Here is a 72089-nt window from a genome sequence, read left to right as displayed (position 1 = left end):
TCAGCTCTGATACCATGTTAAGTTATGGTATGTTCTATGCTTATAACAGTTTACTTCTTTTTCTTATTATATTCCATCGATTAACAATCACATGTACATAAAGTAAAGTGTAGATAGAACATTAAACGATCGACAGAAAACAAGCCAAGACAAGAGACACAAGATGTGGCGGCTAGCCAGGGATAAACCCCACAATGTGTGGGGAAACCCTTTGATCAAATCTTCTTTTATCTTCAATAATTCAGCAGAGAGAAATAGTACAATAAATCTGATTCATATCAGCAGTAGCAAACCCTAGATCAGTAGCATCAGCATTAGCGGCTTCATTATCAAACTAGGGCAGACCATACCTCACAAACCGACAATCGAATTGACTTCATTCCACCACCAAAAGTTTCAACTTCCAGAGGAGGTTGAGATGAACCTACAGTGCAGTTTAGATGAGGAGATCTTCTAGGCCACGCAAGTCAATCTTTACTTCTACAGTTGCAGCTTCAGTTTCAGCAGTTTCCGGCTTCAAACTAGGGCAGTCGATATCTTGCAAACCGTTCATCGGATTGACTTCATTCCACCACCAAAAGTTGCGGCTTTCAGAGGAGGTTCAGATGAACCTACAACGTAGTTCCAAAGAAGAGATCTTCTAGGCCACGCAAGTCAATCTTTACTTCTGCAGTTGCAGCTTCAGTTTCAGCAGTTTCCGGCTTCAAACTAGGGCAGTCGATATCTTGCAAACCGTTCATCAGATTGACTTCATTCCACCACCAAAAGTTGCGGCTTTCAGAGGAGGTTCAGATGAACCTACAAATAGTTCCAAAGAGGAGATCTTCTAGGCCACGTAAGTCAATCTTTACTTCTGCAGTTGCAGCTTCAAATTCAACAGCTTCCGGCTTCACATGTGTGAGAGAGAGACCCATTTCAGCGCAGTAGAGAAGAGACTCATTTATGCGTAGTAGAGAGAGAGAGAGAGATGTGATGAGATGAGTGAGTCCAAATGAGGAAAATTCCTCTTATATTTATACACAACGTTGGTAGGTGAATAGATGCGACTGTTGGGCTTCTGAGCCTACATGAGTTGTAGGTCGGCTTGATAATAATTCCATAATCAAAATAAATTCATATCTCCATGAATACTTATCGGAATCGGATGATCTTTATATCAATCCTACAACTCTCGACGAGAGGAATCTAATAAAAATATTATCAGCCATGAATAAGATGACCCACATGAAGTTTTGCCCTGGTTGCCAATTTTAACACAAAGGCTTCAACTTCAACAAAAGCACCAACATCAACTACAAATTCTACCACTGAATTGGTTAAAGACATGCAATAGATTTCCATTCAGGGAAAGGATTTTGAGAATTTGAAAGAACAATTGAAGAATTTATAGGAACTAAAGTTGAATAATGATAACTCCTATATAGTAGAGTTATAGAAATATCACAAGCTTTCTCAAAGAATAGAGTTTTTAGAGAGTGCATTAGTAATGGCTCAAAATCTAGCATTGGCTAAAGGAAACATATGGACATATATCAATGCAACTATAATTGATATTTGGCCATCAATACAAATCATTTTCGAGTAGGAAGAGTTGATACAGAGGTCAAAAACATTGGTAGAACAAGTGAGGGAAGTATTGGGAGATAAGTTAATTGAAGTAGCAACATTGATCAAAATTTTAAATTTTAAGACCAAAGAAGAATTAAAGGAGCTACATATTGAAGATACGACTGAAACCATCTTAGAAATCAAAAAGTTTTTGTAGAAGAGAAACTCGATGGTTCAATTAGAGAACAATTGGTAGACTCTGGAAACTATTGTCCATAGATTTCATACCAAGTTTGATCTACTAAATAAAAGATGTCTACCAAGTTTAGTGGCCATGAATGATAGGTTAATCATCTTGAGTGACTATAGTAAAAAATTTTACACTATTTCCAAAGATAAATCCAAGTTTGTAGGTGTTTCCGGGAAAACTAGTGTCTTTTCGATTGACTAGCCTTCTAGGATTGGCAGCTACCCTAGAAACAAACAATTTAAAGCAATTTTTGATTTCCTCTATGTATAACGGATAAGAGAGAGGCAAAGGAACCAACCTGGATCTTCCACTTAACTCCTTGCTTGATCTCTCTCCCCCTTGACAGAGCTTGCACCTCATCTCCTACTTATCCCGCTTAGAGAATACTTGTAGAAACAAAGTAACAAAACACCATCAAAGCATCTTGATCTATTATATCATAAGCATTGCAGAATCAGAAATACAATGAACATACAATGGCATTTACAAATGAAAATATTCACAAATACACAATTGTATGGAGGAAAACTCAAAGAACTTTATTAAAATAGAAGGGAGAATTAGAACCCAGCTGTCTGATCCAGCATCATCCTCCCAGCATCAAATCCCTCTTCACCTCATGAAAAGTAAGATCACCCAACAATACAATGCTCTTTTTCAGATACAAACCATCACCGCTTCCTTACAAAATACCAAATTCCAGCCTCTAGATCTCTCAGCTGAGGGATCCATTTATAGGTGTATGCAAGGGTGTCAGTCATCTCTGGGTTTTTTATTAGTGTCATTCCACTTGTTGTTTTTGGTTCCACTTGGAGATTTCTTGGATCTCTTACTCATCCCTGGGAGAATTTAGAGAGGCAAGTGTCATAGGAGAAGTTTCTAGAAGATTCTATGAGCATCCACTTAGCAAATTGTCTTGGACATTTGTACATTCTCACTCATCGCACCCCACAGAAGGCCTCATCAGTATGCATCGCACTTGGCTAGTTTAGAAGTCAGTATGCATCACATCCTAACAGTGGAGCAGTCAGTATGGTCCTGTTTTGGCTAGTTCTGGATGGTTTTTCAGGTGGAACGTTTGGGGAATGATGTAATCAGTTTACCATGATCTTTTAGGGTATGAAACAAGACTTTTAGGGGTTAAAGAGCCCTAGTTTATCGACATATAACATTGGGGTTGAAGTGCCCAAATATGTCTATAATAGTTGCCCCATAAAGCATGAAGTCGTAAATGTTGATGTCGGGTGAAATGCTTTAACACGAGGATCCGAGGTTTCGAAACTAGAAGGTGACCTGTATAAGATACAATAAAATACATCATCATAATATAATTTTTCATGATCTAGCTGAGGCAGGCATTCCCATGCTCAGCTTTATAAATTCACTTCATGTACATAGAACAGATAATCGGTTGTAGTTGCAGAATGGTGATTCTTCATATGTAGACTCATCCTCCCTGGCTTGGATGACCATCTGTGCAGCTTCTGTGTACATTTGATGTCTTTATATCCCTGAATATATCACAGCCCAGATGGATGAAACTAGATCCGGGGTCTTCAAAGTTGTTCAATCTTCCCCCGATGTACAAGTCGATCCATGTGAGAAGATGTTTTGAAGTCGAAAATGGAAAGACATTGCCTGATTACCAGCCAATAATTTGAGCTGTTAACAGATGATAGAGGAATCACTAATAATGATAATGACCCTCAAGGTACTACAGTACAATTCACGTGGTGTGAATATATGATCCGGTGTCGAACACCACACAAAATCTTTCAGTCGAAGGCCATTGATGTCAACCTGTCGCTGGAAGTGAGAAACTTGCCATTAAGGCATGCAAGCTTCAAAGTACTAAAATGGTTGTTTCTAAGTCGACTTCTTGGATAATGAGCTAATGTCGACAAGAAGTCACTTGCCCCAGGAGGGCCTTGATGTATCCCACATCTACGACACGAAACGAAGCAAATGATTTTCTGGAGGTGAAAATGATAGACGACACAAGGTTCAGGAATGGTGGTCATGAAAATGGAGGTTGAAGGTATTGCAGTGGATGAGGCATTAACTGGATGGTGAATTCTCAACTGAATGACTTCTCTTGAACATATTGGTGACACTGAGATGGATTGGTAGCATTAACATCAAAAATGGATGGTGTGAAAGACCAATGGTGGAATGACCGGTGAACGAAATAACCCAACCTGACTCAATCATGGTGATGGAGTGAAAGTGTCATGTTCAAGAGCGACCTGCTACCATAAAATTCTTCAAGTTTTCTTCCCTTTTTCTGCAGTCATTCCTAACTAGTACCTCTTTATTTTTGTGAATCTTGAGGAGGATAACATATGCTTGTTCTATAATTTTCCCTTCGGGCAAACTTGTCGCTATGTTTTAGCGAGCCTAGCGACAGTGAAACTCATTCTTGTCTAGGTGGACAAGTTTGTTGCTATTGTTTTAATGAGTTTAATAGAAAGGATGAATCAATCCTTTTCATGTTTAGATAGTTTGAAAAGGGACATAAAGGAAACTCCACCAATTTTTTTTGTAGCATAATCCCTTTGGTCCGAAAAAAGATTAAAATAATACAAAAGGGATGAGTTTTCGATCACTTTAGCAAGCCAAAAAAGACAAGTGCTCGAAAGTTTTCGTGAGATAATCACTAAGGTCTGAAAAAGATTAAAATATACAAGAGGGATGGCATTTCTGACCACTTTAACGAGTTGAAAGGCCAATTTCTTGACATTCTTTTCATATTTAACGAGTCTAAAAAGGGTTTAAAGAGGACTCGTTTTTTAGGAACGAGTGGTGTCTAGGGTAGCAACTGGTTCCGGGTATGTTTAAAACTTCTCAAAACATGGTGATATGAAAAGGTTGACTAATAAAACCACTCATCGAAGATTTTCCTCAAAAGGGTAAACAATCAAGTGGAAGCTTATGATTAGCCAAAAGAATGGAGGTGATGGCAAGAACACAACCAAGGGTCAAAAGGCTGATGTAATGGAAATCACAAAGGTTATTTACCAAAGGTAGGTTCATTTTTTAACGAGCTTGAACTATGGGGGAACATATGCTTTGTGGTAGGTTTATTTTTTAACGAGCTTGAACCATGCGATAACATAAGCTCAGTGTGGGTGCGGGTTCATTTTTTAACGAGCTTAAATGTTGCGGAAACTGTGCTCATTCAAGTGGTCAAAGATGTTCAATTCATTGTTTAGCACATGAGATTCTTTTGATGGTCATTTAACTTGCTCAATCACTCCATCAAATTGATTAGAAATACATATATATGTACAAAAAATGAATTAAAACTAACATTTTACTTGAAGTACATGAATAGTAAACATAAAAAGTAGTTTTACCTTTCATTTTCATCATTTCATTTTAAATTTGGGATTTTGGAGCTCTGGAGTGGTTTTCCCCCTCAAATTTCATCAGTTGATTTCGAGAGATCTAGTGGACTATTCTCCGTGCCGTCGAGACTAGGTAGGAGCTCACCCTGAGCTCTTCATTTTCATTCCATCTTTTCTTGATTCTAAGCTAGTTTTTTCACTTTTCTGGGCCTCTGTGGTTTGAAGATTTAGTTCCACAATCATCCTACCTAGCCAGTATCGAAAGGTGTTATTCATACTGAGCTACCAATAGGCCAATCAGTATGCATCCCACCTTTCTCAAACGCAGGGTGCGATGGGCACAGAAGGGCATCTTTACACAATGATTTTTCATCAAATTTTTTGCCTATTTTTGCTCAAATTTGGATCCTAACTCATATTTTGTTTGCATTTTAGATTTTTGTTGGATCAAGATCGTTGTCACATGGCGTGAACACAAACATGAAGAAGAGGACATGATTTCCTTACATGACCAGGGTACAGTTGCTGCATTACGAAACTGTGGCTTGCTAAAGTTCTTTCGCATATCCAGCATGAGGCAACAAATCAATTTGTTGCAGTACTTTCTCGATGCTTGGGATCTGATCAACCAGGTATTCTAGATCAGAGGAAAATCTATTCCATTGATAGTTGAGGATATTTACTTTCTAACGGGGTTATCGAGGTGTGGTTCCCCTCTTTCACTATCAGGATCCGCCCGTGGAGGTGAATTCGTGAAAGACTATATTAGACAATTCTATAGAGATGGATCTTAGCCCAATAGAGATGGCAAGATCAATATCCAGGATGTCACTGATCAGCTCTTGAGGACCATTTTATTTACCTTTGCTAGATTGGCTGGCAGTGCGGCCCTTCATTTGGCAAATAGGTCTTATATGTAGTACGCCTTGGAATGTTTGGAATCGAAGGTGTTCAACTCATGCGAGGTGGTACTTCCTGTCATAAAAGAATATCTCTCGAAAGTAAAGAATGGAAGATCCAATAATTTTGGCTATGGTTCCATATTGAATTCTTTCGCTTTGGAGAGGATTCCACTGATGCAGCGTCAGAACATTTCACTGGGATTTCTAGCACCGAGGGAACCACAGATGCAGATATGGGTTGATCTTATGGTCAGACATGCCGTTCAATCACATATTTCCTTCTCTAATGTCTTTTTTGAGTGGTTCGACTGCTAGGAAACGGTCTTTGCGGAGTATCCATACGTCGGGATGGATTTCCAAGGTGACCCGGATTTGGCGTTATGAGCTGGCGAGCAGTGGAGTGCTATAGGTAAAATGATTCGACCACATCTTTGTTTATCAGTTTTTTAATGTTTTTGTGTTTTTTAATGTTATCAAGACTTATAAAACTCATATGTGTGTGTAGATATTGGGCTAGTGTGATCGGCGGCGCGCCCATGGGTGGCAGCTGACGCTCCAGTAGGAGAGGCTGTAGGGAGGGCCATCCTTCGGGATCTGAACATATCAGAGACCCTGGCAGTGTTGCAGGATCAGATCGAGGGCCTCACTCTTGGTATTCAAGATGTCAGGACCAATGACTACCTTTGAGGTTACAACGCCATACTATTGGTGTGTCAAGTCGATGGACTAGGCTCTTGCGCATGATCACATAGGTGATGACATGTTATCACCAACATCATTAGTCTAGGATGCTTTTTCTGCATTCATTTTTGAGTTTCTTGGTCACGTGACCGATTTTGTATTGGACACAAAACATTTTGTAAAAACTATAAACAATTATATATTTTTGATTTTCAGAGTTTTATTTTGGTTAAGTTATGCAATCCTGATGCAAATGTTAATGTAAAATGCTTTCTTTGCAAATGTTGCAAATTTCTATCTAACACATAGTTTGCTAATGAATCATTCAATGTGTTTAAGTTTCTAGAAATGTGTTGATATTGAATGGAATCAAAACGCCTTTCCAAAATCTTGACTCTTATGAACATGCGATAAATAGCTGGGTTCCGAACGAAATATACACTAGTAAGTTGTAGAATGACGAGTTGTGAATCTAGCTTGACAACGAGTCGATGTATGCCATGTGAAATGGCATCAGAGAGAAGTTCAATCAACGTGCTATACTCAATGATGTTGTTCGTTGATTGGCCAATAGATATCCCCCTGAAACTCACTAACTTGCCACTTGGAGCGAAAATGGCCCAGGCTGCAGAAGATAAGTTCTGCGTACTACGACTAGATCCATCAACATACCCAACAAATGGTTCAAAAAAGTTTGACATCTGCAACAAATGCAAAGTGGATTACCTAACCAAAATGACAACTCTAACAGTAAACACAAAAAATGCAATAAAAGCATATTTACAATGAGTTTAGTACACTTAATCAAGCATAGTAAATTTTAAGATACAACTCGTTCCAGGGTTGCGATAGTGGAATCCCATCATAATCGACCAGCTTGTAGGCTCGTTTTGTCAATACCCACTTGACAATGTAGGGGCCCATCCATAATGGTTTGAATTTACCTGCTCCTAATTTGTCAGAGTCCTGATTGTAAAGCAAGACCATGTCACCTTCTGAGAAGACATGAGGCTTCACATTTTTGTCAAATTGCACCTTGACACATTTCTTATGTGCTTCATTAGCCAATGTGGCATCATGACAGGTTTCATCCAGGTGGATTAGCTCCAAGAAATGAGCCTCTTCTTCATAAGTTTTGAGAAGCAGATCAATGGCAAGGTTGAGGGACGAGATTTCGCACTGAATTGGCGAGACCGTTTCCAGACCATACACCAAATGAAAAGGCATAAATCTAATCGCATTTCTCATTGATGTGCTATATTCCCACAGAGCTGAGTACATGATTAAATTCCAATTCTGTTTGTGGACTCCAATCATTCTCTGGAACATGCGCTTTAGGACCTTGTTGATTGCCTCAACCTGTATGTTAGCTTGCAGATAATATGGAGTAGAACTGTCATGGAACAACCCTAATTTGGCAATGAATTCAATCATCATGTGATTGCGAAAATGCGACCCATGATCTGTGACTATAGCCTGTGAAACACCAAATCTAGAAACTACATGATTAAAAAAGAAAAGAGAAACCATTTTTCCACTATTGTTTAATGTACGCATCGCCTCGGCCCATTTTGTAAAATAGTCTACAACGACTATAATATACGCATGCCCCCCGGCCGAGGTGGGGTTACATGTCATGAAATCAATGCCCCATTTAGCGAATGGCCCAATAGAAACTACTGGATGGGGTGGTGTAGGTGGTAATCTGGTTTTGCGATAAATTTTTTTGACAAGCATGGCAACTTCTAACTGCAGTTATGCAATCTATGAATATGGTGGGCCAGAAGTAACCTGCTTGTAAGATATTTTTTGCAGTAGCCTAACCAGATATATTCCCCCCACAAGCACGTGAATGACAATCATTCAAAACTTTTTTGGCCTCCTCATGCGTGAGGCACCTTCGTAGAACTGTATCGATACCACGATGGTAAAGCATATCGCCAATGATTAGGTAGTCTTTGGCTTGGTATCGAGTACGTCGCTATTCAGATCGAGAGGTGTTAGGCCTAAAAGTTTGGGTTTGGATATAGACCAGTATATCCCCATACCACGGATCACTTGACGATATCAGAAACAAAGTCTCATCCATAATCGATGCTTTGGTTGTTAAATCATTGGACAACGAGGGAAGGTCACAAAGTAACTCCGCAAAGACAAGAGATTTCTTTGATTTGGAATTGGTGAATTCTAGATCAAACTCCTACAAAATGGCTATCCATTTGGAATATTTCCCCCCCAAAAATTGACACGACAGAATGTAGGTCATAGGGTTGCAATCTAACACAATGGTAGTTTTGCGAAAGAGAACATAGTGTCAGAATCTCTGTACTGCTTGAACGACTACTAAAGCCATTTTTTCAACATAAGAGTACTTGCTTTCTGTATCATTAAGGTTTCGATTTAAATAATATATAGGATGTTCGATTCCATTATCTTCTTGCACCAAAACCATGGCGATGATCGTATCTGCAGCGACGAGATACAAGTTAAAGTCTTTTTGATAGCTAGGAGCGTACATTAATGATGCTTTTATGAGGAATCTTTTAAAGCATCAAAGGAAGCTTGTGTAACTTGATCCCAGTGGAAGGGTACTCCTTTTTACAAAAGATGTATATAACCTTTAGCGAGTTCAGCGTAATGTGGAATGAACCTCCTCAAAAAGTTAGCTTTGCCTTGGAGTCTCTGAATTTGAAGTAAATTTGAAGGTTGAGGCATGTCAAGGATTGCCTAAACCTTAAATGGGTCAAGTTGAATTATGTCCTTAGAAACTACAAAACTAAGTAGTCGACCAGAACCAACACAAAAGACACACTTGTGCGGATTGAGTCATATCTTGTAGTGTCGACAACGTAGAAATATGGCTCTCAAATGCTGTGGATGATTAGTCTGGTTTTGTGAATGAGCTGGTAGGTCATCGAGATACAATTGAATGATGTGTTCGATGTCATGGAAGGCGTAGTTCATTTCCCTCTGAAAAATTTCCCCTGTGTTCTTCAAACTGAAAGGTAATTTACGATATGCGAATGTGCCCCATGGACATATAAATGCAATCTTTGGCTGGTCTTGTGGGTAGATATTGATTTGATTGTATCTGGAAAATCCATCCATAAATGAAAAGATCTTGCAACCAGCACATTCATCAATTATCTGGTCCATGAAGGGTGTAGGATAGTTTTCCTTTGGACATGCTTGATTTACATCCCTACAATTGACGCACACTGTAATTGTTACTTGCTTTTTCATTATAGGAACAATGTTTGATACCCAGTCAGTGAGAGGAATAGGGTAAATGAAACCATCATGTAAATGTTTTTCAACTTCTACCTTAATGGCAGTGACTTTCTTTGGATGGACAGGTTGAAGCCATTATCGTACTGGTTTGACATCTGGATACATCTTAATTTCATGTTCAACAATTCTCAAGTCAATGCATGGCATTTCTTCATATTACCATTCAAAGACATCTTTGAATTCATGAAAGAGAGCACAATAAATTTCTAGTTCTGTTGGAGAACAATATTTTCCAACGTGAATATTCTCTACAATATTAGGTTTGGTCGAGATATTAATGGTGATAGTTTCTTCAATATTGGACAAATTTCACTCGGAATCCACTGTATTTACAGTATTTGATAGAAAATCAAAAACTGAAGGATGATTAAGGTCACTTGAATAATCTTCATTGTTATCTTGAAGGTGGGAATGATGGTGGTAATCTTCCCATGGCGTCTCTCCTATCATCATTGAATGGATGATTCCCGCGTTTGTAGAATGTATATGAGACCAAGGATTGAAAGAGGTACCATACTCTATAGGTCTATCTATCCAAACACTCATTGAGTGCTGATTTGGGTTCGCCCGCCCAGGCCCAAAAAATTGATTGCTACAAAGATTCTAAGGGGCCTGGGGGCAATACCTTGCGGTGATCCACACTATCAAAATGGTCAGAGTTCCTCTTAATCTTAGATGATGTAGAAGAGATCATATGACAGGTTTCCTCTGTGGCCACTTTCGCAAGTCCAGGTGGAGGCAGGAAGGCAAAAGTACCCATTAATGAAAGGTCTTTTAGGAGACCTACTCCGACATTTTCAAGTGATTGGGAGTTTCCATGGATCAATTGAATGCTTCCGGTAGCTTGTGAACTGTTAGGAAAAAAGGTAGTTGGTCAACGATTGTAATTCTGACTTTGAAGGGAAATGAAATCTTTCTAAAATATGTAGAGACAACGGTAGCCATAGCATAAATCCAAGGCCTTCCTAGTAACATATTGTAATCAAGGTTTCCATCAATGACCTCGACTTGAATCTCTACTGTTTTGCCCCCCAGTTCAACTTGCAAGTTACTTAAAATCCCATACGGCATGTATGTTCTTCCATCGAATGCCTTTAATGTCATTGATGATTGCAACAAGGGTGGCGAACCTAAATTTTTCCAGCAACTTATTGACATAATATAGGTAGATGCTTGCTCATTAATGATTACTCGATGAATAGTTTTATTAAGGGCTTTTACCTGTATAAGGAAAGCGAGTTGGGCTGGTAACTGAGGCATATATCCTTTATGGTTAAAGGCCACTAGATTGGAATCCGTTGGGTCAATCCCACCTATTGCTGATAACAAAGCCTACTTTTGGGAGGGGAAATTTTGCAGCACTTCAAGTGTCGACATAGCGGATGGCAATTGAACTAGATCCTCCACTATATTATAATTATGTGCAGCTTGTGCATGAGGATTAAATGTTGATTTATGAATGACTCCCTTTGGTGGCTTTATTATTAATTCAGGAATGATGGATGGAACAACTTCAGGCGAAGTCATTGTTGAACTATTAGGTTTATTTGTATCCTTATTGTTCAACGACGATGGATTCCCATAATCTTTCTTCCTTGTTGATATCAAAGCATCATTTTGCTATTTTGAGATGGATAGCATAAGCACTTGGGATGGGGAAGCTTGATCGATAGCAACCATATTGGTTTCTGGGTTCGGAAGTGGATCAGTCAACATTGTTGCGGTATTTGAAGTCTTTAAAAATTTTGCAACATCAACTTGATGTGGACAATCTTTCGTGAAATGCTCTTCGTCGCATATGAAACATGGATAACGAGGTTTCTTTTGCCCAGTAAGGTTTCCAGAAGATTTTCAGGAGTTGCATTCTCCTGTCTTATTATTATTTTCCCCTTTCTTCTTGCCCCCTGGTTTCTTTGGATTCTTTCCCTTGTCAAATGACAAAACATTAATCTCCGAGGCAAGAGGTTTGTCATTTGCTTTTTGACTAGAAACTGCAAGGACTTTTTTAGATGGAGCCTTTGTGGTTTGCATGCTTGAGGTACGTATCACACCACCAATGGTGTGAGAGTCCATGTTTGATTTAGGAAGGGGTGGAAAGGAAAATTCTAGTCTAGGAGCGTCAGGAATTTTGTCGTAGAGTGTACCAAATTGAGTATAGATCAAGTCTAAATATTGGGCATGAGCAATGACTTGCTCTTCAATGCCAACTCCTCATTTCGCCACGTCCTCAGTTATAGAAGGCAATATGGACTTAATAAACCACTCAGCTAAAAGCTAATCAGGAACATACGTCTTTACTATTCGACAACGACGTTGCCACTCATGAATATGATTGGATATGTGAGTGGCCGTGGTCTGTTTAAAATTGGTAAGGAGTTTTGTTCGTGTTTCGTACCTTATGGGTAACTGAAAGTGGGTTAGAAAAGTAGTGGCAAGGACACCGAAGTTATCAAACGAAGCTCTAGGCAACTCAATATACCATTTTGCTGTCAGACCAGTGAGCATTCTATGAAAAAGTTGAAGCCTAATTGAATCATCATTCAAGGTGTTAGATGAGCACCACAAATGAAAAGTCATTACGTGATTTAATGGATCTTCACCTAGATTTCCATTGAATTTAGGAATATTGGAGGGAAGTTTATGAGGAATCGTTGGCCACTAAGGGGCGTATGCAATTGGATCATTAGTCAACCGATTCAAATCCGGTAATTCTAGAGTTGCTACAAAAGGCAACTGTTGATTCAGGTTAGGTGAGGCATACCAATGATAAGATGGAATCGCCTGAGCAATAGGTCTTTGCATACCAGCATAACGTATCTCATGCTGGTAACTTTGATAAGGTCGTTGGACATAACCATTATAGTATGGTTGTTGATAACCATTTTGAAAATGCAGTTGTCCATTACCTACAAAGCCTTATTGCTAGGTCCTTCATAGGTTTTTTGGAATTGCGGTTGTTGGTATTGTACCAGCCATGGTTGTTGGACCATTTACTGTTGCCCAATACTGGAAGATTGACCAAGATGCAGAGTGATTATACCTGTTTGAGCCTGAGTCATTCCAGGTAAGGAAGCACTAACCTAAGGTTGTGATCGAGCCATAGAGACAAGAGGCTTTTGTATTGAAACCTAAGAGACTTTAGGTTGACACACAACAGGCAGTGCTTGTACTTGCGACACAATCACAATAGTAGGTGTAGAGGGAATATTCGACACAAGTTGGGTTGATTGCATTGAATATACAACCCTTGGTTGTTGAGGCATTATTGGTACCCAACCACTAGATGTAGTTCCAGTTTGACCTGAATTTTGTTGTAAAATCTCATATGGTTGTTCCCCAGGAGGGAACAATGAAAAAGCATAATGCCCTCCATATGGCGATAGTCCAGTGTTCAAAGGATATATCGGTCTTTGATGACTGGTCTGCCCAAATTGATACTGACATGCTGGATCAACTTGCTGAGTTTCAACAGAAGAAGTACCACATGGGACTCCGGATGAACAAATAGGAACAGACCATGTCATCAAAATAACCCCCGAATGGACTCCAGCTAGTGATTGGTAACTAGCTGGGACAAATGGTATACCAGCAAACATTGTAGGAATGTCAACAGGAAGCTCTGTTGTAGTTGTATTAGATGACACAGTCCTATATGTTGATGGTTTCTCAGACATATTTAGTCTATCCAAAAGATTTTCTAGCAATTCGACAGGAACTTGCGATGAAGGATGATTAAAAGAACCAAACTCAGGAGTAGAAGGATACAGCTGAATCCTAGCTCCAAAATGTAATGGGGTACTGGTTTGAGGATCCTCTCCTATCTCCTCTATAGCAATCAAGCCAGGTGGAACAGGTATACCGTCAGGTCCATAAAATATTTCTGGAGCCGAAGAAGGTATAGCTTCTGCAGTGATAGATATTGGAGGAGTGACACCTTCTGAATTCTGGAATTCAACTTCCAGATGTTCAGGTAAGTGAACTTCAGTCTCTGGAGCAACTCTAGATGGGGTTGTTTCAGGTATAGACGTGTTTACTGCTACACTAGGATCAGTTCTAATGTCCTCTTGTAACTGCGGAACTTCTTCTGTAAATCCAGATGTACTAGAAATGATTGGAGTAACTGTAGTCTCCGACGATGTTGAAACAAAAGTTTCAAATAAACCAGTTGAATTGGACTCAGCTAGACGAGACCATTTTGCCCGGAATGGCTTCGTTTCTGGAGTCAAAGATAGTTGACTTGCTAGTCTTCGCGAACGACAGGGTTTTGATTGACTTTCTCCCACGATTGTGAATTACTTGATCAACTCAAAATTAAGGGGAAAATAATGCTATTTTGAATTTAATAAAATTTAATGATGCTTTGACACAACTTTGCTTTTTCAATTTTTAAGAGTTGAGAAAAATCTAAAGATGATTGTAGTCCCCTTTAATTTTTAATGAGCCTAAAGTGACAAGTGCTCAGATGGACCTTTCCTTTTAGAGAGTCGAAAAGGAACGAAAGTGACTACTCTGGAAATCTAGATAGAGGGATTACCAAACCAAATGAAAAACTGCAAACTACACCTTAATGATAAATTAAAGAGAAATTACCAAGGACTTATGTACGACAGTTAATCTTCCCGAATGTTGTGTTCAGTGCATTGTGATCGATAGGGCGGCATACACAGCTTCCTATGGATAAAGGATATAAGGCTATTGTGGTCTCCCAATATATACACAATGGTACGGGGAGCACAAGTCCGTGCTAGCACTTGTAATATCAAGGAGGAGGAATCACCCAACCTTCAATGAAAATGATATTTACTAGATTTTACGACATCAGAACATGTCTCTAGCCTAGACCTCTAGATTTGTTGCGTTAGGTTTCAAAGCGTTGTTAAGTTCATTGAAATTCATTTTAGATTTGATCCTGTTTAATGTTTTCCTTTCAATGGTTCACCACGTGATGTTGATTTGAAATTCCTAAAAATGTAGTCTACAATGATAAACAATCATTGTTTATTTTGATCAATGAAAATCCTAGCTACTAGGGAAAGAAGATTACGATTTCTTTCAAACAAAGAGCAAAGAGCACACAATAAATGCACTTTTCTTAAATCATTTTTCACACACAGTCTAAATGAAAATGCAAATGCATGTATTTTTTTTGTTCTCTTTAATGTGAAAATGCCAAAAAAGAAAACTAAATATAGTAATGATTTGAAATATTTTTACTCAAAGAGACATTTCGACAATTTCTTTTTCAAAATAGAAAGGAAGACTAAATGAAACTTTTCAATTTCGAATAGAAAATGCTTTCGACACTTCAAATCTCAACAAATGAAATCAAATACATGAAAAAAAAGTTCAATCGACTATCTAGGGAAGGAAGACTCAACAACACGTCTCTTTTTGACACAAAACAACAATTACGACACTTTTTGTACCAAAATGACAGATCGATTTAAGAAAACTTTCAACAAAGGATTGTAAATGATGGACAAATACATAAAAACGTTTACTAATCCTAATCAATGGAGGTTGATCTATCTGATGCAAGGAGGCTTCGGTAATGAGGTATTGTTCATAAGCAGCAAAACAACTAGACAGAGCTGAAAACAAGGACAAAAACCCCAAATTTCAAGAAGGGAAATAGGCTCAGTCAGTCATCACACTTAGGCTTCACAGAAACAAGGATGCATCACAATTTTCAAGCTTGGGAGGTGCGTTGCATACTGGTAGACAATGACAGATAGTGTGATGGGCTAGGGAGCACAACTGAGATGGGTTTTGGCTCAAATTTGCAGTTGATTTCAGTGAGTTAAGCTGAGCTATGATAGACAGTAAAAAAAAAGTACAGAGGTATGATCTTGAGAGGTTACTGAGCTACCAAAAAGGACATCTAGAATGTCTATAAGTCAAATGTTCAATTCATAAACTAAACTAGAGATTGACTGAAGCAGCATTCATCTACTATGCAATTGCAGAGCAAGAGTTGTTTGAAGGCTATCTAGCTAACTTTAGGCTCCATATATAGTTTATAAAACAAACAACAATAACAAGCATACATCTATTCGATCCCCAATGGAGTCGCCATTTTGTTTGTGGGAAAACTAGTGTCTTTTCGATCGAGTAGCCCTCTAGGATTCACAGCTACCCTAGAAACAAATAGTTTAAAGCAACTTGCGATTTCCTCTATGTATAACAGATAAGAGAGAGGCAAAGGAACCAACCTGGATCTTCTGCTTACCTATTGCCTGATCTCTCTCCCCCTTGATAGAGCTTGCACCTCCTCTCCTACTTATCACGCTTAGAGAATACCTGTAGAAACAATGTAACAAAACACCATTAAAGCATATTGATCTATTATATCATAAGCATTGCAGAATCAGAAATACAATGAACATACAATGGCATTCAAAAATGACAATATTCACAAATACACAATTGTATGGAGGAAAACTCAAGGAACTTTATTAAAATAGAAGGGAGAATTACAACCTAGCTATTTGATCCAGCATCATCCTCCCAACATCAAAGCCCTCTTCAACTCATGAAAAGCAAGATCACCCAACAATACATGCTCTTTCTTAGATACAAACCATTAGCACTTCCTTACAAAATACCAAATTTCAACCTCTAGATCTCTCAGCTGGGAGATCCATTTATAGATGTATGCAAGGGTGTGAGTCATCTTTGGGTTTTTGATTAGTGTCATTCCACTTGTTGTTTTTGGTTCCACTTGGAGATTTCTTGGATCTCTTACTCATCCCTGGGCGAATTCAGAGAGGCAAGTGTCATGGGAGAAGTTTCTAAAAGATTCCATGAGCATCCACTTAGCAAACTGTCTCAGAAATTTGTCCATTCTCGCTCATCGCACCCCATAGAAGGCCTCATCAGTATGCATCACACCTGGCTAGTGTACAAGTCAGTATGCATCGCACCCTAACAGTGGAGCAGTCAATATGGTCCTGTTTTGTCAAGTTCTGGATGGTTTTTTTAGGCGAAACTTTTGGGGAATGATGTAAGCATTTGACCATGATCTTTTAGGGTATGAAACAACACTTTTAGGGTTTAAAGAGCCCTAGTTTATGGACATACAAAATTGGGGTTGAAGTTCCCAAATATGTCTATAATAGTAGGGGTAAAAGGAAGTATGACAGAAAATTTTTCCTGGAGGCTCTTGATTTGGATATCATCATCAAACATGATATTAAACATATTTTCATCAACAAACCTACCTTTGAGAAATATACCGAAGTTGATCAAGCATGTAGAAGGCTAATAAAACTTTTTATCCCGAGTGAATATTGACGGGATCACTTGTGTGAATTAATTGAGTGAAACATTTTTCATCTCAAACATCAAGGTAACACCTTTTTTGGACCATTCATCAATAACCATCCTCGACAATAGTGCCAATAGCTCTAGGAGTTTCGAATTCCTAAATTTCTCTATTGTTTATCTAATCTGTTTTAGATATTTTAGGATTTTGTCTTGATCTTTTGACATCAAGATATGCTGTAATTATTTTCCTATAAGTAAATCATAATTAGAAGTAATAGAGGTTGATATTTTTTGTAAAAGAAAGGACCATTGATGTAAAGTTGTTCCACCGAGTTTCAGTGGACACATTTCAGTAATATAGAAGCTTTTTCAGGGTTCCCGTGCGAGATTTTTTTTGGTGAAGTGATCTTCTCTTTTGTTATTGTGTTTTATTTTGTTTTCATATTTGTTTCTTTTCTCTATTGTTTTAAAGAAAATTAAGTTTAGGATTTGTTACAATAGCACTCGGTTCTGGATTAAAACAATATCAATGTTTTCTACTGAAGTTAAGAAATATAATTCTTAATTGTTCTATGCTTAATGGACACTTTATCATTTCTTATTTTTCCATCTCATTAAACTATAAGATCCAATAAATCTGCCTACCTTTCCCTATTAGATCTATCTGTAAATGCTGAAATAAATCCGTTCGAAGTATATTGACTTCATTACCCAATTGTGTGCTATTATATTCTCAACCAAACAACCAAACCAAATCTAAAACCAAACCCTTGAAATTTCACAAGTAGCCTAATATCTCAACATAAACAAATCTAAATTTGAAAGAGAGATCAATGTCTGAAGTTGGTAGGGCTAGATCCTAGCTTCAAAAGTGGTTTTGTGGTTACCTTTGTATTTATTTCATAGTCTTAAGAAAGCCTACTAATAGACACGACCTCTACAACCATCGACTTCAGTAATTTACCATCATAATTTTGTGTGAGCTTAACCTTTTTTCTTCAAGATGCAATGTCAGCTTTTGTAGGTATGTTGTGGATATATTTCCCCTATTGAACTTTAACAACAATAACTCCCTTGATAATTCATATCTGCATAGATCGATGAGAGGGGACCAATTATTGTGATATAACACAACGACCATTGGTTTAGTCTCCATCTCTTTTTGGTGCTCTATTGTACTTTGGTGTTTGATTATTATTTTGTTTTGTAAAATTATATGAAAGACCTGAATGAAGTGTCTTAGAGGTTAAATATGCAAACATATTTAGATTCACAACCTGAATATGAAGTTGTTTTTTTAGAATTCACGAGTCTAACAAATCATAGGGAAGTATGGAGATCTAAGCCTACCATCAATGATAAGGACAAAGAGGTCTATGGAATTTGGTCTAAGGATAACATGTAACAACAATAATGAGCCTCCTTATACTTCTAAAACAATTATCAACCAATTATTTGTATATTTTTTTGTTTTGTAAAAGGCACAAAACCAACGAAGGAATAAATAAATATAATTAAACTAGTGGTTCTTGATATTATTCAGTGTCAGGAGAACATATCACTAATTTGATTATGTGATTCTGTTATATGGTTATGGGTCTTATTGTGCTTTGAGATTTAAGAGCATCGGTTATGGGTTATTTTTATGAGATCATTATGTGTTAAAAAGGTCAACTGTATAATTGACTATTAGATACACCCAATACTTAGAAAAATCACCTATATAACTATCAAAATTGTAGTTCATTATATTTTGATAGATGGGAGTTTTTCCATAGAGTGGTTAAGTATCGAGATTGTCCTTCAAGAGGTCAAGAAATCTCGGTTCTCCAAATTTCACTAACGATGGTCAGAGGAAGTTATGTTTTAAATGGAAGTCAAGTGATAGCTTGAAGTTGTGTGGTAAAGAAAGAGTGGTGTTTATGAGATTCTAGATTGAATGTAAGTGTTGATGAATACTAGTTAGACATATGTGACATTTAATTTGTGATTCTTGTATTAATCTTTGTAATGTTACTTTTGTATTGTAAGCTTTAAGGAAGGGACTTAGAAATGCTTACAAGAGAAAACTGGTATATTGGGTCTGTTACTTAGATTGGGTTGTTGAGATATTATCTAACAATATTCTCCTAGTTTGGAATCTATTGGATCTCAAAAAAACTATATATGTGGATGTAGTTTGTTTTCGAAATGAAACATACAAATTGTTTTGTATGTATCTTGTGCAATATGCGTGTTCAGCAAATTTCCTTTTGAGAGCCTCATAAGCATGTATATAATTGGGTCAAATACCCGGTGATGTAGATGTTTAGAACATATGTTGGATAGGCTCTAGTGCCTCCTTCCTTCTCCTATTGTGTCATATTTGTAAATCCTTCAATCATATCCCAAGTTGTTCTTAAGGGGGGATGTTAGGATATTCCGACACATAGGATATAGTTAAGTTCAACTTGGTCTAGTGTAGAGTTAGGTATAGAGTTAGGTAAAGTGTGTTTCTTTACCGTTGTACACTTTGTAACTTACAATCCGACGGTCACGATATGTAGTGATCCGACGGTTCACTCTCTCCTCGGTATTACCGACACTTGATCCATGGCTTGACACCCGACTGGTCCATGAGTTCTATTTAAAGCGCATGGAGGGTCATTGTTCGGGTAATCCGTGCATGAGAGAAGCTTATGTAAATTTTCATTCTTTGATTAATAAATTGCCTGTAGTAGCCACGTTAGCACATGCCATGGACTCTTTCCCTCTTTGAGGGTTTTAACCACGTCAAAAATACTGGTGTATTGATCTGTGATCTGGTTGTGAGCGGTGTCCTTTTGGTGTTCTTTCTGAGGAACTTACCCTATAAATTCCTACATGGTATCAGAGCTATTTGAGGGCCGCGTCCGTTGGTGATCCAAATCTGAAGCCGGTAGAACTGCATCCGACTGTTGTTTCCTAGATCTGCTGTTTCTGACTGCTTTCGGGCCAAGAGGACTGCTCTGTTGTGTTTGGAGCATCTGTTCCAGTGAGGAACCCCTTTCGTTTCACGTGAAAAGGTTTCCGGTAGCCCTAGCTGCGTCATTTTTAAGATCTGGAGGTATATAGTCTTTATTTGCAGTTTACTGTTATTTTCTCTCTGCTTATTTCGGTTTCGGTTTATTTACCTTTTTTTTAACTGAATCTATACCTTTCATTTCTGCGTATGCTCTTTGCCCTGCGACTCTGTGCGATCTGGGCAAATCAGAAACAGAAAGGAAGGATTTTTCTCATGCGTATGCTCTTTTCCCTGCACCTTAGTGTGATCTCGGAAAATCAAAAACATTGAGAAAAATATTTAGTTTTTCGACTAAAGCTAACTTTGAGCCGCAAGGTTCATTTTTTAAAATATCTAGTTTTTTTGCTAAAGCTAACTTCGAGCGATAAGGTTCGTTTTCTTTGCATGTCCGTGTTGGGTTTTGTGTTTTGTGTTTTGTAGGGAAAAAGAGCTTTCTCAAGGCAAGCACGCAAACCAAGGCCCCCCTCTCGCTCTCTCTCTCTCTCTCTCTCTCTCTCTCTCTCTCTCAAATTTTTTGTATAGATCAATTGGTTCAGAGCTATTTTAAGAGAGTAGAGGTCTTGGGTTCAAGTCTCCATTTTGTGGGGGCGGATTTTTTCATTCCCGCACATTCGCGCACTTTGCCGGCAACTTCAACAAATTTTTTTTCAAAAAGCCATAACTTCTTCATCCGGAAGCCTTTTTCAGAGCCGTTTTTTTTAAAACAGCCTAACTTTTCGAGATCTATCCATTGGAACACTTACTTTCAGCATCTTCAGCTTCAGTTTAAAATAAAAATAAAAATGGAAAGTCCATGCCAAGTCATTCTTGACAGCACTAACTACTTCCAATGGATAGCCTACATGGAAGATTTACTTAGAAGTAAAGGTCTCTACAGAATAGCCACAGACCAAGAGAAGAAACCAAAAGATGAAGAAAAGGCTGCAAAATGGGAAAATAGACAAGATCAAGCACGTGGTTTGATAGGGATGTCTATTTCTCCTGATCTTAGATTCCATATTGCAGAACTTGAAACTCCTCATGAAGCATTGGAACAACTCACTAAAGTTTTTGGGATTAAAAATGAAATTAGAGCCCATCAGCTTGAAAATGAGTTGCTTACATTGAATCCTAATAATTTTTCTTGCATTGAAGATTTCTTGTCCAAATTCAAGACCCTTAGATATCTCTTGGAAGGTGTTAAGGTTAAGAAAGAAGATAGTAACCTTATTTATTCCATCCTTACTAAGTTGGGACCAGCCTACTCTGTATTTGTTTCCACCTTCCATTCTACAAGGGAAGCTTTCATTTGTCAAGGAAAAGACTACAAGGCCCCTTCCTTTGACTCTTTTTGTGATTCTTTAATAAGAGAACAAGAAAAACTCTTACACCTTGGTCTTCTTAATCTTGGAAACTCTTCCAAGAAAGCGTTAGCCACCCAGTAGCAACCAAATTCAAAGAATCCTAAGAAGTCATATCCTAAAAAGAATGGTCCTAAACCAAACAAGGGTCCTAAGCAAACTCAGCCTCAAAATGAAAGATCATTTCAGCAAAATGATAGGACCAATAAAAACAAATGGAAGAAAACTGATAGACATTGTAACTTTTGTAATCGAGATGGCCACTTAGAATCTAAATGCTTTAAGAAGATGGAAGCCTTGGAAGCCGCAATGAAGAAACATAACATCCATGTGGAGCATTCTTCAACTTCAACTTCAACTTTATCTTCAGGAATGGCACTTTCTGCATGTCGTTGTCAATCATCTCAGTCTGGTTATGCATTAAATGTATCTTCTTCTTCTCATTATCATGAGTGGCTCATTGATTCTAGAGCCTCTTATCACATGGCCAAAAACCAAGCCATGTTTTCTTCTTTAAATGATTGTAACACCAAAAATATATATGTTGGTGATGATAGATCTCTTAATGTTGTAGGGACTGGAACTGTTCATCTAGACAATGGTCAGTTTAATGATGTATTATGTGTTCCAACCTTATCCTGCAACCTTCTATCTGTATATCAGATAACTCATTCAGGTGAAGGTAAAATTGTTGAATTTTCACCTCATGATGTTGTAATCAAGGATCTAAGAGATCCTAAACAGATTCTAACTACTGGTATTGCTGATGATTCCACAAGGTTGTATAAGTTTCACAACTTTGGGTCATCAAATCTTCCCTCAGTATTTGTTGCTCATAATGATGAAGTGACCAAACTTTGGCATGAGCGATTTGGTCACTTAAACTATCGCTCCCTTCAGCATCTATGTAAAGAAAGTATGGTGACAGGTCTTCCTATGGTATCTTGCAGAGATGGTGTTTGTTCCGGATGTGTACTCGGAAAACATCATTGGGACATTTTTGAAAAACGTGCCTCTTGGCACGCCTCAGCCCCTTTACAGCTTGTGCACAGTGATTTATGTGGTCCACTTCCTGTTGCTTCATTCTCTGGCTGCAAGTATTTCTTAACTTTCATTGATGATTTCTCCAGACGCACTTGGGTATACTTCTTAAAACTCAAAAGCGAAGTATTTAACACATTTTTGGCCTTCAAAGCCTTTGTTGAAAAACAATCTGGACATGAAATTCTTAAGCTAAGAACTAATAATGGTGGAGAATATGTTAAAAACACATTCATCAACTTTTGCACCGAAAATGGAATTCAAATGCAACATACTGTTCCATACACTCCACAAAAAAATGGTGTAGCTGAAAGGAAAAATCGCACCTTAAAGGAAATGGCTAATTGTATGCTGCAATCTAAAGGACTCAGTCTTAGTTTTTGGGCCGAAGCAATTAATTGTGCAAATTATATAATCAATCGCACTCCTACTAAGGTTCTAAATAATATCACTCCAGAAGAAGCTTGGAGTTCCATTAAACCAGAGGTAAGTCACTTTCGTGTTTTTGGAAGTGAAGCATGGGCCCATATTCCAGATGAAAAGCATAAAGCTTTAGAACCTAAGAGTGAGAAATGTACTTTTGTTGGATATTCTGAAGATGTAAAAGGTTATAGACTTATTCCATTTAAGTCCAAAAATGTTATCATTAGAAGAGATGTAAAATTTGATGAAAATAAATCGGCCTGCGAGCCTAGTCCGGCGGATGTGCCACCTCTTCCTATCTCTTCTACTTTTGAAAACATTTCTTCTTCAGATGATGAAAGTGAGGATGATAATCCTCCCCCACCTTCTCAGGATCCTCAACTTCCAAGATGGGTCCGTGCTACTCAGGATGCAGCAGGTGATCTTGCCGGTGATCCTACAGATCAGCGACGTACACGTTCTCAGTTTGAAAGAGCCTCTTCTTTACTGGCTCAAGCTCCAGTAAATCATGATCCTGACACTTTTGCAGAAGCTTCAGGCCATCCACATTGGGAAGCAGCTATGAATGAAGAATATCATTCATTATTGGCAAATGATATATGGGATCTTGTTCCTCTACCAAAGGGACGCAAACTTGTTAGATGTAAATGGGTTTACAGAACCAAGTATGGACCAGATGGGAAAGTTGATAAACATAAAGCTCGTCTTGTTGCTAAGGGCTTTTCACAGGTTGAAGGCATTGACTACACTGAAACCTTCTCCCCTATTGCCAAAATGAACTCTATCTGCCTTGTTCTTTCCCTTGTTGCCTCTTTAAAATGGGAAGTCCATCAGATGGATGTTAAATCTGCCTTCTTGCATGGGGACTTGCATGAAGAAATCTATATGGAACAACCCATTGGCTTCATCCAAACAGACTCCAGCCTTGTATGTCAACTTAAGAAATATCTTTATGGTCTCAAGCAAGCTCCTCGGGCTTGGTATGCCAAAATGGATAGCTTTCTTTTAGAATCTGGCTTTTCTAGGTGTTATTCTGACAATACTGTCTACACCAAGAAAGTGGGCAACTCTCTTATCATCCTTGTTCTTTATGTTGATGATCTTATTCTTACTGGTAGTGATCCCAACCTTATAAACCATGTGAAGTCCAGCCTTAAAAAGAAATTTGAAATGACAGACTTAGGACACTTAAACTATTTTCTCGGTCTTCAAGTCTTGCAATCCAAGGAGGGTATTTCCCTTTCCCAGTCCAAGTATGCCTGTGATATTCTTCGTCATTTTCACATGGAAGACTGTAAGCCAGCCCCTTCTCCCTTTCAGTCTGGAGTCAAATTTTCAGTCTCTTGTACTTCTCCTGAAGTTGATGCTACCTTATACCGTCAACTTGTAGGAAAACTCTTGTATTTAACCCATACTCGTCCTGACCTTTCCTTTGCTGTTGGCCTTGTTGCTCGTTTTATGCAAAACCCCCGTGAAAGTCATTGGAAAGCAGCTAAAAGAATACTTCGTTATGTTTGAGGTACAGTAGAGTTTGGGATTCATTACAGTGCCAAAGCAGCTCCTCTATTAGTTGGTTTCACTGATTCTGATTGGGCTGGTGACCCTGATGATCGGAAGTCTACTGCCGGTTATGTCTTCACTCTTGGTTCAGGACCTATTACATGGGCTTGTAAGAAACAAGCTGCCATTTCTCTTTCGTCAGCAGAAGCAAAGTATCGTGGTGCCGTGGAAGCTAGTAAGGAAGCCTTGTGGCTTCGTCAAATCCTATCAGAGTTTGGCTTTGAGCAGCAGCATCCAACCACATTTTGGTGTGATAATCAAAGTGCCATTCAGCTATGCAAAGATCCAGTCCAGCATCAGCGCAACAAACACATTGAACTACACATGCACTTCATCAGAAAGCTCATTCATGACCATGTTCTTGAAGTGCAATATTGTTCAACAGATGATCAGGTTGCAGACATCTTCACAAAGGCTCTCACAGAGGCGAAGTTCACTAAACTTCGATATATGCTTGGAGTTCAGGAAGTTGTCACTAAGGGGGGATAGGCTCTAGTGCCTCCTTCCTTCTCCTATTGTGTCGTATTTGTAAATCCTTCAATCCTATCCCAAGTTGTTCTTAAGGGGGGATGTTAGGATATTCCGACACATAGGATATAGTTAAGTTCAACTTGGTCTAGTGTAGAGTTAGGTAAAGTGTGTTTCTTTACCGTTGTACATTTTGTAACTTACAATCCGACGGTCATGATATGTAGTGATCCGACGGTTCACTCTCTCCTCGGTATTACCGACACTTGATCCGTGGCTTGACACCCGATTGGTCCATGAGTTCTATTTAAAGCGCATGGAGGGTCATTGTTCGGGTAATCCGTGCATGAGAGAAGCTTATGTAAATTTTCATTCTTTGATTAATAAATTGCCTGTAGTAGCCACGTTGGCACAGGCCGTGGACCGTTTCCCTCTTTGAGGGTTTTAACCACGTCAAAAATACTGGTGTATTGATCTGTGATCTGGTTGTGAGCGGTGTCCTTTTGGTGTTCTTTCTGAGGAACTTACCCTGTAAATTCCTACAGAAACTATATTTACCATTGGTTAAACAATGTTTACAAGCTCGTGTTTAAATTTAGTGACACTAAAAATGATCACATAAAGTTAGCAGGATTTCTAGGAGGAGAAAAGTCCTTTGAATTAGGTGAAAAGTTTTGTTATGAGTCCATTCCAATAGATATTAACACATCTAATGTGATTACCTCAAGATGTACGACAAATTTTCTTGAAATGACAGATGATCTGGAAGAATGGAATTTAATATTGAAGACATAAGCCCTCCTCAGACATATTCTCATGTCATTAAGGTTGGATTGTATTACTGTGTTTCAAATATGTTTTGGCCTTTATTACATGGCCTGAGAATCTGAGCGTTGAACATAGGTGCGAGGAGTCGATTACATGGAACAATCGCATAACCTGCTTGCATCAAATTTCCATTCACATCCAGCAAGTAAACACATTATTTGATGAATCCATTAAACATCATTATAGGTTGCCCAATGAAAAGGGAATTAGAACAAAATTGGTAAATGCTTCCAAATGATAAGGGAATTAGAACGTAGACCAAATCTGGAGGAGAGAGAGAAACAATGCTAGAGTTGACTAAAGCGAACACCAAACATAGCTAGAAATTCAAAAAAATTGAGAACAAATTTCACCACACTTGAGAAGTTTTGACAAAGCATAATTAAGGAAACCCTGCAAATGGGTTTGTCTACAATGAATTATCACTGCTCTTGTAGTGCTTTAATGCAAAAAAGTGCCAAATTCCCCAGCCGTTAGACAAGGCCTTTCCAAAAATCTGCATCTTCACAAAAATTGGCATCAAAATGTAAAAAAATATAGTAGAAGATAAACACAGTTAGAAAAACACAACTAATAAAAAATTTAATTCTAAAAACATAAAAAAATCTATATCAGATATCTTTTGTTCTTCTTAGTTTTATTCATTTGCATAAAACAACCAAATACATTCTCTCAATTTTTTATAACTATGGAAATTGTCTTCACATCTCTACAAAAATCATTACTAATCATCATATTCTAATTCCAACTAATTAGCTGAGATTGATTCTTTATTAATCCATAATATGTGTCTAGAGAACTCAAAATTTGCTTACACTTTAAGCATTATTTTCAACACTCCCCTTTAATGCTTAATGGGGAGACTCCAAACATATTTCTCATATAATGAAACTTTTCTTTTAGTAATGTTTGGTGAATATTTTAGTAACTTGATCATTTATTTTACAAAAATTTATTTCAATTTCCTTTTTCGCCACATAAGCTCTTATGAAATGATATTTGATATCAATATGTTTGGTGCTATTATGAAACAATAATTTTTTACTTATGGCAATTGTAGATATGTTATCATAATAAATAATAGTGGTATCTTGCTGCTCTTGCTTCACTCTATTAATATTCTCTTCAACCAAAATTCTTTAACGATTGTTGTTGTCACTACAATGTACTCTGCATCTCTAGAAGATAATAAAACAGATGGTTTTTTATTTAAGTACCACTATACTGCACCTAATCCTAGTATGAAAACAAAACTTGAAGTACTTTTTCTATCAAGGAATCCACTCCAATTGCTATCTGTATAACAATAAAACCCAAAATTATTCATTGAAGTATACTAAATACCAAGTTTTCTTGCTCCATGGGGATGCCTAGAAATTCCTTCTATCACTCTAAAATGAATGTTACCTGGACTTAGAATGAATCTAGAAATCAAGCTTATTGCTCACATAATATTAGGTCTTTTGGATGTAAGATACATAAGACTTCCTATGAATATCATATAGGATTTAGCATCTACCTTTTTAACTCCATATTCTACAGATTTGTTTTCAATTCTATTCATGGGTGTGCTCATGGGTTTACTAATTTTTCATTTTCTATTTGTGAAGAAGATTTTTAGCATATTTTTCTTGTCAAATAAATATACCATCATCTATTTGCCTCACTTGTATGCCAAGAAAATAATGCATCAATCCCAAATCAGAAATCCAGTCATCATAGCATGTTTGAAAGTTTCCACTAAGTGATTACTTGAAGTATATATCAATTCATCTACATATAAACAAACAATCATTATATAGTTACCATATGACTTAATATATTATATGAGTTCATTTTCCAGGAAACAATTGTCAATTTTGCTATACCATGCTCTTTTGGAGTTTGTTTAAAGCCATAAAGAGATTTTTCAACTTATACACTTTGTGTTCATTTCCTACAACTTCATATCTTTAAGGCTACTCCACATATAGATCTTCTTTTAATACACTATTCAAAAAGGTTGATTTCACATCAAATTGATAAACCAACCAATAATATTGTGCTACTAATGCCAAAACAATTCTTTTTGTACTATCTAATATTGCAATATGTCTCACTGTATTCAATACCTAGTTGATGAGCATACCCCTTTGCCACTAATCTTCCTTTATGCTTTTGTATGGATCCATCAACTACATACTTTGTTTTATACACCCTTTTGACTCCAATGACTTTTTTTGGTAAGAGGGTCCGAAAGCTTCCTTGTTTCATTTCCTCTCAATTGTTACAATCTCTTCATTGATTGCTTCATGTTTCATCTTTTATTGCATCTTCAAAATATCTTGCCTTTACTTCAATAAGAGACACTAAATCAAAATTAATGTATACATAAATTTCATTTAAGGAGTTTATCTCTCTTGGAAGACTTGAATTTGAAACATGACTTGAAGTTGAAGAAGATGACGGAGTGGATGTAGTGTGAGAAACAAAAAAAATCATCTTCCTGTAAAATAACTTTTAGATTTTCTTGTTTTTCATTAAATAACACATAATGAATAACCAATAATTTTTAATTTTGTGGATTATATAATCTATAAGCCTTTGTCTTTTCACAATAGCCAATAAGAATTCATTTCACAATTTTATCATTTAGTTTTCTCCTTTTTCCAACACTAACATGAGCATAAGCAATACAACCAAAAACTTTCAAATGAGCAACTCCAGATTTTCTCATACATTAACTAATGGAATATGGCTCTTTGACCAAAATAGAATATGACTCCACCAAAATGCATAAAAAGTTATGAGAAAAAAAACAATTAAAAAAAATACAATTAATACAAATATTAAACCCAAAAACATTAAAGATCTCAATGCCTAATATTTTTTTTGTTTTACTTCTTATTCAAGGGCTTAAAAGAATCACATACATTCATATATAGTTCTCACACTTTTTGAAGTATCGAAATTTCCTTCACATTTCCACAATGACCGAAATTGCTATTGATCATCTAACTCTAATGCTAACTAATTAACTGAGACTAAATCTAAATTTCTACTAATTTGCAATTTGCATATTCTGTTAAATATAATTAAAAATTTTACAAAGCCTTTAAGATTTTTGATATCTAGAAATTTGGTAAGAAATGTGAAAACCATCAAATTTGTGAATCTGTTTTGAAATTTCAACTCTACACAAAATAAATTACATTAACAATTAATTTTAAAACTATGATATGATGAGCAAGTCTTCAATCACTTTGTTCTAAAGGCTTTGACTCTTTTTCTCTAACTTGAGTAGCACATATATTTTAAATCATATCCATATATTTCAATTATCTATTAAATTTTTTAATCTTTAATAATAATAAAAATAAATTTTAAATAAAATTATGGACTAATTGATTTTTAACACAATTTTTTTTAACCATATCTATATATTTAAATTATCTTAATATTTAATAATAAGAAAATTAATTTTAAATAAAATTATGGCCTAATTGATTTTTATAATTTTAAAACTTGTTTTGATATATTGAATTTATGTATATAAATTAGATGGTGTCTTATTTATGTAACTATTTAATTTATGTATATAAGGTATTTAAAGTTAAGAATTTATCAGAGGAAAAAGCCAATGCATTATCACGGAGGGCAAATCTTTCCGTTCATTGCTATATTGTCTGTGCGTCTGCTTATGGTGAAGACTAGAGAGTGCAAACAATTTCCAGAGCCGCGAATGCGCGGCGCGACCCACTCAGCTACGATAACGTATCAATGCTTCTCCTTACGGCGAAGGTGGTGGAGTGTAGACCGAGCAACGGCAAGCGGGACAGAGACGATTCCGGGAGCCACGGATGCGCGGCGTGAGCCACTCTACAATACAATTTCTGTGGAAAATGTGGGAGCAGTATGGCAAGTGAGTGGCTTCGGTGGCCCCTTCAATCGAATGCTGGCAGTACACTCAGAGAACTGCTTCTTCTTCTCCTATACCGGGGATCGGGAACGTGGGCGATAGCCATCCGCGCACCATTCTCTCAGTGTCTAGCAGATCCTCGGGATCGATCGCATCCACTGCCTCCTCCTCCACCTCCTCGACAAATGGGGGAAATAATTCGATTTCAAAGTTGTTGTCAAAGATGAAATTAAATGCGATTCCAAGGTCGTCGTCGTTATCAACATCAAGATCCTCATCCTGAGCATCGATGATGTTGTTGTCAACGACATCAACATCGTGAATGTCAGCATCGATGAGTTCAACTGTGGTGTCTTCTTCAATGACGTCATGGTATCTATCCCTTGCATTCTGTTCGGCTTCGAGGTCGCCAATGATGAAAAGGGGAGGTGGGGGAAATATGTCTATTGTGAGCAGATATTCATCCTCCTCGTTCCACGAGTTGTCAACTTCATCAACTCCTCCACCTGCATATACCCTTTGTTCTGCGTCGACTATGTCAGACGTTCTGAGTCCCAGCCGTCTTCGAAGTTCCCTCTCCCACTCTGTCAATAGCAGTTGCTCACCTCTTATTGTTCTCGCTCTCACCAATCTTCCCAGCTCATCTCGATCCCTCTTCAAACCCATGTAGCTCCCTTCCATTTCCTCCCTCCTGCCAGCCATGGCCTCTAACTTGAACTTCGCTTTCACACTGAAGCCTAACGCTCACAATCATTTTTCTAATTACTTATGCCCAGTATTTGCGTTCGCCCTCCCTTGCCAACCGTTACGTCTTTACTGATTAGCAAGGCTCAAAAGCCTATTTTAATAATTTTACACTCGGAAGGTTTAGAGCGTGAAGAGACGAGCAATGAGTGTGTTTGTCAAATTTATGAATTAATATTATTAAATGTGTTTAAATTCACATTTAGATATGCAATGGCATAATGGATCTGATTCCGTAAAAGAAACCTAATCAATATTAAGGGAAAATACACTTAACGTTGCCTTAAAGAAAGGTATAAAGAAGGGTAACTAAGATTGTTTCGGAGTTTAATTGAAGATTTTAATGGGGTCTCTTTTCTCTCTCTTTTTCTCATCCATTTCTCTCGTCTTTCTCTTTTTTACTTTCTTTTCACTTCTCTTCTTTTCTTCCTTGCATCTTTCTGGTTGGAAGTGTAACTAGTTTCTGTCTTCATAATTGTCATTTTGTCTGATGCCGTGATGTAATTATGTATTGATCAACAGAAGAAAGAATATTGTAAAAATAATAATTTATATAAATCATGGGTTTCATGTTTGAGTCTTTGGTCAATAGGTTAGACATCCATTGCATGCCTTTAAGATTGTCTTGAGTCAAAAGATCATGGTCATTATGTAAAGACCTTTTTTCGACATCATTTTGTATTTTAGAAAAATGATTATAATGATCCCAAGTACAAGTTGGCCATCTAGCTAAAGTCAGCCTCACAATGGGCTTGAAGAGCTCTTGAAAGGCTATATAAAGAAGACATTCAACCTCCTTTGAGGATGAATATACATGAATATACACACTTCATTTTCAGAGAAGGTCTACAATCAAGAAAGAATTCCAAGGAAAAATGATGAAGACATGAGTTTAGATGAGGAGAAATCTGCCCTAGAAGACATGGAAGGTCTATAATATGCTAAATGCCTTGGATGTTTTCATATATGAAGTTGCAGGAAGGCTATAAAGCTTATGATTAAAATTCAAGAAGAGAAAATGGGCTAGCTGGTTGACCTATGTCTTGATGGAAGCAAAGGGTCTTGTTTAGGTCTTCGAAGTCTGCTTTGAAGTTGATAAGAAGAGAAGTTCTTGTAGGTTTTCCCCTGTTGGAGGGGTTTTTCTGTGGAGTGAAGCCTATATCTTGTGTTCTTGTTACCTCTATTGTTTGACATTTATTTGATGATGAAGAACATAAATATAGCAGATTACCTACCCATGCCCTCGACCAAGTCCACCACCTCTTCCTCGTCCTCGGCACTGGAATCCTCCATGCGTAGCTCCTACACCTTGATCTCGAGGTCGATTCTTTACCTACATTTGGTAGGTAGGGTCCTATCCATCATTAACTCATAACTTCTACAATGGAGTTCATCATGTCCCACAGAACAAAAATTGTAAAATAATTGTTGAGGGGTCTATATAAACTTTTGTAGTAAATGACCATTATCAGTTGCATGTTGTTCTATAACTTGACAAATAATGCACCATAGCACATCTCCCATGCTCATCCCAACATTATTCTCTGGTTTTAGGGGAACATGTCCTTCATGAAAAATATAGTTCTTATAGACCGGGCAATGCTCGTTATCATGTCCATGGATTTTACACTTCAAACACCAGATACACCTATGAATGGGCCTCCTTTCCTTTCTTCAAACTATACAATTCCAAGTGCAGTCTCTCCTGCTGTGAGTGAGTTTGTTTCACTCCCATATTCGTATCTTGTATGGGCAAAGCATCTAACCTCATCGCAATCTCTAAGGCTTCTGCTTGTGTTGCTATCTTTTGCTGCGATAGAGGCACTCTCAAGTGCGGCAAGAGCGATGCTATATACTAGTCGTGATGCTGGGAGTTTGCAATTATCATATTGGCTTGCCTAATCAGACATTTCAACCTCTAATCGAAATCCCAAGACATCGCATCTACCTTTTGTCGGATTTCCTTAAACTCAATTACAGACTATGCCTTTGACTTAGGCTTGCTGAACTCCTTCTTCAGAGCTTGCTGGGTCTCTAACAATGTTGCCTTGGGAAAAATGCAATACTTTATGTACCATGTTAATGCACGATCCTGTAAGACTGTAACCAGTTGCACTTTCTTGATGTTATAATCTATAATCTGTTGTGTTGTCCATACAACTCTTGTGACAAACCAAAATTGTTCGAGATCTTCTCCTCCTACTCCTTTCAAAATTGACATCTTCACCGCATTTTCCATGTTGTATGGTGGAAGTGGAGGTGGAGGAGGTGAAGGTCTAGGTGTACGAGGTAGAGGTGGAGGTGGAGGTGGAGTGGATGGATGAGGTAACCTCGGGATACCCTGCGTAATTAAATGAACTTCACTTCACGGCATAGTCAGCACCATCCCTTCATCATCACTTGAAGGGGGTTCAATGAGCGGACTGTATTCTGGGCTTGATCCTCCATTTTTCTAAAGAATCTCCAACTTCGTGTAGCCCCAAATATCAAGGTAACTGCATAACACTCTTTTCACATAACAAAATTTTAATCCCAGTCTTTAATGATTTCAAATAATTACTTCGTGGTCCTTTAAAGAGCCTTCGTTCCACTTCACTATAACTGATACTTCTGTCGATCATGAAATAAGTCACAAAACTTCTGAGTGTGCGATCAATCCAGTGATCCATAACCCGCGATATTGCTTTTTGATGTCTCCAGCCGACGCAACAATTTAGGAGTCCACACTATAGGAATGTCAAACCTCGACGTCCCTTGACTATCAACCAATTTATACAACCACTCGTGTAGTTCATAAGGGAAGAAACAAAAGAACATGTTTGTGTGGTGTGTGTACAAAAATCTCTGCAACCACTACTCCTTGGATAATTTAGGGCTCATATTCTCCTGAGATGTGAACACGTGCACGTTTCGATCAATCCACTTGTTAATCTCTTTCTTCTGTTGGTTTGTAGGGGCCTGACCCAAGTTCAGAGGTGATTTAGCCAAACAAATCCCAGTACTACTGGCCCTTTCAGCAATAGTCTGTAGAGCGCAGACTGAGGTCTCACCCGAAGTGGTATGGGAGGGTGCTAGAACTAGGTTTTTCACCCTAGAGATGTCTGATGATGTTCGGTGGTCTAGGATTTTACCCTAGGCCCACGTCGTTACGCACATCTATTAGTACCTTGCCACCTGCGATGTTGACTCAGTTGCGGACTCTACTAGACCTCTGTGCACTCAGCTGTAGAGCCTCTTCCTACTACTACGACCCAAAAGAACTTAGACCTTTTCTCTATGCTTGCTATCTTCTAGACTTCATTTCTTGGCTACTTCGCTAATTTAAAACTTAGAGCCTCACTATATTTATACAATCCCATGGTCTGTGGACCATGGGTAGGCTGACACTATCTTCAAAATTTAGGGCAGACAACCCTATGACTCTATTATACAATTTGTGCTCTGCACCCTCAATTCACAGAGTCTTTACAATAATAGTACTCAAAAATTGGGCTCTGAGCCCCAAAACATTCTATGGGGGGATTCCATGCCCAACAAGCCTCCAACACAAGCATCATGACTCGTCCTCGAGTCACTCTGTTAGCATGGCGATCTTAGTGGGGAGTCCCTCTAGCTGGTTCCAAACGCTTTGAATGTCAGCAACACACTGAGCTGCTGCTTACTAAATTTTTTGCATTCTTGCTTTTGAACCCTCTATTTCTGACATGCTGTGGTACATTTGTGCATGCATTCCTTGAATCTACGCAAACTTTCCTTCAATATCCACTGTGATTATGAAGGCTTCATCAATCCATGACTAGATGCACGCTTTTAGAACTGCTTCTTTGTGGCACACCATGTCCACCTTCTATTTTAAATACTTGGCTTGCTACATCCTTACAAGCTACTGAGTAAGGATTACTATCATCACAGTGCCTCTAATGCTATCATGTTGTTGCTGGAATTTACGTTCCTTAGTTTCGAGCCGCTGGATGTTGGGGTCCTCCTACAACGTAGTGAGGACCTCTAGCGCCTACTCCATCATGTTGGTATAGTCACGGAATGCACCTAAAATCTCTTCCATCCCTGTTGTAATAGCATTGGCACACTATTCTCTGACCTCAAGGGAAGTGGAAGGTTGCGCCTTCAGCGACAACTCGGAAATTTGGAGATTCAGCTCCAGCTACACTCTTGTTGTTTCCTCGTGCACGTTGCAGACTCCACTTGCCAAATAGTGGATCTGCGCTTCTATTGGTAGGTCTGTTAAAATTGAAAATGTTGGGATGCACTGGCAAGCATCATCAACTGTCTATACCAACTGTCGGTTCTGTGACACCAACTCATCGCGTTGCAAGCTAAGTTGTTCTATATTAATCTTTTTCTCGCTTAGGACTTGGATCACGTAGCTCTCTCTGGCATGGATTTCTACTATTATGTGATCCTGTAGCTGATAAAGTGTGTCACAGGGAAGGGCAACCAAGTTAAGGCCAATGCCTTTCATTGTATTAAGTGTCACCCGATCCATTGTGCTCTCTGAGACTAGTGCTCCCTCTGGCAAGGTTATAGTATTGGCCATCCTTACACATAGCATCCGTTCTACTGCTAACGTGCCTGCTGGTACCCTCCTGCCAGGGCCACACTTGTAACTCCTGCAATTACACCCTTAGGGCCCCCAACACAGTCTACTGCTCCATCATAAAATCTTGGAGCGCATGGGTGGGTTGTATTTCATATGTCTGTACCCATCGAGAAGGGTGGCACGTAAGTTGTTTTGTCCCTCGTAACTAGCTATCCTTCATACTTGGGGTTTTCCAAATCATAGGCACATCATTCTTTTGCATTCGCTCCAATCCTTGAAACTATGCCAGTGCGTACCCCACCATCTTGTTGGTGTAGTGTGCAGTGCCCATTTTAGAGCGTTAAAATGCTGTTGTTCGGGTACTTCACTCTTAAATTTGTTCAGAAATTCATCTACCACGGTCAAGCTGTCATACCTAGGTAGATCCATTATCTCTGTTGTCACACAGCATAGTGATCTTATCATCATATTGCAATTAAGCATTGTTACTTCGTGTAGCCGATTCTGCCATTGTTCTATTTCTTTGTCCAAATCTGAAGTGCAGGAGCTTCGCGCTCCCACGAAATCCTTCCATCTGTAGTTGGATTCATCCAATCCTATTCTCGCGTGGTTATCCTATAGATGCAATCGAGATTGTCATCACTATCATCGTCGTGCACCGGTTCTGTGTATCGCGCTCCTTCGGCCAAATCCAGTGGTACTACTACGTGTAGTGATTTTTTCTCAAAAATCTTTTTGTGCTTCTCTAGATTTATGATTCCATTCATATCAGTGGCCCAGTCTATGCCCAGTAGCGGGGGATAGGGATTTCTATCATTGACAATCTCTATTACTTTGAAATCCGCCAGTGTGCTCACACCTTCAATATCCACTGTTACCCCTTGCAATCTCCCATGGATAGGATCTTTTGTTGGTTCGCCATTCGCAGTTGGATAGGAGACCATTGTAGTGTGGGTCTACCCATGCATTTCCATGTTTGTTTCGGTATTACATTTGTGTCCAATATGAGATCTAGAATTACTGGATCCATTTTATATTCTTCAATTTACGCAATCAATCTCATTTCCAGTCTTGTGCGATGCATGATTTCCAAGTTTCTGGACCACACGTTATTCCGCTGACCCTGCGCACCTGGTGATAAGTTCCTGTAGTCATTTTACAGCCTTACTGTCACACAACAACTTCATGCATGCATCCAGAAAGGTAGTGAGCATTGAAGGATCCATCCCTAGTTCTAATTGATCCTTACTACCTGAAGTGGAGGCCTCCATGAAGCTCTTCTGAGCTTCCATGAATGTCTCCTTCGCTTGCTCCAAATCAAATTCAGGTTCTTTTGTAGGAGCCTTGCAAACCCGCGCACTTTCTTTTGACTACTTACCTTTATCATCACCAATGGTGATACCACTTCTGAGCAATATGTTTACATTCGGATCTTCTTCGCGTGGCTCTGACCTCATCATTTGTAAATTCTGAGTTGGGGGAGGCTAGAGTACCCCCTTTTTGCATGGCCTCACTATCAAGGTAGGGCAGTCATCTGCCTCATGATCAAACTGCGTACAGTACAAACATGATGTTCTTGTCAGATTCATACAATCCCGGGCATAGTGTCTTGGCCCTCCGCAAATGTAACAAATTAGTTGTTTGCGACCCTTTCCTAGTCCCATTCCACCTTGACCTCGTCTGCACCGCTAAAATCTAGCACACGCTGTTCCTGCATTTGGGTTGAGGGCTCTTTTTTTTGTTTTGTACCATGTAGGTAGGAGTATGATCCATCATTAGTTCATAGCTTCTGTAGGTGCGTTCATCATGGCCTACCAACCTGCAGAAATTACAAAACAATTGCTAGGACATCTGCGTATACTTCTGCAATAGATGACAATTATCTGTAGTATGTTTTCTTCCTACCTAACAAATCGCAACGCTCGATCTTGCTTGTGTACCAAGTCTTAATGGCATCAACCATCCTCCCGCCAATTAATTTTTCCAAAACTAGACAATGGTCCCTATCATGCCCCTGGCCTTAGCATTTTATGCACCATACCTCCTCGCGCACTTCTGGCCAAGATGTCCTGTCCTATTTTAAACTCTACATTTCCAGACACAAGTTTTGCAGTTGCGTGTGGATTTGTTGGACTCCCAGACCAGGTTCTTGTATAGGGGTCTCATGCAATCTCATTGCCATCTCTAAAGCTTCGGCCTGGGTGGAAAGCTTTTGTTGTGACAATGCTGTCCTTAAATGTGGTGTTAATGATGATACAGACCATGCGCGGTGCTACCCATCCGTCAAAGTCATGTTGGCTTCACGGATCATACTCTTCAGTCTCTAGTCTAGATCCCAGGGGCTCTCACCTGGGAGCATCACGATCTCCTTAAACCCGATAATTGATTGTGTCTCCGAATTTGGCTTGCTAAATTCCCTATTTAGCGCAGCCTAGATTTCTGTGATTCCTGCATTTGGATGATCATTAGAATGCTGAATGTACCATGTTAATGCAGGATCCTGCAATGCGCTTACCAATGTAGCCTTCTTATATTTCCATCCATGACTCCTTGTGCTTCCCATACGACCCTTACTATGAACCAGAATTGGTCTGGATCTTCATTCCCTACTCCTCTAAATACCGGCATTTTGATCGCACTCGCCATACTAAACTTTGGAGATGGCAGAGGTGGAGTGGGTGGAGATGGAGGTGAAGATGGTGAGACAAGTGGTGGTGTGGGTGGAAGTGGTAAGCGTGGAATTCGCTGTCTTATCAGATTGACTGTGCTTCTCAGTGAAACCTTCGCGAGCTCTTCCTCGCTTTCCTGTGAGGGTGAAATTAAGGGACTAGTTTCTAATTCTTCAGTACTTCGGTTTTTGTAGATCTTCCCACTTTGCACAATTCCAAACATTAATTTATTCGCATAACCCTCTTTTCACCCAATACCATCTTAATCCAAGTGCTCAAAGATTTGATATATTTACCTTGCAGTGCTTTGAGGAGTCGTACTTCTGCCTCACTGTAGCTGACTGTCGTATCTACCACGAACTCAGTGATAAATCCTCTTATAATTCGATCGAGACAATGGTCCACAACTTGCACGATCTTATCTTCCAAGGCTTCTAATATGCGCTCTAATTCTAGAGTCCACATGATTGGTTTATCGATTATGCACCTTCCCTGACTTTCTACTAGCTTCACGATCCACTCATACATTTTAGAAGGAAAGGATGCAAAGAAAATTTCATGGATTTCTGTATATAAGTAGTGCTCCAACCACTGTTCCTTAGATACTTGCATATTCCTATTTTCCTGCACCGTGAACTCGTGAATCTTCTTGTCTAACCAACCTTCAATTTATTTCTTTGTTGGATTCCAGTGACATGACATCATACATCCCTTATGCAGATCCCGGTCCTAGCAATGGAACCATTTTTTAGCTTGTAGAGGCCTGACCCAGGTTCAGAGGTGATTTAGCAAAACAAATCCCAGTACTACTAGCCCTTTCGGCAACAGTCCACAAAGCGTAGACTAAGGTCTCACCCGAAGTAGTACAGGAGGGTGCTAGAACCAGGTTTCCACACCCTAGAGATGTCTGATGATGTTCGGTGGTTCGGGATTTTACCCTGCATGCACGTTGCTATGCGCATCTATTATTGCCTTGCCACCTGTGATGTTGCCTTCATGAAACCCTTCTCGAGGCCCAATCCGTGTTATTACTCAATTCCTTACTATTTAACTCGATATTATTGATCACTTGGCTTATTTGTATGTGTCTAGTTATATTTAACAGTGTTCATCATTCATATAAGTGCACGCAATAAAAAAAGACAATATAATTAAATAGGAAATAGCACAAGAATAGATACACAAGATTTGGAATCAAACTTCTCTTTATTATTCTTCTTCCTTAGTTACAAACTCGACTCTGCCCTGCTCACTCAGCTGCAGGCGTTCACGCACTCAGCTGCAGACTCTACTAGGCCTCTGCGCACTCAGCTGCAAAGCCTCTTCCTACTACTATGACCCAAAAGCACTTAGACCTTTTCCCTATGTTCACTATCTTCTAGACTCCATTCCTTGGCTACTTCGCTACTTTACAAATTAGAGCCTCTCTCTATTTATACAATCCCATTGTCTGGAGACCATGGCTAGGCCGACACTACCTTTAAAACTTAGGTCAGACAACTCTGTCACTCTATTATACAATTTGCACTCCACGCCTACAATTCACAGAGTCTTTACAATAATAGTACTCAAAACTTGGGCTCTGAGCCCCAAAACATGGTGTGGGGGGATTCCATGCCCAACATCTCTGTAGGAAATCATTTATCACACATCTCTTAGATAGGTCTTGCTCCCAGCAGCGGAACCATTTGTTGGCTTAAGTGGGCCTTGCCTAGGTTCAGAGTTATTCATGCCAAGCAAGAAAACCCTAATTGTTGGCCCTTTTGGAAACAATCTACATAATGCAGGCTGCAGTCTCACACGAAGAAGTATTGGGGGATGGTAAAACAAGGTTTCTGCACCCAAAGATAGTGTGATAAGTAATCTTAATCCCTTGACACTTAGATCTTCCTTCGCACAGATCTCTATCCTTCTATGACCTGCCACTACAACTCTAATGAAATGGCTTCTAGACCTTCGTGAAGGTCTGCAATCATACTTTCTAGGCCCTAAAGAAGAAGATTTTCCACTTTCGTGCACTAATTTATAACCCTAGATCTGCCTTCACACAAATTTATCCAATTCATCAAAAATCATAATAAAATTAACTCTTATCTTCATGAAACCAGATAACTACATAGTTTATGCATAAATATTAAAGATTTAGAAGGTTTGCGTAGCATTTACACATTATTCCACAAAAACATATCATTGAGCGATAAATCATAACATGAACAAAATTAAGAATAATACTCAATTGTAAGGTATTTCTCCCAAAACCAGTTCTTTATTAAGATAAACGTTCAGTTACAAACTTCTTCCACCCTGCGCACTCAGTTGCAGGGGTATGTGCACTCAAATATGGACTTACCAAGGTCTCCTGTGCACTCAGCTACAAGAGCCTTCCCCTTTTGCCTAAGTACAAGAAACAAATCTTCCCTACCTTAACTCTTTCCCAAAACAATTTCTATCTTGACTTAGTTACCCCTTAGACTCGCTATGACTCAATTATATATAGCCTTTTCCCATACAATACCATGGTTTGCGGGCCATGGGTGAGTCTCAGAAACTGGCCTATCACTTACCCAAACAGGGGGCTAAAGCCCCTTTGACTCCTACTTAATTTTGCGCTCTGCTTCCACATTTCGTGGAGACTTTACATTCTTTACAAAATCTATTACAAAAATTGGTTAACTAACCCAAAATTGACCCTGGGGACCCTATCCCTTATTCATTCTCCAGAAGGATTTAATGTAGACATGACCTATCATTTAAGAGAAAGAGACCCAACCACTCTTGAAGAGATGCAAAGTAATTCTATTAAGGTAGAGGTTAATTTATTATTTAAAAGAGCTAAATTGAAAACAGAAAGAAGGGTCACTATCAAGGAGGAACCTACCTCCCCTTCATCAGATTCAAAACTAGCTAATCTAGTTAAAACTATGGAAAAAATGATGGAGAGGATGATAGTGGTAGATAGAACACTTCCTAGAGAACCCCAGGGAGGACCTCAAAATGGAAACTCTAAATTTAGTAGAAACCCACCATAGATTAAACAAAGGCAACATAAAGGTCCTATTGATCAACAACCAGTGGGACCTTTATTTCAAAAAAATTACACTAATGAAAAACTTAAATTTTCTGAAGAACTAGAAGAAAATCAAATAAATCTATTCAAAGAAAGTGAGATGGATCAAATATTCTTAACCAAAGAGGAGCAAGACACATTTTTTCTATCTCAACTAGAAGAGATCCCATTAGAATTAAACAAGGATATCAAAATTCCATTGTGTAGGTGCATAAACAATACAAATTAAGATGAAAAAAATATATTGGAACTTCTTCCAGTAAAACTCAAAATGATGCCCCTTCCTCTAGTCAACCAAAACCTGATTCTCAGAAATAAATTCCTAAAGAACCTAATGTAAATGTCAAGGAAAGTGATAGATCTCAAATGTATTTTAATATCGAAACTGAATTGGCTAAGGTAAAGATCCCCATCCCTTTAAAAAAATTGATGACCAAAAATGTATAGAAAACTCAAGTCATGAAAGCCTTAAAAATAGGAGAAGGATCAGACACAGCTAATTTAACTAATGTCCATCCTGAACTCTTGCTTGGACCCAAAGTTGAGGGTAAGCCTCAAGATGGAATTGTTCCACCTTTCTACATAAGCTTCAACATCCATGATAAAATCCTATGCAATGCCATGCATAGCTTTCGAGCCTCTCATAATTTGATGCCAAAAGCTATCATGGAGAAATTAGGGTTAGACATCACCAGATCGTACAAAGGCTTGTGCTCTTTTGATTCAAATAAAGTTAGATGTCTTGGTCTGATAAAATATTTATGTGTCACTCTAGTTCAGATACCAGCTAAGAGTCTAGTCATGGACATCGTAGTAGCTGACATACCTCCAAAGCATGGGATGCTACTCTCTAGATCTTGGGGGACAAAGCTTCAAGGAACTTTGCAGATGGATATGACTTATGCCAACATTCTTGCGTTTTGTCAACCTAGAGGAATTTATAGGGAAACACTCATGAAGTACATGGTCAGCAATCAACATAAGCCTAACAATTATCCCCTCCCTTCAGTACATTCAGAGATGGAATATTTTGTCTTATACAATGTGGAATGTGTAGAAACGAATATTGACCCTTAAAAATCAAAGTCAATAATAAAGAAATAACAAAATTTAATACTCAAGAAGAAAATCCAGAGGGAGAAGCTTTGTGGAATATGAATTTTTATGGAGCTGTGTGTAAATATGGAGTAGGGGCAGGTGTATTTGTTGTAAACTCAACAACAAATAGAGTAGAAAGAAATGGTTACAAACTTAAATTTCAGTGCAAAAATAACATTTCAGAATATGAGGCACTGATTTTAGGGCAGCAAATTCTAAAGAAGCTAGGAGAAAAGCATATTTCTTTCCATGGAAATTTTGAGCTAATTATAAAACAAATTAAGGGTGAATATTCTGCAAAACACCTTAGATTAGGGGCTTACAGAAATGCAGTTTTGGATTTTTTAAAATTCTTTCTTGAATATGGTTTGTTTGTGATACCTCAAAACTCTAACATTTTAGCAGATCCCTTGGTTGTTTCTACCAGTACTTTCAAGATGCCTTTCCACTCAAATAGGAAATATGTTGTAGAATTCAAACACATTCCAGCTATGCCTGATAACATCAGATACTAGCAAGTTTTTTGAAATTATGAACAAATTGAAAATTTCTTAAAATTAGAAGATGAATTTGAATGTACACATATATATTTAGATAATGATGTAGAAATAAACGAGAGTAAAGCAGTGTTAAAAGAAGCTAATGATGATTCATAACCTTTATAAGTGTTGAAATTAAAAGATAATTTGTTGCACAAGGGGCTAAAACCTTTAGAAGATCTATTTAATTTCAAAGATGTAGAAAAAAATCCCAAAATTGAACCATGAAGGGATGGGATAGAGGAGTGAAACATAGGGACTGCAGAGAGACCTAAGATTATTCAATTATCCAAATCCTTGCCTCTTGATGACAAACAAAAATACATTGTACTTTTGAAAGAATTGCCTCTCATGACAACATCATCATTCAACATACTATTCCCCTTAAAGAAGATCAGAAGCCTTTTAAACAAAATATAAGAATGGTTAATCCACTCCTATTGCCTATAATAGAAAATGAATTTAAGAAGCCATTCGATGCCAAAATTATTATACCTCTTAGATTTACTAAGAGGGTTTCAAACCCAGTACCTACAAGGAAGAAAACATGAGAAATTAGGCTATGTGTATACTTCTGAAACTTGAATAAAGCCTCTCCTAAAGGAAACTACCCCCTCCCAAAAATTACAAAAGGTAGTTGGGTCAAGTAGGATCTCTTTACTTGGTGGATTTTCAAGTTATAACTAGGTCCTAGTTCACCCTAATGAACAACACAAGACAACATTTACTACACCGTGGGGTACCTTTATGTATGTAAAGATGCATTTTGGTATGATGAATGCTAGAGCCACCTTCCAAAGGGAAATGGATTTTCCCTTTTTGATGAAAATGGCAGGTTCATTGTCATTTATCTGGATGACATCACTATATTTTCAAGGACTGAGAAAGAACACTTGCGACATTTAAGAAGAGTCTTTGAAAAATGTAGAAAATTTGGCATCTCACTGAACCCTAAGAAAACATTGTTTGGTCTAGAAGAGGGAAAACGTCTAGGCCACATCATTTCCAAGGAAGGCATTAGAATTGATCCTAGCACAGTTCAAGATATCCACAAAATTGACCCTCCCAGGAATAAGAAAGAAGTTCACTCGTTCATTGGAAGTTCTCGTAAGTTTATTCTTCCATCACAAATATGTTGAGAAAGGATTCTGAAATAAAATGGAACTCTAAAGCCAGAAAATATTTTAGCGAAGTAAAACTAGCTCTAACAACTACTCCTCTATATATTAGTCCTCATTTCACCAAAGATTTTAAGTTGTTTTGTTTTTCATCTATTCATACTATTGCAGTCATTTTATTGTAGAAGAACAGTGAAGGACGAGAGCAACCAATAAATTTCTTTAGTAGGGCTTTAATGGATGCTTCATTGAAATACAATATAATGGAAAAACATGATTTTTCCTTGGTAAAATCACTAAAGGACTTTAAAGTTTACATTTTACACTCCCATATAATTGCATATGTCCCTAATGATATTGTTGAAGATATTTTGCCACAAATTGATCCCGATGGAAAAGGGGCAAGTGGATTGCTATTATGTTGGAATATGATATTCAAATCAAGCTTATCATGTTGGTCAAAGGATAGGGATTGGAAAAACTGATGCCATAATCTAATTTCCATGCACTTGATGTAAATTTCATAGCTAAACTGGACGAATAGGAAGAGCAGGTGACTCCACATGTATTTGTTACCTCTCCATGGTATGAACAGATTCTCTTTGTACTACAAAATTTACAAACTCCTCCAGGTTTGACAAAAACTAAAGCCAAATTTCTTAACTTAAAGGCTGTGATATTTTGTATTTTGGATAATAATCTATATTGGAATTTGGAAAGATGTAGGTGGAATTTTACTTAACTATGTGCTAAAATATGAAGGAGATAAACTTCTGCAGGAATTCCATGAGGGATATTGTGGAGGACACTTGTACTCGAAGACAATAACAACCAAGATTTTGAGTGTTGGGTTCTACTGGTACACCTTGTTTGCAGATGTCCGTAGGAAAGTCACCACATGTCATCAATGCCAAATATTTGAAGGAAAAAGAAAATTGTTACCCTACCCTTGAAGCCCATATCAGTTGAAACTCGTTTCTTGCAATGGGGTTTGGATTTTATTGAAGAAATACACCTCAGTTCCTCATCCCAACATAGGTGGATCTTTACGGCCACTGACTATTTTACGAAATGGATTGAAGTTGTACCTACAAGACAAGCCGCTGATGCAGTAATCATTAAATTTTTAGAAGGAAACATTCTTGTTAGGTTTGAATTTCCAAATAAGATAATTACTAATAATACATTTTCATTCAAATCAAAGAATACGGTGGAGTCTTGCAACAAGTATAACATACGATTGGGTCACTCTACTTCCTATTACCCACAAGGAAATGGGCTAGAAGAGTCTTCAAATAAAATTTTGGTTAATATCAACAGAAAGTTGTTGAAAGATAACAAAAAGTCTTGGCATAACAAATTAATGGATGCTTTATGGGTTGATAAACTCACTACCAAACAATCCATTGGTATGTCCCCTTTCCAACTAGTTTGTGGGATAGATGTTGTTTTCCCCACATCGTTAGGAATCCTTGTTTTGAAATTACTGCAGGAATCCCAAGTTGAACCTAATGACCCGCATAGAAGAATAAACTAGACCATACAACTGCAACAATAAAGAGAGGACGTCTACCATAAAACCCAAGTAACCCAAGAGAAAATCAAGATAATTTATGATAGGAGAACCAAAGCTGATGATTTCCAAATAGAAGATACTATACTGAAATGGGATTCAAGAATTGAGAAGGGTAAGCATGGAAAGTTTGATAATTTGTGGAAGGAACCTTACAAAATTCATGCTTATAGAGGGAACAATGCCTTTTTTCTGAAAGATATGTCTGGAGCAAAGCTTCCTGGTGGACTTGTAAATGGCAGAATGCTCAAAAATTACTTCCCTCAAGAATAAATCACTTTCCATTCAAGTCATTGTGAATACCATTTTATTTTTGTACTATCAGTGTGGGTGGTTTATGTCAGAATTTGAAGCACGAGGAGAACACCATGAGCTCCTGATGAGATGATGTCATGTCTACAACAATAAACAAATCAATTTAGATGCAGAACAAAGGCTGAAGGCAAAGGACGAAGGCTATTGATCCAAGTGTTCTTCACACCTCACATGGAGGATGTCATCCCTAGCTGGAGCCATTGTTAGGGTCCTATGATTCATAGTTTCAATTGATTATTAGATATTTCCTTTTAGTTGATGAAATTGTAAATAATATTGTATTTTGCAAATGATTTACAAAATATATATATAAAAAATGAAGAAAAGAGGGTATAATAAAATGTATATGAGAAAAGAAAAAATAGAATGAAAATGAAAGAATGAAAAAACCCCATGAAAAATTTATGCAGGTGAGCAAGTTGAAATTGCATGAAAAAAAAGAAGAAGAAAAAAATGCATTAAAGTTAATTTATAAGATTTTCAAATAAAAGTGTGCAGCTTGTTTAAATGCCACATAGAAATAAATTGTATAGTTTAATCATACTGCTTAATGATGATTAAACTAAGTTAAAAAGGTTTCATATATTAGAAAATAAATCAACCATTAGGCTTAATCTTGGCTGAAATAAATAGGTAGATTAAAGGAATATTAATCAAAGTGTCTAAACATGGTTAATTTCTTACATACGTTAGATTAGGTGTACAAGCAACCTTGGAAAATTAATAAAAAGGATTACAAATTAAAATCCATCTTTAGAATAAATTAATCATACTTAAGATAAATTAATTAGGTTTAGAATAATTAATTGTGTGATTTAATCACGATTAATTAATATGTAATAATTCACTGGTGGTAATGTTTGGTTTTTATAATAAAGGTCGAAAGAGACAAATACTTTTTGTCGGCTTCTGATATATGGCGTGCAAAATCTAGTGGTTGAGATCTTCCCCACCCAAATCAACGTTGGAGAATTAAGTATGGACCTCCGTACCTATTCTATCTTTATCAAAAGTGGGGGAACTAAAAAGTGATATCCCCACTCCTGGGCCCCACATCACATTGGGGGCATATAAGGTGTTGGCATTATGACACAGGTATTGTCCTTGATGGCAACTCACCTGGCAAATCATTCGGATGACAGTTTAGGCTCATTGGCTCTCATAATACAAGAAAAGGAGGCATACGTAGGTTCCCATTGACGAAGCCGCGTATACACGCGATTTCACAGACCAAAAGATGCATATGCGTATACACGCACTTTCATGCATAGAAAAGCACATACAATTTGGAAAACTTGGTTTTCATCTGTGGTATTTGGTCCATGGTATTTTGGTATTGGTCCATGGTATTTGGTCCGAAGTATTGACCCTGGGTATTGGGTCCAAGGGATTGATTCTATATGGTTTTGGACCATGGTATTGAGTAAGGCCTAAGACTATAAAAGGTGAAGGAGATCATTAGGCGAAAGCACTTAAGGATTGAATATCTTATGAAGAGCAAGATCTAGAATATTGGTCATTGGGTTATGGTGCATAGCTGGATCTAATTCAAGGAGGAACCTAAGCGCTAGAAGAAGGATAAGTTCTATTAAAGGATCAAGATGTTAAGGCTTAAAGAGAAGTATCTTTGTGTGATTTTGATATGTTATCTTTGGCGCATGACTTGATCTATAAATTTGATGATCTGGGTATAACTGATGTCTGAATAGCTGAAAAGGGTAAATTATCTTTTACAGATCTGTACACAGGATCAGCATAGCAAAGGCGCGTATACACATTGGTTCGGTAATTCAAAACAATGTATATGCAGGTTTGTCTTAATATAGCAACGTATTCATGCAGGTTATACATATTGAGGTAGCGTACGCCTCATAAAATATGTTTTAGCTACTTTTGTTTATTGCTGCAGTGTTCTGGGTTCAAGATTAGTTTTTGGTTGCTATTACTGTATTCACGTTACAACATTTAGAGAAGTGATTGTTTGATTCAGTTTTGGTTGGTGTAAAGGAGATTGGTTAATGTAGATATATTTAATGTTTGATTAATGTTACTGATGGATCCAGTCTGAAAATTTATGAAACGTGGTCCCTGGAAGAAAAGAGAAGGTTTTAGCCTTCTGTAGGTCAGCACCTACGTACTAGTACATCAGCTAGTACAAGAGCTAAGGGGGTTGTAGCTCCCTTGCAGGAGAAGCTAGATAACGAGAGAAGGTTGTAGCCTTCTGTAGGTAGAAGCCTGCGTACTGGTATAAGACTGCACCAATACAGAAATATTGTAAAAAGAAGTTTCTTACTAAAATAAGATAGAGATGAATTGTAGCAGGTGGTTTTCACCCACATTTGGTTTCCACCTTATATCTTGTGTTCATGTGTGTGATTGCCTATACTATTTACTGCACTTGATTATTGTTTTATGATTCTGATACACAGATTAAGATTAGCTAACTAAACTAGAAGTCTGCAAGAGATACGCATTTTTCTCTATACACAGTTGTGTATATACACAGGTTTAATTAACAGAATTAGCATATATCAATTTGTTTATGGAAATGAAAAATTGATAAATTGGTAATACTAATTCACCCCCCCCAGTGTTATTTCCAACAGTTGGAATCAGAGCAGGTCCTTCAGAAGAAGCTTGATCGCTTGAAGGAAGATCTATCATCATGAGCAACTACGAAAAAGAGTCATCCATCAGGCCACCAATATTTGATGGGAGCAACTTCGTCTATTGGAAGGTAAGAACCACAACCTTTCCTCAATCGCTTGGTGCAAAAGTTTGGGATATCGTGGAAGGAGGATACACTTGCCCATCAACAACTCCTATAGATACATCTAGTAAAAAGGAGTATGAAACAAATGCAAAGGCAATCAATACTCTATTGGGGAGTCTATCTCAATAAGAATTCATCAAGGTTATGCAGCTCAAAACCACCAAAGAAATATGGGTCAATGTTATGAAACCAGCTCAAGAAAAGATAGAAAAAATAGATCAACGCCTTAGAATTCGGCCTCTTCGAGGGGGAAACCTCCTTTACATTACATAAATGAACAATTCTTGGATGATACAAATGAAAAGACCTCCTTTCTATATATAGGTGTCCAAGGGGTCATAACATAATCAGAGCCGACATAACAATAAATGTAAGGGCACAATAATAACAATAGTGGGCTTCTATGGGGCACAATAGTAACAATATGGGCACTACATGGGTACATCAATATAATAAGTGGGTTGTATTAATAACAATAAGGGGTTACACTAGTAGTATAGGGGCCTAACATGCCTCTCTCCTTCAAAAAGCGTTGTCCTCAATGCTTGAGTAGTTCTTGATGCTTCTATATAAAATTCTTGTCGTCCCATGTGGAATATTTAGTGGGTAAGTTCTTCCACTTGATGAGATACTCTGAAATTGATCAATTTCGTAGCTGTCGGGTTCTTGTTTTTGTGACTGCTCCAGGTTCCAATATGATTTTTCCTTCCTCTTCAGTTTCTAGCAATATAGTATGAATTGGGATCTTTTGCAACTTTTGAATAAGTGGCCATACTTCTTCATCCTTCTTCCATTCATCCCTTACTTTGTTTATCCAATCTGGTTGGATAATAGAAATAGCACAAAACAATGCTTCCACATCCTCATCCTTGAAGAGTCTTCCCACTCGGTAAGGTCACCATTTTTTAAGTGCATGTAGTATTGCCAACATTTCCTTCTCATAAATAGCTTGCTTGAGATGTAGCACCAAAAATACCCAATCACCTACATCAAAACATTTTTCACTATAATGTTGATCTACCTGTTGTTTCGTTTGATTTTGCACCAAAGTGGCGTTATCCTTTAAAATTTGGAGAACTTGTTGTTGATGCTCAATGTGATCTTTCATTGCTTGAACCTTTTTCTTCCTGATATGTCCTTCTATCTCTGGAGTTTGAGGAGTGGTAATTTCTTCCAATCCTTTACAAGATATGGTCGGATTCATTTCTTGATGCTTGATGTGATCTTTCATTTCTTGAACATTTTTGTTCTTGATATGTCCTTCTATCTTGATAGTTTGAGGAGTGGTAATTTCGACTAATGAATTACAAGATATGGTTGGATTCATTTCTTCTTTCTCAATGTGATCTTTCACTTCTTTCACCTTTTTCTTCTTGATATGTCCTTCTATCTTGAGAGTTTGAGGAGTGGTAATTCTTGCCAATGCTTTACAAGATATGGTCTGATTCATTTCTTCTTTCTCTGGGGTGGGGTCCTGGCATATATATTCTTCTTTTGATGTTTCTTGATCCTTTTCTTCCTCCTCTTCATATTCTATGCAAAATAACTTCTTCTCAGCACACTTATGACCTTTAGTGCATTTGCTATCACAATTGTAACAAAGCCCCTTTTCTCTTTTTTCTTCCAATTGTTGTGGTGTAACCCTTGTAGGTTGTGGAAGGCTAGGAGAAACAACACTTCCATATTTATAGTTGTGAGGGGTATGCTTCATGGTTTCCATAATTTTTCTTTCCAATATGTCACAAAGCCCTTTTACTCTTTCCAATTGTTGTGGTGTTGGTCTAAGGAAGGTGTTGCTCTTTGTATCCTCATAATGTGCTATCATTTCCTCCATGAAAATTGACCACGTAACAAGTTGTTTACGAGAACAAAGCCCTTCATACCATAAAAATCGATCTGGTTCTAACTATGAAGATGCAATACATACCTTTTGTAACAGTGGTACACCATGTAGATCAAAATATTGCTCCATCTGAAGTATCCAATTTATCGGATCCTTGCCATCAAACTTCCTCATCTTGCATTTTCTTGATTTTAGGAGCTCGATATCGAAACGACTGTAACTCTGTAATTTTGGATCTCTAAGTTCTGAAATTGCGACCTGTGGTAGCCCTCTTTGTTCTCTTTCCAATGCCACTAGTCTGATCCAAATTGGATTCTCCAAGAAAGAGTTATGCACAATCTCCTAAGATGACCTGATTATAGACCTTTCCAGAAGAGTGAACTTGTATGAAGTGCCACGTGTCACTGTTTCGACCTTTGGCTCTAAAAAATATCTACAAGAATCTACAGTCTATCCTCTTTCTGCAACTTCTTATGAAATTTCAATCCAATGCTCAGAGAGAAAGTTATGACGATTTTCCCCAGGTCACCTGTTTGGAATGTAATTCAGGAGTCTCCAAAAAGACCAACTTCCTCAGATCATATCTCCACAAATATAGTGCAAAAAGCTCTGAAATTTGGACTCGAGCTTCAGTGCGATCTCGTCTCAAATGGGTTTTTTTTTTGAGCTTCTGAAACATCGCAGAAAAAAATTTATAGCGAAAATTCCACGATGACCCATTTGGAGCAGCGAAACCCTAGAATCCAAAGCTCTGATACCAAATGTTATGAAACCAACTCAAGAAAAGATAGAAAAAATAGATCAACGCCTTAGAATTTAGCTTCTTCGAGGGGGCGACCTCCTTTACATTACATAAATGAACAATTCTTGGATGATACAAATGAAAATACCTCCTTTCTATATATAGGAGTCCAAGGGGTCATAACATAATCAGAGCCGACATGACAATAATAATGTAAGGGCACAATAATAACAATAGTGGGCTTCTATGGGGTACAATAGTAACAATATGCGCACTACATGGGTACATCAATATAATAAGTGGGTTGTACTAATAACAATAAGGGGTTACACTAGTAGTATAAGGGCCTAACAGTCAAGATCATTCTAAGTTATGAAGGAGACGATAAGGTAAAACGTGCAAAATTAGAATCTATCAAAATTCAATATGAAACTCTGAGAATGCACAATGATGAAAGTGTGGCTAATTATTTCTTACGTATAGATGAGATTGTTAATCACATGAAAATCTTGGATGAATAGATAAAAGAAGTTACTTTAGTCAAAAAGGTTTTAAGATCTTTGTCTTCTAGGTTTGAATCAAAAGTTTCTTCCATAGAAGAAAAGAAAAATCTTCAGAGTACTACCATGTCATAGTTGCACAGAATCCTAACTGCTTTCGAAATGAGAAAAGGGGGTCCATCAGACATGAGAGAAGCTACATTACAAGCTTCAAGAAAAGGATAATACAATGAGTCAGGACATACATCAGAAGGAGAGGAAGAATCAAACTTTGTCAAGAACCTTCAACGGGGTTTTGGAAGATTCAGAGGTAAGCTACCTTTCAAATGATTTGCTTGTGGAAGAGACGGTCACTATGCAGCCAAATGTCCTCATAAATATAAGCTTGATAAAGGTAAGGAACCAGTTAAATGGGCCAGGAAACAGAATGTAAGTAAGATGAGCTATTATACACATGAAGACAGCGATGGATTTTCAAATTGTGATGAAGATGAACATGGTAATGATTATAGACTTTTGATGGCTTTTGAAGATGATGATTTCTTGGATGCTATAGATGAAGGTCTCTATGAAGAAATTTCTAAACTTAAAATTGGCTTAGAAGAAAAGAGTATGATTATAGATACTTAGACATTCCAACTTGCTTTGGGTTTGTTAGTTAGATTGGGTTGTTGAGATATTCTCTAACAATATTCTCCTAGTTTGGAATTTATTGTATCTCAGAAGAACTATATATGTGGATGTATTTTGTTTTCAAAATGAAACATACAAATTGTTTTGTGTGTATCTTGTGCAATATGAGTGTTCATCAAATTTCCTTTTGAGAGCCTTTTGAGAGCCTCATAAGCATGTATATTATTTGAATAAAATACCCGGTGATGTATATGTTTAGAAGATATGTTGTAATGCATCCTACGAACGTTGTTACTAGTCATTGAAACTATATTTACCATTGGCTGAACAATGTTTACAAGCTCGTGTTTAAATTTAGTGACACTAAAAATGATCACATAAAGTTACCAGGATTTCTAGGAGGAGAAAAGTCCTTTTAATTAGATGCAAAGTTTTGTTACGAGTCCATTCCAATAGATATTAACGCATCTAATGTGATTACCTCAAGATGTGCGACAAAATTTCTTGAAATGACAGATGATCTAGAAGAAGGGAATTTAATATTGAAGACATAAGCCCTCCTCAGACATATTCTCATGTCATTAAGGTTGGATTGTATTAGTGTGTTTCAAATATGTTTTGGCATTTATTACATGTCCTGAGAATCTGAACGTTGAACATAGGTGCGAGGAGTCTATTACATGGAACAATGGCATAACCTGCTCACATCAAATTTCCATTCACACCCAACAAGTAAACACATTATTTGATGAATCCATTAAACATGATTATATGTTGCCCAATGAAAAGGGAATTAGAACAAAATTGGTATATGCTTCCAAATGATAAAAGGAATTAGAACGTAGACCAAATCTGGAGGAGAGAGAGAAACAATGCTAGAGTCGACTAAAGCGAACACAAAACATAGCTAGAAATTCAAAAAAATTGAGAGCAAATTTCACCACACTTGAGAAGTTTTTATAAAGCATGATTAAGGAAACCCCGCAAATGGGTTTGTCTACAACAAATTATCACTGCTCTTGTAGTGCTTTAATGTAAAAATGTGCCAAATTCCCCCGCCGTTAGACAGGGCCTTTCCAAAAATCTGCATCTTGACAAAAAAATGGCATCAGAATTTAAAAGATATACTAGGAGATAAACACAGTTAGAAAAACACAATTTCTAAAAAAAAAAATTAATTCTAAAAACATAAAAAATCTATATGGGATATCTTTTGTTCTTATTTTTATTCATTTGCATAAAACAACCGAATACATTCTCTCAATTTTTTACAACTATGAAAATTGTCTTCACATCTCTTCAAAAATCATTACTAATCATGGGATTCTAATTCCAACTAATTAGCTGAGATTGATTCTTTATTAATTCATAATATGTGTCCAGAGAACTCAAAATTTTCTCGGACCTTAAGCATTATTTTCAACACTTCCCTTTAATGCTTAATGGGGAGACTCCAAACATATTTCTCATATAATAAAATTTTTCTTTTAGTAATGTTTGGTGAATATTTTAGTAACTTGATCATTTATTTTACAAAACTTTTTTTCAATTTCCTTTTCTGCCACATAATCTCTTGTGAAATGATATTTGATATCAATATGTTTGGTGCTATTATGAAACAATAATTTTTTACTTATGGCAATTGTAGATATGTTATCATAATAAATAATTGTGGTATCTTGTTGCTCTTGCTTCACTCTATTAATATTTTCTTCAACCAAAATTGTTTAACGATTGTTGTTATCACTGCAATGTACTCTGCATCTCTAGAAGATAATGAAATAGTTGGTTTTTTATTTAAATACGACTATACTTCACCTAATCCTAGTATGAAAATAAAACTTGAAATACTTTTTCTATCATCAAGGAATCCACCCCAATTGTTATTTGTATAACAATACAACCCAAAATTATTTTTTGAAGTATACTAAATACCAAATTTGCTTGCTCCATGGGGATGCCTTGAATATCCTTTTGTCACTCTAAAATGAATGTTACTTGACTTAGAATGAACCTAGAAATCAAGCTTATTGCTCACATAATATCAGGGCTATTGGATGTAAGCTACATAATACTTCCTATCAATATCATATATGATTTAGCATCTACCTTTTTAACTCCATATTCTACAGATTTGTTTTCAATTCTATTCATGGGTGTGCTCATGGGTTTACTAATTTTTCATTTTCTATTTGTGAAGAAGATTTTTAGCATATTTTTCTTGTGAAATAAATATACCATCATCTATTTGCCTCACTTCTATGCCAAGAAAATAATGTGTCAATCCCAACTCAGAAATCCAGTCATCATAACATGTTTGAAAGTTTCCACTAAGTGATTACTTAAAGTATATATCAAGTCATCTACATATAAACAAACAATCATTATATCATTACCATATGACTTAATATATTATATGAGTTCATTTTCACTTCTGTTAAATCGATTTTTCCCGAAAAAATTGTCAATTTTGCTATACCATGCTCTTGGAATTTGTTTAAAGCCATAAAGAAATTTTTTTACTTATACACTTTGTGTTCATTTCCTACAACTTCATATCCTTAGGGCTACTCCACATATACATCTTCTTTTAATACACTATTCAAAAAGGTTGATTTCACATCAAATTATTAAACCAACCAATTATATTGTGCTACTAATGCCAAAACAATTCTTTTTGTACTATCTAATATTGCAATATGTTTCACTATATTCAATGTATTCAATACCTTGTTGCTAAGCATACCCCTTTCCCACTAATCTTCCTTTATGATTTTGTATGGATCCATCAACTACATAGTTTTTTTTATACAGCCATTTGACTCCAATGACTTTTTTTGGTAAGAGGGTCCAAAAGCTTCCATGTTTCATTTCCTCTCCGTTGTTACAATCTCTTCATTGTTTGCTTCATGTTTCATCTTTTATTGGATCTTCAAAATATCTTGCCTTTACTTCAATAGGAGAAACTAAATCAAAATTAATGTATACATAAATTTCATTTAAGGAGTTTACCTTTCTTGGAGGACTTGAATTTGAAACATGTCTTGAAATTGAAGAAGATGTAGTGGATGTAGTCTGGAAAACAAAAAAATCATTTTCTAGTAGAATAACTTTTAGATTTTCTTTTTTTCATCATAACAATTAATGACTAACCAATAATTTTTTATTTTGTGGATTATATAATTTATAAGCCTTTGTCTTCTCACAATAGCCAATAAAAATTCATTTCACAATTTTATTATCTAATTTTCTCTTTTTTTCCAACACGAACATGAACATAAGCAATACAACCAAAAACTTTCAAATTAGCAACTCTAGGTTTTCTCAAACATTGACTAATGAAATATGGCTCTTTGACCAAAATGGAATATCACTACACCAAAATGCATAAAAAGTTATGAGAAGAAACACAATTAGAAAAATACAATTAATACAAATAGTAAACCCAAAAACATTAAAGATCTCGATGCCTCATATTTTTTTTGTTCTCCTTCTTATTCATATGGTTAAAAGAATTATATACATTCATATATAGTTCTCACACTTTTTGAAGTATCGAAATTTCCTTCACATTTCTACAACGACGGAAAATGCTATTAATGCCAACTAATTAACTGAGACTAATTCTAACTTTCTACTGACTTGCAATTTGCATGTTTTGTTAAATACAATTTGAAAATTTTACAAAGCCATTAAGATTTTGGACATTCAGAAATCTGGCAGAAAGTTTGAAAACCGTCAGATTTGTGAATCAATTTTGAAATTACAACTCTACCAAAAATAAATTACATTAACAATTATTTTTAAAATTATGATATGATGAGCAAGTCTTGGTAGTATTTCTTCTCAACCCTTTGACTCTTTTTCTCTAACTTGAATACCACATATATTTTAAATCATATCTATATATTTAAATTATCTATTAATTTGTTTTATCTTTAATAATAATAAAAATAAATTTTAAATAAAATGATGACCTAATTGATTTTTAACACATTTTTTTAAACCATATTTATATATTTAAATTATCTATTAATTCATTTTATATTTAATAATAAAAAAATTAATTTTAAATAAAATTATGGCCTAATTGATTTTTATAATTTTAACACTTGTTTTGATATATTTAATTTATCCATATAAATTAGATGGTATCTTATTTATGTAACGCATTAATTTATGTATATAAGGTATTTAAAGTTAAGAATTTATCAGAGGAAAAAGCCAATGCATTATCACGGAGTGCAAATCTTTCCGTTCACTGCCATATTGTCTCTGCGTCTGCTTATGGTGAAGACTACAGAGTGCAAACAATTTCCAGAGCCGCGAATGCGCGGCGCTACCCACTCAGCTACGATAACGTATCAATGCTTCTCCTTACGGCGCAGGTGGTAGAGTGTAGACCGAGCAACGGCAAGCGGGACAGAGACGATTGCGGGAGCCACGGATGCGCGGCGTGAGCCACTCTACAATACAATCTCTGTGGAAAATGTGGGAGCAGTATGGCAAGTGAGTGGCTTCGGTGGCCTCTTCAATCGAATGCTGGCAGTACACGCAGAGAACTGCTTCTTCTTCTCCTATACCGGGGATCGGGAACGTGGGCGATAGCCATCCGCGCACCATTCTCTCAGTGTCTAGCAGATCCTCGGGATCCATCGCATCCACTGCCTCCCCACCTCCTCGACAAATGGGGGAAATAATTCGATTTCAAAGTTGTTGTCAAAGATGAAATTAAATGCGATTCCAAGGTCGTCGTCGTTATCAACATCAAGATCCTCATCCTGAGCATCGATGATGTCGTTGTCAACGACATCAACATCGTGAATGTCAGCATCGATTTGTTCAACTGTGGTGTCTTCTTCAATGACGTCATGGTATCTATCCCTTGCATTCTGTTCGGCTTCGAGGTCGCCAATGATGAAAAGGGGAGGTGGGGGAAATATGTCTATTGTGAGCAGATATTCATCCTCCTCGTTCCACGAGTTGTCAACTTCATCAACTCGTCCACCTGCATATACCCTTTGTTCTGCGTCGACTATGTCAGACGTCCTGAGTCCCAGCCGTCTTCGAAGTTCCCTCTCCCACTCTGTCAATAGCAGTTGCTCACCTCTTATTGTTCTCGCTCTCACCAATCTTCCCAGCTCATCTCGATCCCTCTTCAAACCCATGTAGCTCGCTTCCATTTCCTCCCTCCTGCCAGCCATGGCCTCTAACTTGAACTTCGCTTTCACACTGAAGCCTAACGCTCACAGCCATTTTTCTAATTACTTATGCCCAGTATTTGCGTTCGCCCTCCCTTGCCAACCGTTACGTCTTTACGGATTAGCAGGGCTCAAAATTCTATTTTAATAATTTTACATGAGTGTGTTTGTCAAATTTATGAATTAATATTATTAAATGTGTTTAAATTCACATTTAGATATGCAATGGCATAATGGATCTAATTCCTTAAAAGAAACCTAATCAATATTAAGGGAAAATACACTTAATGTTGCCTTAAAGAAAGGTATAAAGAAGGGTAACTAAGATTGTTTCGGAGTTTAATTGAAGATTTTAATGGAGGGTCTCTTTTTCTCCTTTTTTTCATCCATTTCTCTCTTCTTTCTTTTTTTACTTCGTTTTCATTTCCCTTCTTTTCTTCCTTACACCTTTCTGGTTGGAAGTGTAACTAGTTTTTGTCTTCATAATTGTCATTTTGTTTGATGCCACGATGTAATTATGTATTGATCAAAAGAAGAAAGAATATTGTAAAAATAATAATTTATATAAATCATGGGTTTCATGTTTGAGTCTTTGGTCAATAAGTTAGACATCCATTGCATACCTTTAAGATTGTCTTGAGTCAAAAGATCATGGTTATTATGTAAAGACCTTTTTTGACATCATTTTGTATTTTAGAAAAATGATTATAATGATCCCAAGTACAAGTTGGCCATCTAGCTAAAGTCAGCCTCACAATGGGCTTGCAGAGCTCTTGAAAGGCTATATAAAGAAGACATTCAACCTCCTTTGAGGATGAATATACATGAATATACACACTTCATTTTCAGAGAAAGTCTACAATCAAGAAAGAATTCCAAGGAAAAATGATGAAGACATGAGTTTAGATGAAGAGAAATCTGCCCTAGAAGACATGGAAGGTCTATAATATGCTAAATGCCTTGGATGTTTTCATATATGAAGTTGCAGGAAGGCTATAAAGCTTATGATTAAAATTCAAGAAGAGAAAATGGGCTAGCTGGTTGACCTATGTCTTGATGGAAGCAAAGGGGCTTGTTTAGGTCTTCGAAGTCTGCTTTGAAGTTGATAAGAAGAGAAGTTCTTGTAGGTTTTCCCCTGTTGGAGGGGTTTTTCTGTGGAGTGAAGCCTATATCTTGTGTTCTTGTTACCTCTATTGTTTGACATTTATTTGATGATGAAGAACATAAATATAATAATGATAATCTAACGAAAATGTTAAGTTTAATATGCCTGGCTAACCATTTTCCAACATGGTTTTAGAGCTATGGTTAATATCCTTTGCAGGAAAGATATAACAAGACTAGGAAGAAGCCTATGGCCATGACCATTCCTCCTGCTAAATTTAGCCTGCTATTGTTACATCATTTAATTCTCCAGCCAACATTCAGAAGCATTAAAACTTCAGGGTCAATAACCATTAACCCAACTAAAATCTATTAAGAATACCTTGATAAAGGTTGTTATCCCCCCAAACTAGATTATTTTTTCCATTCTCTCTACAACCAAAACTTCTAGCAAGACACAGTAAACAAATTCCAACTAGGAGAAACCTTGAATCATTACTATTTTTAGGTCATTATACAATTGTTCTCATTGATTTTATTTTTCCCAAATGGCTAGCCATAAAGGAAAATCTAAAGTATTAGAAATCCTCTATTACCCGTTGTTTATTAATTTGGATGAACTGCCCCTTTATTGACACCCATTTCAAAATTCTGGAGACTAATTATGAATTTAACTTTTACAAGCTTCACAAATGGGGGTTTTAGAAATATGAAGATGCCAATGATGAATTTGCCTTCTTGGAATCCTTATTGCCTCAGTTTTGTTTCCCTCAGACATACCATTTTCCAAAATTTGTCAGGTAGTGTGGAGCTTGATACCTTACTAGTGATAATGAAACTCTTTTAGATCCTCTAGTTAAACCTTTGAGGACTTCCTTCAGTTTTTCCACTGATGCTCTTGTTTAGTCAATTTAGTGTTTCTAAATTGATATCATTAATTGTCAACCCGGGGTTCGTAAGCTGATGAAGTGAAGGTGTACTATATGTACTTAAGAAACCTCTTAGATCTTTTTGTCGTTTGGGGGTGTTGTTGTGGTTAAGTTTAACTTCCTAAGATGGAATGGAGATTTTATAAACAGATGAGTGAGTGTGTGTGTAAGGTGATTTCTAAATGAGTGAGTGTGTGTTACAGGTGATTTCTAACTACCTTCTAAACTTGCAAAGAAAAAGCTTGAAATAAATAAATAACTTGAAATGAACTGAAAGCAAAGAACCACTTTCTAATGGCACTAGACACTATTCATGCCGCTGCAAATAAAAAGGTAAGAAAAACCACTTTAAAAACCAATGATAATGTTTATCTCTTCCTAACTCTCTACTTCCAACATATGGTACTATGCAAAACACGATTAGGAAGTAGTTAGAGATGAGTTTAAAAAGTGATCAAAAAATGAGAAAAATCTACTTTAAAGACTAGTTATAATGTTCAGCTCTTCCTAACTCTCTGCTTTCAACATATGGAATTATGAGAAACACGATTAGGAAGTAGTTAAAGATTAGTCTAAAAAGTACTCAAAGCCAGCTGTAATTTATTAGTATTCTGATCTCTAAAAGATGAACAACTTATGATAAAGAGACCATCAATATGTTAACATACAACTTTGAGAAACTAAACTAGAAATCAACTATGAAAATAGAGTAAAGGCAGCAACTTTGAATATGTCAACTGAAAATACCATCAGATATAAAGCAAATACACAAAGACAAAACAATCCCGGGTTAAAAACCTGCAAAAGAACAATACTGATCAGTTTAAAATAAATGCTGGAAATGAAATGACATGAGACCAAATGGTACACTATTATACATGATGAAAGAAATAGAAATTGCTAAAAGCAGGAAAATGAAATCAAACACTATGTACACGGGCTGTCATAGATGGGGGCCCTCCATCCACGCAACCAACTTAAAAGATCAGCTACGAAAAGGTGAACATAACAGTCTTCTTTTTATAAAACCAGCATGTCAGAATACAGTGAAAAGTGCTGTAGGAACAGCCTTCTAAAACAGAGTTTTTATAACAGAATCAGCGCAGCAATTACAATACTCAAAAAGCTAATCTATAAGCGTTGGCACATGCTTTATTTATAAGCACATAGGCAACTACTCTCTGCGTGAACTAAGCAACTATAGCCTAACTTATTAACTATGCAGCAACACGCAGTCTTAGCTAATTAACTTGTGCAGCAAACACGTAGGCAACTCCGTGCACTTTTGAGGGAAACGGTCATCATGGGAGACAAATCTATGTTTGGATCCTGTCTTTAGCTGTCTTCGTGGCGTGGAGGAGGTGCCAGCTATAGTTCCGTGTCCCAACTGCTCACGGCTCCCGTGCCACCATTTAGAACTTGACCGTTTGACCGAGGGAATACCTGCGTTGACCAAGGGCATACGTGACTGGTTTGGCTCAACCAATAGCATACGATCCATGTGTACATCCAACCCAACATGCCCATGTGGCTCGTTCCTTGAGAAGACACGTGGAGCATATCAAACAACAAAAAGGCTGCGGAATCTCTGAACAGCTACGGAATTGCTGAACAGCTGCGGAATTGCTGAACAGCTGCGGAAACTCTGTTTATATGTCAAAAATCTAAACCAACAGTAAAACATAAGCAAAGTTAACTAATTATGCTTAAAGACATCAAATGTAATGATCTGGGTAAGTTTATGCGGAAAATAGAGCAAAAGAGAGGGATAAGTGAGGAAAAGTTGTAGGTAATGATGGATAATAAAGTGCAAGTTAGAGGCTCTACATACCCCCACTACGAGGGTGTTGCATGTCCTCATGCAACGAAAACATTATTTAATCCACCTGCTGAGATGCCTCTGCTAAGACATCTAGTCTTCTCTTCTTCCTCTGTGTGGCCACATTGACTCTTGGTCTTTTCATCAAACATCTGAATTTTAAATTGATCAAAGCTCTGCTTAACTTCCTGCATTTCTTTTTGAGCTTTTTGTTTTCCTTTTGCCAAAGGCCCATATGAAGCATGGTATTATCTTGGACCATCTTGTCCACTTTGCTCTGTTCCTTCAGTTTTTCATTTTCTTGTTTGATGTGGCGATTTAGTACCTCTAGCTCAAATACTTCTTGCTTCAGTGATTGAACTTGCTGTTCAAGAGGTAGAACAGTGCTTGGACCAGCAACAACTTGTTCTAATGTTTCCAAGTAGTTATATACTCTCTGCTGGTCTGCTTCAATCTCTGGTGACCTCTTTGGACTAGGCTCATGCTCAAATTCAGGTTCATGTTCAAATTCAGGCTCATGCTCAAAAGGACTTTCCTCACGTGGAGGGCTAGTCTCAACCTGCTCAAGTCTTGTAGCAACCTTTTTAGGTGTGCTCAAGTCAATAAAGAATGACTCTTTGTTCTTTGTGGCCCCCATTTTGCTTTGTAACCTGCTGCTCCTTCTCACGGTGGTGATGCTCTGTTTTTCTTTTTGTTGCTTCTGTTTTTGTTTTTGCATCTTCTTGGAAAGGGCAGCCTCATGAAGTTGGGCCAACCTATGTGCCAATGGCTGAGTGTCCTCTTCACTGGAATTCTCAGGAGTAAGGTAGGATTCTTGGGCTATGGCTTTTCCTTTATCTTTCTTTTGTTTCTTCCTACTCTCCTTTTTCTTTTGAGCAGCTTCTTGTACAATTTCTTGCAGGGTTTCTGTAATGATTCCTTGGACTGTTTGAGCAGGTTCAGGGTCAATTTCATGTTCAGAATGATGGGCAACATTTTCTTCTTCAACAAGGTCCTGGACAGTTTCTTCTTGGACGGCAGTTTCTGGGGTAACCTCTTCTCTTTTTCTTCTACTCTTTCTAGGCACAGAGGTTTCTCATGCCTCTTCGAAGTGGTTTCTCACAAGAAATCTTTCCCGGGTATCCCTTTTGGCCTCTAACTGTTCTTCAACTAGTATTTTGACAAGCCCATGATGGTATAAATGTGGCTCAATGTTTCTTGGGTTTCTTTGGACTATTGAGCACATTTTTCTAAGGCTTGAGAGTAAAAAGTATGGAAGGTTAATGTCATGCTCTCCTAAGAAATGCATCATAATTTTGGCATGATAAACATATAGAACTCCAAACCTTCCCTCACATGTAAAGAATTTTTGTACTAGTAGAAGCAGAGCTGTCCATTCTTCTTTGACAAGATTAACAGGGATTCCTTTTGTAAAGATGCTAGTGTCCATACCTGGATTCCTCAAAATTTGCTTCCATTGCTGGTCTTGTACTGATCGGTTTTTGAACCATCTCTCCCTAGTTTGTGGTAGTGAAGTGGCCTGTGCCAAACTGCTCTCGGTGACTGTGAATTTCAGATCTCCTATCTCCACTTGGTTGTCTTTCTCTTTGAAAAAACGTGCAAAAGTCTTTGTGACCTCTTTATGATAACCCTTGAATTTTTGAATGCACTGGAGCCAATTTGCCTTTTGCAAAGGGTCTTTGACTTGGGGATATCCTTCCAGAAATTTGGAGCCCTCTGGCTCTGCCCTCAGAAGTTTACCCATCGATTCTCTGGCTCTGTTTTACGGCTCTATTTTAATACTCTTGAGGAAGGGTTATACGGCTTCAATAGTGGCTTTAACTCAACAGCTTTACGGCTTCAACAGTGGTTTCCACACAGTAGACTTACGGCTTCAACACAACAGCCGTAATACATTCACAACAGTGGTCGAAGTTTAGCAGAGGAGATAAACGAAATAGAGTATGGTTACGATGACAGAGTGGTGAATAAGGCAGAGCAGTGGAAAGCAAGGAAAATGCGGAAGTGAAACAACTGCGTGAATGAGATAATACATGCGTAGGAGGGTTATGAATGATGGGAAGAAACGGTTAAGTCCTTAGACTTCGGTCATGAGTGTACATTTGGCTGCGGAATCATAACGCAGAGAGTCGTAGTACAATTGTCTACGTCACTTAGGTACAAAAATTTAAATGGAAACGCAGCCGTGTGTGGGCTTTTAAATCGTGATGAATGGTGGCTGTTAAGGCTGAGAGATATGGGGATTTCGGTCGAGTAATGGAGAGAATTGGCAATCATTACATTGAATGGCAAAAAACACAACCCGTAAACTATGCAAAATGTTATAACCATAGGTTTAGAAATTAGATCATACCTTAGGTGTCCGCGTTTTGATTCCTTTTGCTTATCTGACATTAACCTTTCATTGTTTGTTGCTGCTACATGACCTTTCAATTTTTGCTGATGACCTTTGGACTGCAGATTCCCTCTTTAAACAGACTGTGTTTTTTTATGCAGGTACAGAAAGTGTATTGGCTGCGGAATTGGGATATTGGCTGCGGAATTGCTCCTCAGGTGCAGAAACTGCAGAAATACCCTTCTGACTGCACAAAACAACTTTAGCTGTGTAAAAATAAATCTGACAATGATTTTATTGATGGAATGGAATGTAATGGATGGATGAATGGAAAGAAATGAGGTGGAGTGAGAGTGGTTGAATGAATAAGATGGTGAATGAAGTGGATGAAATGGCGAAATGAGATGGAAGTGAGAGAGATTTTTTGGAAAACATGAGGTGTCAGGTGACCCTGATTTTCACCTCAGGTTTTCTGCATAAGATTGCCAATCAGAGATTGGTTTTCAGGCTTATACATTTATTCCTTTTTTTTTTTTTTTCAAAAACCAAAGATTAGGCTGATGGAGGAGAAGAATCCTTCTCCACCAACCTGATTGCAGAATCTTCTTTAAACAACTTGACAAATTCCTCTTTTGAGAGTGGCCTCTGGTAGACTTTCAATCTATGGCCATTCACAATAAGAGGTGTTTGAAATTCATCAATAGTTTTCACTCGAACTGCTCCATTACTAAAGACTTCATCAACCTCATATGGCCCAAGCCAATGAGTTTGAAATTTTCCTTTGAAGTCCTTAAACTTTGAATCAAACAATAGAGCCCAATCTCCTTTCTGAAACTTTCTTTCTTTGATATGACGATCATGCCATTTAGATCTTTGGTGTTGAACTAGATCGGTCCTTAGAATTGCATCTTGTCTTATTTCATCTAGCTCATTTAGCTGGTCCATTCTGTTTTTTTGGGCTTCTGTGAGGCTCATCCCCAATTGGACTGCCATCTTGAAGGTCTTGATTTGGAACTCAATGGGGAACAGGACTTCCTTCCCATAAACAAGTTCATAGGGAGAATGTCCTGTTGTGTTCCTCCATGTAGTTCTATAGGCCCATAAGGCTTCAGGAAGCCTTTCTGCCCAATCTCTTCTATGAAGATGAACAGTCTTAGTGATAATGCCTTCAAGAACTTTATTGGTAGATTCCACTTGGCCATTGGATTGTGGATGGTAGGGAGTAGATGTTCTGTGCTTGATCTTATATTCCTCCATCAGCTTCTCCATCAATTTAGATGTAAATTGGCTTCCCTGATCTGTTACAATTTCCCTTGGGACACCAAAACGAGTGAAAATATCCTCAAAAAGAAATTGAACAATTGAATTTTCAGTGGCAGAAGGCAATGCCTTGGCTTCTACCCACTTAGTAACATAATCAGTACAAACCAGTATATACTTCTTTTGCTTTGATGGTGGATTAATTGGTCCAACGAAATCTAGAGCCCATTTCTCAAAGGGTTCGATGCATACCTGAGGCTGTAGTGGCATTTCATTTGAAGGAGTTGGTCTCCCAACTCTTTGGCAGCTGTCACACCTTCTAACATACTTCTTTGCATCTTTAAAGAGAGAAGGCCAATAATATCCTAGAGAAAGGATTTTATAGGCTGTCCTCTTGTCAGCAAAGTGCCCGCCGCATGGTTCATCATGACATGCCTTAAGGATGTCAGGCATTTCATCTTCCCGAACACACCTTCTGATTATACAATCTAGCCCTGTTTTGAACAATTCATTAGAAATCCAAGAATAATGTGAACTCTCCTGAATGATTTTCCTTTTCTCATTAGGAAATAAGTGTAGAGGTAGCTTCCCTGTAACTAGATAATTAGCCATATCTGCATACCAAGGAAACTTGGTAGTTACTGCAAACAAGTATTCATCTGGAAACTTATCTTCTACTGGAGAATCTTCATTAGTGTTTTGGATTCTAGACAAGAAATCAGCTACTGTGTTTTGTTTTCCAGGTCTATCTAACACAGTAATGTTGAATTCTTGTAAGAGTAAAAGCCATATTGTAACTCTACCATTAGTAACAGGTTTGTTCATTAAATATCTTATGGCAGAGTGATCAGTATGGACAAAGGTTTCATAGCCGTTTATGTAGTGTCTAAACTTATTGATCGCATGTACCACAGCTAAGAACTCTTTTTCTATAACAGTATAATTTAACTCAGTGGGAGTCAAATTTTTACTTGTGTAATAAATGGCATAAGGGATCAAATCCTTTTGTCCCAAAACAGCTCCTAGAGCTGTATCTGAAGCATCAGTAGAAATGTGGAAAGGGAGTTTCCAATTTGGCCCCCTTAAGATGGGTGCTTCAGATATTCTAGTCTTTAAAGCTTCAAAGGCAAATTGACACTCAGGATCCCATTTGAACTCACAGTCTTTGGTAAGCAATTTGAAAAGAGGAGATGCTATCTTAGTGAAGTTTTCAATAAATCTTCTGTAATATTCAGTAAACCCAAGAAAACTTCTAACATCTTTCTGGCAATTTGGAACAGGTAACTTAGAGATGACTTCAACTTTGGATCTATCAACCTTAATCCCATCTCCTGAAATATGATGTCCTAAAACAATCCCTTCAGTAAACATCATAAAACACTTTTCATGACTTAAAGAAAGATTTGTTTCCTTACATCTTATCAGTACTTTTTCCAAATTTTCCAAAGCTTCTTCAAATGTATTACCATAAACTGTGAAATCGTCCATGTATACCTCTACACAATCATGAATCAGATCTGAAAAGATTCCTAGTACAGCCCTTTCAAATGTAGTGGGTGCATTGCACAATCCAAAAGGGAGTACTCGGTAGGCAAAAGTTCCCCAAGGACAAGTAAATGTGGTTTTGTCTTGATCTTCAGGTGCTACCTGAATTTGATTATACCCACTAAAACCATCCAAGAATGAGAAATACTTTTTACCTGCTAAAGTATCTAGTACCTGATCAATAAAAGGTAGAGGGAAATGATCTTTTAAGGTTGCCTTGTTCAATTCTCGATAATCAATGCAAACTCTCCATTTACCATTCTTTTTGGGCACTATAACCAAGGGAGAAACCCATTGGCTATCTGAAATGGGGTAAATGAAGTTTACCTTGAGCAATTTCTGGAGTTCTTCTTTCACGATTTCCCTAAGGTTTGGATTCATCCTTCTTTGTGGTTGCCTAATAGGTCTGCTGTTTTCTTCAATATAGATGTGATGAATACAAGTCTTAGGATCGATTCCTTTCATGTCAGTGTATTCCCATGCAAATGCAGTGGAATGTTTTTGCAAAAGTTTAGTTAATTCTTCTTGTTGTGGTCTTTCCAAGTTTTTGTTAATGTTCAATGTTTTTCCTGGAAGGATTTCAACTGTAGAACTACCAAACTCTTCCATTGAGAAGAGAGACATCTGTCTAGAGGAGAGATATTCAATGTCTGCATCTAACTGAAACTGTGTAGAGTCATATTCTAAAGGTATTTCAAAATTTTCTAATGTATTTAGAATTTGACTATCCTCACTGATCTGAGAGATGGTTAGAACAGGTTGAATAGTATCCTCATCATCAACCCACTCATCTTCTCCTATTTCTGTTATTGCCTTTGCTGGAGGATACAAGTTGAATTTCTTGGTGGAATTACCATCTGATATATACATGTCCCCAGACCTACAACTGATAAAAGCATCAGCTGTTGCTAACCAAGGTCTTCCTAAGATAAGAGGATGTCCTCCTAGATTGTTCTTGGGAGTTAAAATCATAAAATCAACTGGATATTCCCAAGAGTCTAGGGAGACTGGAATGTCTTCCAATACACCATCAGGTTTAATGATTGATCTATCTGCAAGTTGCAGTAAAGTAGGTGTAAAGAGAAGGTTAGGAAGCTTTAACTGATCCATGGTCTGTCTACTCATGATGTTGATCGCGGCTCCTAAGTCAATCAAAGTATTTGGGATTTCAACCCCATTAATATGAGTTTTGACAATAGGGCTACCGGGATCCACATACTTTTGCATGGTAATCTTACCCATCATAATGTCTGCAATTTTTCCAACTAGATGTATCCTTTTGGTATCTTTGGTTCTCTTTCCTGTTTTCTTCAAACTCAACTCCTTTATTGTCTTCGCTAGAATGGGAATTTCCTTAATGGCTTGTAACAAGGGGATCTTGATACAGACATTCTTCAATTCATCTAGAAAACTATAGTCAGGCACCCATATTTGCTTTTCCACTCCTTTGTCAATTTGTAATCTTTCAGGATAAGGAGGTGTAGCTAAAGGTGTAGGTTGCTCAACTATGGGAGTTGTAGAGGTTGATTCTTTTTCTTTTTCTTTTTGGATATTTTGGTTTTGAAGTGATACTTCAAAACCCTTATTGACTTTGAGAGATTCTTCCTCAAAAATGCTTGGTTGTTGAATACTTGTAGAAGGTTGATCTAAGATTCTACCTGATCTGAGTTGTACTTCATTGAGAGGAACAACCATATAGGTAGGGAATGGTTGACCTTCCATCATGTAAGCATTTTGAGGGTTCCTATTATTTGGATTTGGTAATGGCTGAGAGGGAAGTTGATTTGATTTCTGCTGGGATTGAAGCGAGAGTTGAGAATTTTGATTTTGTGGAGGAGGTTGTTGTTGTTGAGGGTATGGTAATGATAGTTGTTGACCTTGATTTGGAAGTTGTGGAGCTTGTTGATTCTGAAATGATGGAGGATATTGATAGAATTGAGCAAATCTCCCATAAGGATTTTGCATGCTTTGCATCCATGCTTGAAAAGCATTTTGAGGTTGAGGCCAAGGTTGTTGCCAAGGATTCCAATTTGGTTGGGATTGAGAATTCATAGAGTTGTTAAACCCTTGATTCTGTTGCCCTTGCCAAGGTCTCCTTGCAATAAAACAGAGAGATTCAAGTGTATTTGGATCCTCTTGAAAGACTGCTTTGAGGCCAGGTATTGAAGGACAATCCTTAGTCTCATGAGTTTCTGAGCAAATTACACATGTTTCTACAACGTGTGTGTCCAAGGGACATTCCCTTAAAGCATGTTTCCTTCTACATTTCGGGCAGAAAATGGCCAAAGCCTCAGCTTCTGCTTTTTGTTTATTGTGAATCTTAAGGGTATCTAGTTGTTCACTAAGACTCCCTAAGATGTCAGTTTTGAATTCATCAAGCATATTGCCGATTTCAGCCCTACTTACTGATCCTGTTGCAGATTTATTTGCTCTAAGGAGAGAAGGATCTCTAGGCCCTTTTTGAGTTTTTGATTTGCCTCTTGAGAGATGGATACAAAGTTCTGCTATATCATTGAGTGAAAGTTGAGAAATATCCCCTTTCCCCATCATGTTTAAGATATCTATCCATTCATCCCTAATGGCTTTTAATAAGAGGGCTTTTAAGGTCTCTTCATCCAAGCTACTCATTTTTGCTCTTTTCAAGTTATATTGAAATCTTTCAAGTAAATCTTCTAAGCTCTCATCTTCTCTTTGTATCATTTTAAAAACCTCGTCCTTGTGATTAGTAGGCATACAATAGTCCAAATACCTATCCAAAAATGTCTGTTTCATTTCATCCCAAGACCTAATGGATTGAGTGAGTAACCCCATGAACCATTTCAAGGCTTGATCCTTCAGTGTTGAAGGGAACAATTTGAGTTTCTGAGAGTCATCCAGGTAGTCATAAGTTCGACACACCACTTCAAACTCAAATAAAAATGTTTCAGGGTCCTCAGTCCTTAACCCATGGAAATTTGGGAGGACAGATGGTGATATGTTTTTCATAGTGGCTCGGGAATCCTCATTAACAATGGGAAACCCAAATGAATTATCTCCATCTCTATTTCTTCCTCCAAGGGGACCTCTACCTCCATTATTGTTGTTGTTTCCTCCTCCTCCTCTACCTCTACCTCTACCTCTACCACCTCCTTCTTCCTCTGCCATGATGGTTCTCCTAGGGATTTCAAAATCTTCTGGTTCCTCTACAAAAGGTGAATGAGAAGAGATTTCTCCTTCTTCTTCAGATGATTCCACTTCCTCAATTACAATTGGTCTTTCTGTAGGAGAAAGAGAAGAGTCTCTTCCTGGTTCAAATTCAATAGAAGGTGTAGGAGAGTCAACTCTTGGCTCTTGAATTCCAGGAATTCTAGGACTAGGAGTGTCGGTTGGAGATAAGGGAGGTGTCTCTTGTCTATCCCTTGAAGCAGATGGACTTGTAAAAATTGAACTTCGAGCTCTAGCTAAAAACCTTCCCCTAGAATCTCTAGCTCTATGCATGTCATTTTTTTTTATTATTATTTTTCTTCAAGTCAAGTTAATAGTTCTTTTTCTGATCTTCCAGGTCACTCTAGGTGCAAGAAGAGAGCATACTCAAGAAACTACCAAATCAATAACTTTCTCTTTTCTGATCCTCCAGATCACCTTGAAGTGCAAGAGGAGAGCATACTTTGATAGGTTATCAACTTCTTTCCTTGAAATTTTTATGTTTTTTTTTCTCTAAGAATATGGCTACTTAATTTCACTTCCCCGGCAATGGCGCCAAAATGTTTAGTCAATTTAGTGTTTCTAAATTGATATCATTAATTGTCAACCCGGGGCTCGTAAGCTGATGAAGTGAAGGTGTACTATATGTACTTAAGCAACCTCTTAGATCTTTTTGTCGTTTGGGGGTGTTGTTGTGGTTAAGTTTAACTTCCTAAGATGGAATGGAGATTTTATAAACAGATGAGTGAGTGTGTGTGTAAGGTGATTTCTAAATGAGTGAGTGTGTGTTACAGGTGATTTCTAACTACCTTCTAAACTTGCAAAGAAAAAGCTTGAAATAAATAAATAACTTGAAATGAACTGAAAGCAAAGAACCACTTTCTAATGGCACTAGACACTATTCATGCCGCTGCAAATAAAAAGGTAAGAAAAACCACTTTAAAAACCAATGATAATATTTATCTCTTCCTAACTCTCTGCTTCCAACATATGGTACTATGTAAAACACGATTAGGAAGTAGTTAGAGATGAGTTTAAAAAGTGATCAAAAAATGAGAAAAATCTACTTTAAAGACTAGTTATAATGTTCAGCTCTTCCTAACTCTCTGCTTTCAACATATGGAATTATGAGAAAAACGATTAGGAAGTAGTTAAAGATTAGTCTAAAAAGTACTCAAAGCCAGCTGTAATTTATTAGTATTCTGATCTCTAAAAGATGAACAACTTATGATAAAGAGACCATCAATATGTTAACATACAACTTTGAGAAACTAAACTAGAAATCAGCTATGAAAATAGAGTAAAGGCAGCAACTTTGAATATGTCAACTGAAAATACCATCAGATATAAAGCAAATACACAAAGACAAAACAACCCCGGGTTAAAAACCTGCAAAAGAACAATACTGATCAGTTTAAAATAAATGCTGGAAATGAAATGACATGAGACCAAATGGTACACTATTATACATGATGAAAGAAATAGAAATTGCTAAAAGCAGGAAAATGAAATCAAACACTATGTACACGGGCTGTCATAGATGGGGGCCCTCCATCCACGCAACCAACTTAAAAGATCAGCTACGAAAAGGTGAACAGAACAGTCTTCTTTTTATAAAACCAGCATGTCAAAATACAGTGAAAAGTGCTGTAGGAACAGCCTTCTAAAACATAGTTTTTATAACAGAATCAGCGCAGCAATTACAATACTCAAAAAGCTAATCTATAAGCGTTGGCACACGCTTTATTTATAAGCACAGAGGCAACTACTCTCTGCGTGAACTAAGCAACTACAGCCTAACTTATTAACTACGCAGCAACACGCAGTCTTAGCTAATTAACTTGTGCAGCAAACACGTAGGCAACTCCGTGCACTTTTGAGGGAAACGGTCATCATGGGAGACAAATCTATGTTTGGATCCTGTCTTTAGCTGTCTTCGTGGCGTGGAGGAGGTGCCAGCTATAGTTCCGTGTCCCAACTGCTCACGGCTCCCGTGCCACCGTTTAGAACTTGACCGTTTGACCGAGGGAATACCTGCGTTGACCAAGGGCATACGTGACTGGTTTGGCTCAACCAATAGCATACGATCCATGTGTACATCCAACCCAACATGCCCATGTGGCTCGTTCCTTGAGAAGACACGTGGAGCATATCAAACAACAAAAAGGCTGTGGAATCTCTGAACAGCTGCGGAATTGCTGAATAGCTGTGGAATTGCTGAACAGCTGCGGAAACTCTGTTTATATGTCAAAAATCTAAACCAACAGTAAAACATAAGCAAAGTTAACTAATTATGCTTAAAGACATCAAATGTAATGATCTGGGTAAGTTTATGCGGAAAATAGAGAAAAAGAGAGGGATAAGTGAGGAAAAGTTGTAGGTAATGATGGATAATCAAGTTCAAGTTAGAGGCTCTACATCTCTAATCAAGATTTGCCATAAAGTTTCTTTTTCAAAAAAAGTGCATATCTTTGAGTCTTTTTTACCAAAAAAATCAGAATTACCCAGAACAAACCCAACTTATCCCTCTACAATGTTCCCTTAGATGTCTAGGAAGGTTATTTCCTTAGTTTCTTTTCTGTTAGGATATCTTAATGATGAGTGGGTTGATGAAGTTATTTTGGGGTTTTTATCAATCGCTTCTTCTTGTAAAAG

This window comes from Pinus tabuliformis, chromosome Q, assembly GCF_031772625.1.
Source record: "Pinus tabuliformis cultivar Carrire ecotype Pingquan chromosome Q, CPIR1, whole genome shotgun sequence".
NCBI lineage: Eukaryota > Viridiplantae > Streptophyta > Pinopsida > Pinales > Pinaceae > Pinus > Pinus tabuliformis.
The sequence above is the reverse complement of the archived record's forward strand: the minus strand, read 5'-3'. Positions refer to the sequence as shown.